This window comes from Euleptes europaea, chromosome 15 (assembly GCF_029931775.1).
Source record: "Euleptes europaea isolate rEulEur1 chromosome 15, rEulEur1.hap1, whole genome shotgun sequence".
NCBI lineage: Eukaryota > Metazoa > Chordata > Lepidosauria > Squamata > Sphaerodactylidae > Euleptes > Euleptes europaea.
The window spans coordinates 17575642-17647730 of record NC_079326.1 but is presented as its reverse complement, the minus strand read 5'-3'; the positions used below and the strand labels follow the sequence as shown (position 1 = coordinate 17647730).

General features: G+C 43.4%; 1 protein-coding gene across 1 annotated transcript; it reads right to left on the bottom strand.

Moving 5' to 3' along the window:
• Positions 1–50104: 50104 nt before the first annotated feature.
• On the bottom strand, positions 50105–51010 carry LOC130487663 (G-protein coupled receptor 39-like). The gene has a single exon (XM_056861164.1). It carries the CDS (start codon positions 51008–51010, stop codon positions 50105–50107), a length of 906 nt encoding a protein of 301 aa, XP_056717142.1.
• Between the last annotated feature and the right edge of the window lie 21079 nt (positions 51011–72089).

Below are 72089 nucleotides of genomic sequence, written 5' to 3'. Positions count from 1 at the left end.
AAAGTTGACATATAAAAACCAACTCTTCTTCTTCTAAAACCAGGAAGGGATTTAGAATATGGTCTTTGCAAATAGAATGAGGCTAGGTCCTTCCTCTGAGTGGACCTGCTTAAAGATGGAATGGGAGGCTAAGTCACCCCAGAAAGATCCCACCTACCTCAGCAGCCACATGTATTGTATTTTTCTACACATAATACTGATAACTTTGCTAATAAAAGCTGCAGACTACAATTCTATGTGTGCTTACTTGAGAACAATTCCCAAGAAAAACATGGGAATGGGACTAATATGATCTCTGCAAGTAGAATGAGGATGCAATCCTTCTTCCTGGAGTAAGCTCACTGAATAAAAGGAGACTTGCTTGTCAAAAGACCAGCTTAGGTAGTGGTCTAGGAGGCCAAAACAGCTCTAGTAATTTTATTTGTTTTATTCATTTATGTGATTAACAGTGCATTCCTAAGGAGAGTTACTCCAGTCTAAGCCCATTGAAGTGAATGGGCTTAGACTGGAGTAACTCTCCTTAGGAATGCACTATTATAGTCCGTCTTTCTCACTGCAACTCAAGGCAGATTACATAGAATGAGTCAATTCAATCAACGGATGGGACATTCAACAAACAATGCACAGGATTTGGGTTGTAGAACCAACCAGAAATCTAAAAACAGAACTGAAGCAAAGCGTAAGTATTAACATGACACATTAAACAATACAAAATTCCATAGCAGGATCCTAATTTCAGCAACCTATACACAGTAGTATAGACTACAGTCCCTAATAATTTTTCAAACTTACTTTGTGAATCATTTAGTACAGTGCAACTCTATTGCCTGTGTAAAAATGCTCTCTTGAATAATTCAGTTTTGCATACTTTGCAAAAAGCCAGGAGACTGGAAGCCTTCCTGACCTCCTCAGGCAGGCCATTTGTTGATTTTGCCAATTTGCCGGTTGGCACCTGCAGAAGACTCTGCTTCGATGAATAAAGCTGTCATGGTGGAATGTGGAGGGAGATGTGATCTTGCAGATATGAGGGTCCAAGGCCATGAAGGGTCCAGGGCATGGGATACCTTAAATTGAGCCTGGTAACTGATGGGCAGCCAGTAAAGCGCCTGCAGGATGGGAGTAATATACATGCTCTATCTAGCTCCTGATAAACTGAGCCATGGCATTCTGCATCAACTGGAGTTTCTGAACTGATTTTGAGGGGAGACCAATGTACAGTGCATTACAGTCTAGTCTCAATGTTACTGTGGTGTAGATTCAGGTGGCCAGATCAGCCGTATCAAAGTAATGGGCCATCTTTCAGGCTAGGCTGAGTTGGAAGAAAGCCTTTTTTTTATTTGCAATTGTGTTAACTCCTTTTCCTTTTATTTCAAGCTCATCCGACCAAAGATCTTGAGCGCAACATGGGTGTGTGTGTGTAAAGTGCCGTCAAGTCACAGCCAACTTATGGCAACCCCTTTTTGGGGTTTTCATGGCAAGAGACTAACCGAGGTGGTTTGCCAGTGCCTTCCTCTGCACAGCAACCCTGGCATTCCTCGGTGGTCTCCCATCAAAATACTAACCAGGACTGACCCTGCTTAGCTTCTGAGATCTGACGAGATCAGGCTAGCCTGGGCCATCCAGGTAAGGGCTGAGCACAACTTACATAAGACAAAAGACAAAATTTACAACATCATAGAGAGTTAAAATATTAAAAAGATACATAAGATAAAAACAAAATTTGCAACATCACAGAGTGATAAAATATTATAAATAACATGGCTTTAAAATTTTGGGATTTATAAATTATTTTAAAATTTCAAATATAAAATTAAATAAATATCTTTATAGGGAGAAATATAGGCAGTACATAGATAATATTTCTGTTTAGCTCATGGTTAAACTTTATCGTGACTTTAAAGCCAGGACTACTGCCAGATATTTGTTGACCCCTCTTGTTATTCCTGGGTCTGTGTCTCCCAGCAGTAATGAGCAGTAACCCAGGGGTCAGCAGGAAGATGGTGTTTTGATAATTGCATTCACTTGCTTTTCCAGCAATAATGTTGGGCCCAGTATAACCCCACCTTCTAGTTTGGGGGCTGTTATTCTAGACCTTGTAGACTGAGAGTGCAGTTCTAAGCTGATTTGCTCAGAAGTAAGTCCAATTTAATTCAATGAGGCTTACTCCTAAGAAAGAGGATTGCAGCTCATTCTACTTTCAGGTACTGTGTTTGAGCCATTCCTTGGTTCTGCTATCCTTTCCTTATTTTATTAGCACCTTTGCAATGGAGGGAGCAGGCCAATTGTCTTCAGCTACAAGTGATGCTTGCCCTGACCTGGATAGCCCAGACTAGCCTGATCCCGTCAGATCTCAGAAGTTAAGCGGGGTCAACCCTGGCAAGTATTTGGATGGGAGACCTCCAAGGAATACCAGGATTGTGACATGGAGGCAGGCAGTGGCAAACTACCTCTGAATGTCTCAGGGATCACCATGAATCAGATGTGACTTGACAGCAGGAGGAAAAAAAACAAGTGATGCTTGCCAGTGGCAAATTTGTAAGGAGATCTGGGAAGGAGATTTGCCATATTAATGAATTAATCCTGAGATCAGCTCTCCAGATTTGCTACCTTCAACTAAGGTAAATTCACTTGGCTAACTCACTCCTGGCAATACTGGTGTCATGTCTATCTCAGACACCTGCACTTTGAGGGCAAAGATTCCACCGGCCTGACTTCCAGAATAGTCTCCCTACCAGAAATTAATGCATGCTATGGCGAAAAATGCCTAAGAGAAACATAAGAAAGACCATGAGACCAAGGTCCATCAAGTCCAGCAGTCTGTTCACACAGTGGCCAACCAGGTGCCTCTAGGAAGCCCACAAACAAGACGACTGCAGCAGCACCATCCTGCCTGTCTTCCACAGCACCTAATATAATAGGCATGCTCCTCTCATCCTGGAGAGAATAGGAATGCATCATGACTAGTATCCATTTTTACTAGTAGCATGACTGGGGAAGGCACTGGCAAACCACCCCGTAAACAAAGTCTGCCTAGGAAACGTCGGGATGTGACGTCACCTCATGGGTCAGGAATGACCCGGTGCTTGCACAGGGGACCTTTACCTTTATGAGTGCACTACACGTGTGCACTACACGTGCCCAATTCAATGTGTTTTCAAAATCTTTGCATGCCTACAGTCTTTGCAACTTTTTTTCTTCAGCAGGTAACACAAATACTTCAGGGAGGAAAAAAAAACTAGTGTTGGATTGTGAGGACATTTAGCATGCAGAGTTTAAAAAATGCAGTCATCTCTGAAGTTGTAAATAGTTTTTAAAATACCATTTTAAGCACCATGTACATTAATGGTGCTAAATAAATAATGAACTCCCGAATTAGTATAAAATGTACTAAGAGGCCAGTCGGTACACGTACGCATGGTCACTTTGGCAATTGATGCTGCCACTACAGAACAATTACTATATCTGAAGACACCTGCTTTTGTAGGGTAAATTACTAACTGCAGGGAGTTAAGTCTCAAGTCACAGGAATGAGGCAAAACTGGAAGCAGAATGGTATGAACTGTACAAAATACAAGGTTATTGGGACATTGTAGGAGATCTTATATGATTCAGAACATTCATAAGCTAGGACCTATGGCTGGATTTAGACTAACCAAGAGATCTTCCTGCCTTCCCTTTCTCAATCCCCTGCAAAAGGCTCCTGCTGATTATCAATACACCATGTGGCACTGAGGATTGCCCTAAGGAAAGGGACAATTACACACAAAGACAGCAAGGCTGAGTGTTGAGCTTATATAGAAAGCACCCCCAAAGCCTGAAATAGTGCAGTGATGCGTGGAAAATGGAATTGCTGCAGACATGTCAATCAGTGGTGGGAACATCGAGAACCCTTCTAGCTGAGCAAAATCCTGACAAGCTCAGTCACACGTCACCCTCTCTCTTTTGCTGTCTTGTGACACTAAAATGGAGTCAATAAAGTCTATGTTGCCGTGCAAAGTACCACTTTACGTTTTTATAGTCATTCCTGGGTAGCATGAGCCAGTGGCTTCCTAGAGTGGGTGGAGACACCCTATACACTAAGAAGTGAGCTGTGGCTCACAAAAGCTCATCCCCTGCCAGAAATTTTGTTAGTCTTTAAGGTGCTACTGGACTCTTGCTCTTTTCTACTACCTGTAGCTTAAGAACACTGAACTGTAGCCCAGTGGCTTATTATACTGGGCAGCTGCACAAAGATATTTTAATTCACAGCTGTGTCCTTGGCAGCTCCCAACATGTATAATAAAAAAATCCTTGTCCTAGAATGCTCTTCTCCTACCTTTAGATAACCATATTCAACAGAGTTTCACTGATCTGCCAGATATAACAGACCAATAACCTCTTATAACAAGGATACCCCTCTGGTATTGGGGGAGATGGGCTTTTGGTAATGAGTGATTTGATTATTAAAAATATAGTGGGTTGGGTCTGTGACATGCATTTTGACTGCATGGTGACTTGCCTGCCTAGTTTGAAGGTGGAGAACATCATGTTCTATCTAGACAGGTTGGTACATAGTGCTGGGGAGGAGTCAGTGTTTCTGGTGCAGATTTGCACCACTGATATTGGGAAATGTAGTTCTGTGGTCCTGGAGGAAAATGTTTGGTTACTAGGCAGAAAGTTAAAGGGCAGGACTTCAAAGATAGTGTTCTCAAAATTGCTACTGGTTCCACAAGCAGGGCCACTTATAGAAAGGCACAGATCTGGCGTCTCAATGCATTGATGAGAAAGTGTTACCAGGAGGAAGGGTTTAGATTTGTTAGGCACTGGAGAACTTTCTGGGACAAGCTGAACCTATACAAAAGAGATGGGATTCACTTGAACCAAAGGGGAACCATGCTGCTAGTGCTTATTGGAACAACTCTGTCCAAATGGACAATAGTGTAACTGCTCAGGGTAATAATGGTAATAGCACAACAAAACTTAGGAGAGAGAGTATGATGACAAAGGAGGGCCATATGTGGAGACAAAAGGGCCCAGGTAGGTGAAAATTGTTGAAAGAAATATGTTATACATGCCTATATGCTGATGCTAGAAGCCTCTGAGCCAAGATGGGGGAGCTGGAGTGGTTGGTACTAAATGACAATGTAGATATAGTGGATATCTCAGAAACATGGTGCAACCCTAGAGCACAGGGTCTGGCAAAAGAAGTGCAAGTTAATAATCAGGCATGCAAAAAGAGAATTTGAAGAGCGGATTGCTAAAAGCATGAAGGGCTGTCATACAGAGGATGGTGCCGAGTTGTTTTTTGTTGCCCCAGAAGGTCAGACCAGAACCAGTGGGTTAAAATTAAATCAGAAGAATTTCCATATAGACATTAGGAAGAATTTTCTAACAGTCAGAGTGGTTCCTCAGTGGAACAGGCTTCCTCGGGAGGTGGTAAGCTCTCCTTCCCTGAAGGTTTTTAAGCAGAGGCTAGATGGCCATCCATCAGCAATGCTGATTCTATGAAATTGGGCAGTTCATGGAGGGGGCATCTTGGCCATCTTCTGGGCAATGGGTGTGTGGGGGGAGGTAGCTGTGAGTTTCCTGCATTGTGCAGGGGGTTGGACTAGATGACCCTGGTGGTCCCTTCCAACTCTATGAGTCTATGATTCTATTCTATGAAGACAAACAAAGAGTATGTCTTTAAATATATCCAGAGCAGGAAACCAGCCACAGTAGCAGTAGGGCCTTTGGATGACCAAAGAATAAATTGATGGCTAAATGGAGATGAAGTTGCTAAAGGCAAAGGAACTCGGTGAATTCTTTGCATACATGTCCACTATGGAATGTGTGGGGCCAGTATCCATGCCAGAGCCATTATTTTCATTATTTTCTCTTCCTGAAGAACTGAATCAAATTAAAGCGATGAGAGATGAAGTTCTAGGCTGATTCAGGAAATTAAAAACTATCAAGTCTCTATCAAGTTAATTTTACAAAACTCTTCACAGTATAATAATTTTAACTTGTCAGCATAGAATAGAATTTTAGGAAGGGGTATACCAAACCTGTCTTTTATGTAGGATTGTTAACAATAGCCCAAATATACTTTAAGTCATGAATGAAAGAACAGCTGTGGGAACCACTATTTTTTTTACAATCAACATTTAAGACCTTTAAACTATCTTAAACAGGGAGTTCTATCAATCATGTAAAACTAATGTTAACTTGGTTGGTTAGAGTAGTAGTAAGATCTAGAAGCTAAAAGGACAATCTTTGTGTTGGGATAGACTTCCCAGGATGCTAACTTTGGTGGCCAACCTTTGCCCCCAGCCTTTGTCTCTCCATGCTGCTTGATGGAGCAGTGGGAGAAAAAGGGAGTGTTCGGCGAATAAATTCAGCAAATTCGGGGTTCAGTGCAGCAGCATAACCGTCAGTTAGTAAGCAGCATTCTCCCGCAGCCAATCGGTGGCCAAGCAGGGTCTTCTTCTGGCCAATCAGTCGCGATTGAGCACGTGAGCCCAGCTGCTGCGCGGCCCAGGGAGAGAAAGAAATCCCCATGGAGAGAGAAATCCCCATGGGGGGGGGGGGTGCGTGTGCACATTCGCTCCTTTCCGTGGCTGCAGGGGGCACATTTTTGGGGGTAGAGCCCCCAAACTTTCAGCATAGCTTCAAAGGTCCCTTCTTGCAAGAACCCCCTAGTTTTGCAAAGATGGGATCGGGGGGGGGGGGGCTGAAATATGGGCCCCAAAAGGAGTCCCCCCTTAATGTGCATTTTTGTTCCATTTACAGCCGATCCTGTGTGCATCTCGAGAGCGGCAAATCCAAGGCAAAACCTCCCATGTTTAAATGGAATCGTATTGGATTACCCAATCCTCCCAGTCCCTCCTGATGGAACAGAAGACATCCACAGTAAGACCCCTTTTTGGGCTTTAATCTATACTTTTTCCCGTGTGTATGTGGGGGGAGGAAGCAGAGTCTGTGTGTGGGGGACAGTTTCTGTGGGGGGGTGGAAGCCAAAGGAGGCTTTTGCCCGTTCTGCCGAGGGGTGTGTGACTACTCACCTCTGTGGGAGTGTGTGTACTGCTTTTAAAGTTGAGTCTGTGCAGCGGCTAGCGAGTCTCTCTCTGCTCGGCACCCAGGCCGCGCCTCCTCCTTGGTGTTTTCCCCTGTTTTTGCCCCTAGCCTGGGGTTGAGTGCAATGGGGCGGCTTGCGTGAGATCCCCACGTCTTGGATTTTTTCCCCATTTGGGGTGTGCTCCGCGGCGCCGTATTGGTTGGAGAGGTGGGGGGTGGTGCTGGTGAGACTTGCTTGAGTTTGGTGGGGTCGTTTGCATAAGGGGGGAGCGTCCCTCCACCATGAGCAGAAGGAGCAAGGCAGAAAATACAAACTCTGGTTTGTTTGTTTTTTTGCACAGTCTGTTTTGCTGCTAGCTCAAAAATGTTTTTGCAAAATCTGACTTTCACAATACATTTGCACAGTCCAAGTCACCTGGCTCCTTTTTTCCTTTTTGCTGAGTTAATTAATAGCATGCAATGCACAGCTCGCGTGTTGCTTTGCATTGCAATGGTTAGCACGGGAGGTTTTGCCTTGGATTTGCTGCTCTCTAGATGCATAGGATCGGCTGATCCCATTCATCCCAATAGGGAAAAGGGGGGGACCCCATATTTCGGGGGGCCCTGATCCCATCTTTACAAAACTTGGGGGTTCTTGCAAGAAGGCTCCTCTGAAGCTATGCTGAAAGTTTAGGGGCTGTACCCCCAAAAATGCATCCCCTGCAGCCACGGAATGGCTCGAATGTGTGCTGTAAACGGAATAAAAATGCACATTAATGGGGGGACCCCTTTCGGGGCCCATATTTCGCCCCCCCCTGATCCCATCTTTACAAAACTTGGGGGTTCTTGCAAGAAGGCTCCTCTGAAGCCACACTGAAAGTTTGGGGGCTCTACCCCCAAAAATGCACCCCTTGCAGCCACGGAATGGCTGGAATGTAGTTTTTATGGCTTTATTCAGCCGAATTTTTCCTCGAACTCAAATCCCGCGCCGAATTCCACGGATCCAAAGCAGGGGAGTTCAAACTTCGGCATTTCCCAAATTAAAACAGGCCAAATTTTGCCGAATCCGAATTTTACCGAATTTTTTTTTCAACAGCCCTAGGGCGTGGCTGGCGGGTGGGCGTGAAGGTGGCTCTGCCCCACCCCACTCGCCTCTCACAAGCCTGAAGCTGCGCCCCACCACCAGGTATATAGCTATATAAAATAGGTATACAAATCAAACATTTACTGATAATAAATCATAAAGAAATTTTACTGTTGCCAAATTTTTCGCAACCCCCACATTCAGTTGCATGACCCCATATGGGGTCACGACCCACAGTTTAAGAAGCTTTGCACTAGAGGTCCCTTCCAAGTCTATGTTTCTACGACCTCTTCTGGACAGTGTTAGCCTAATTGATTATGAATGCTTTTGAGTTTTGTAATGCCATGGTGCAGAGTGGTAAGCTGCAGTACTGCAGTCAAAGCTCTGCTCACAACCTGAATTTGATCCCGAAGGAAGTCAGTTTCAGGTAGCCAGCTCAAGGTTGACTCAGCCTTCCATCCTTCCAAGGTCAGTAAAATGAGTACCCAGCTTGCTGGGGGTAAATTGTAGACGACTGGGGAAGGCAATGTCAAACCACCCTGTAAACATAGCCTGCCTAAAAAATGTTGTGATGAGACGTCAACCCCATGGGTCAGAAATGACCTGGTGCTTCCACAGGGGTCTACCTTTAAACTACTGCCAATTCACAATGGATTGGATCCAGTGGAAGAACTGTAGATCTTCCCAGCTTTTTCTTCACTCCAGCTGCCCTTTGTGACCCTGGAAAAGTTTATTCCTAGGTTACAGGACCCAGATGCAGCAACAGGCACTAGGATGGAAGGATGTGGTGAGGGAGGGGAAGGGAGTAAAATTACTCTCTCCTTCCTCTGATGTCACCTTAGCTCTGTTCAGGAGGGAGTGTTTTAGCCTCTTTCCCCTCTCCACTGTAGCCACCCAGCCTAAAGGGGTATTACTCAGTGTGGGTCTCATATCTTGGGAATAATCTTTTCTGGTGTCTTTTCTGTGGGGAGCAGCCAGGAAGATCCACAACCATCAGTACCTTCCACTGATGGATGGCAGGGTCCAACCCATTCTTCCTAATGCTAGCAAATCTGTTACATTTTTACCACCTCCATGCAGACTACTGAACAATATCAGAAGCTAGTGAATGCAGTTGAACTACATCACAGTAAAACAAATGAATTCTTATATATTTTAAAGCTAATCTGCAGAAAAACAACACTCTATACAACCCACTTTTTATTCTAACAAAGTGGCATGTGTATTCTTCCCTCATCACAAACCCAGACCCCCCCCCCCCAGGTCTTTACTATCTTTGGGTATCTCCATCAACACCACAGCTGTAGTGTGTCAAGCAGAGGTGTAAATTGCAAAGAATTAAAGATCAAACGAGTAATTAAGAGTTGTCTGAAGACAGGCCTAGTGAAAAAGAGAAATGCAGAGAAGTCTGCCTGATAAAGGACTGAAGGGAATTTAGATAAGATTGTCGTTTTTTAAAAAATCATATAAAAAGACAGAGCTAAAATGCAACATGCATAAGAAGATGGATCTCATTTCTACATTAGAGAAAAAGAGAAATAGTTTAAGGTTTATTATTTTGGCATGAATTCCATAACATTCTAGTTTCCTTCACCTTTCAAAACCATCATTAAATATCCACGTGAGTGTTAAGTCAGGTATTTCCTACATGGTTGATATCTTTGTTCTGTGTAGATGGTCAAATGGGGTAAAAATGAACATGGTGGAAGTGAACTGTGCATATACACAGCCTCTGAATATAACACATGTGCATTTGAAGAATGGAGAGCACAAATCCAAGTTCATAGCCTAGGTGCAAGTCCTGATGCCTTCGTTCCAATCAATTTGGCTACAAACAAGTATGATCTTACTGTTCTCTACATGAGTTTATTTCTACACTAACTGGCCCAATGCAGATACCTCTTCTGCCCTATCTGGAAGAAAGTCTGAATATAAATGAAATAAATAACTAAATCCATCTTTTTCCCTGTCACCACAGTTAAATGGCTCAGTTAACATTATATGGAAGCTCTGGACTCTTTCTTTTGCTTAAGGAAGTCCATCAGTATCTCCCTTTAGCCATCAAGAAGAGCTAGCCTCTACAACTCACATGCACAGTTTAGCATGTTTGGACCAGGATCCCTGCGGCAACATATTGACACCCTCCTCCTGTTTGCAAGAGGCAATTGCAATCTGTATTCAGGTCATACCTTATAATCTTCCAGCAAAGTTGGGTGATACCTACAGACCAATCTAGCACTACTGAAAAATACTAATAACTTACGCATAGTTAAACTGTAGAACTCCCTGCCCCAGGATGTGGTGATGGCGGACAACATGGAAGGCTTTAAGAGGGGAGTTGGACATGTTCATGGAGGAGAGGACTATGCATGGCTACTACTAAAACTGGATACTAGTCACGATGCATACCTATTCTCTCCAGGATCAGAGGAGCATGCTTATTATAATAGGTGCTGTGGAACACAGGCAGGATAATGCTGCTGCAGTTGTCTTATTCGTGGGCTTCCTAGAGGCACCTGGTTGGCCACTGTGTGAACAGACTGCTGGACTTGATGGGCCTTGGTCTGATCCAGCATGGCCTTTCTTCTGTTCTTACCCTTTTCCAAACAATTTGCCATCAAGAAGGTCCGCACTCTGTACCACTCAGCCTTCTCTCTAGCTGATTTAAGCCTACTATTGGGCCTGAATGTTTAACCCCACTGAATTAGTTTTAAATTCCTGCAAATTATTTGGCCTACTTGGATGCAGCACATTATCCTTGCATCCCTCCATTCCTAGCCCTATGTTCCTCATAGTACAGCAGTAGTATATTGATGAAGAGTGGAGGAAGGAGAAAGAAGAGAAGGATGATAGAAACTATTCTGGCTTTCTAGAACATATTATTTCTTCATGAAAGTGTAACCCGCTAGTAACTCTGAGATTTTCCCATTTGTATTTATATGGTTTCTTCCCTGTATAGTATTTGCAGTTTCTTTAAAAATGTATGTTCAGAGACCTTGTGTGGAGTAAAAAAAGTGGTTCTGTTGGACTCTGGTCAACACTCGCATACTCTTTCCCATACTTTTGGGCCACTTTAGAAAGAGGGCTCCTAGAAGAAAAGCAAAGAGACGAAAGATCTCTCAGCAGAATGCTGACAATGCCAGATATATTTATAAATAAGCAGCTACCAACTGCAGTTTGATCAGTATTTGATGCTTGAATTGGAGGTTAAGGGAAGAAATATCCCCCCCCCCCGCCTCTGAAACTGAACCCTACTCTCTGGATACCACTAAGCCAACCCTGGCAAAGGAAGGATGATCATCCTTGGCACAAACTTCTAAAGAGAAAAACCTTTTCATACACTGAATGTACCAGATGGCATACTTGTTATAAAACCTATTCCCTTAAGAGATTCCCTGCTCCCTCAAAGTCACTCATCTCTCACTCTTAGCAAATTATTCACTTCAAACACTAATACACCACCGAGGTAGAAGCTTTCCCTTTGCAACTTCATCATGTTATGCATTAGGCTAGAGATGGTTTCAACTTATGCTGGATTGATGTATTCCTTGGACAAAATAGGACTGCACCATCTAGGCTGAGTAATTGGATTATATCAATATGAAATCCAAAATGCTAGGCATCCTCAGGAGAACAGGGTATGTTCACAGTTGCAAATGATGGCGGATGTTTAAAAGAAGCTACAAAGTTGAACTATAACCCCAAATCTATGAAAATCCCAATTTTTATCATTGAAAGGGTCTCGAGAAAGCTGTTTTAACATCAATAAATAGACAGTTTGATGTGAAAGTGAGGCCTGTTGATTAAGGCAGGAATTCCCCCAAGGCATTCTCAAAGAGGGGTTGTGGGATATAAATAAGTAAATGTAAAATGCAAATGACCCAGAAGCACAGTAACGAAGGATTGTTTCGTTTAACTCTCAAGAGCTCCTTGTACTCATGGCAACAATAAGCCAGATTTCCAGGACAATAAGCAAAGCTATCAAAATCTTCACAATAAAAATGGCTCCAGTCATAGGCCCAGGAAAGGCTGCCAAGCCACCTCTCAGCCTTTGTCAAATAGGCCTTAACCAGTCTTCCCAGCTAGGTAATACAATAATCCAGTTTAGATTATCCTGTCATCCTGTGTTGCCTCCCCTGTACCCGCATCATCCTTGTGACCATATTTGGACTTATGCTCCACCACGTACACATCATCCTCTGTTAACCAAAAAATTGAACCCAAAGACAGAATGCAGGATCTAACCCCCCATGGTCCCAATGCTGCACTGAATTTGGCCAGTGGCAGGACTCCCCACTGGAGACCAGTTAATTCCAGATGCATAAGAAAGGCATCTCAAGCCCACAATTTTTGTAGTTGCTTCCTCTCCAGAACCTTCTTCCAGCACCATCAGCACAAGACCACAGGACCGCTCCTCTTCAAGGCAGGCAGAGTATGCTTTCATCTCATTCAGCTCTCCTTCCCACACTTAACCCTCCACATCTTCCTACCTGCTCCCCAGCTCCTCTGCCTTCCATTCTTGGCCAGTCGACCTACTGGCCAGATGACCATTCACCATTGCATCCCTCCCCTGGTTAGGGACTCTAACTTTTCAACCCCAAATTCCTTACCCATTTCTTACCTTTCTGACACCATTCTGAACAACCCCTCAGCTATCTATTCTCTTCAGGTTTTTTTACTCTGGACTAGTCAAATTGTGAAGAAAGTGAAGAAAATAGATGCTTTTGAAATGTGGTGTTGGAGGAGAGTGTTACAGATACTGTGGACTGCCAAAAAAACAAATCAGTGGGTTATAGATCAAATCAAGCCTGAACTGACCCTAGAAGCTAAAATGACTAAACTGAGGCTATCGTATTTTGGTCACATTATGAGAAGGCAAGAGTCACTGGAAAAGACAGTCATGCTAGGAAAAGTTGAGGGCAGCAGGAAAAGAGGAATACCCAACAAGAGATGGACTGACTCAATAAAGGAAGCCACAGCCCTCAATTTGCAAGATCTGAGCAAGGCTGTCAAAGATAGGATATTTTGGAGGATTTTCATTCATTGGGTTGCCATGAATCAGAAGCGACTTGATGGCACTTAACACACACACACAATTCTGTTTATTAATACTCATTTTTGTATACCATATTAGTTTACTTACTATATTTCATGTCCCCTCACAACTATCTTGTAATGAAGATTAAACTCAAAAGCACTGGCCAGGATCCAAAAAAAGTCCTGTGTGTATTCAAATACTTCTTTATGCACATTGGACACATCTTTAGTATCCTTCTCTAACCGCAGTTCCTTGTGCCACACTGTGCCATGCTAGAGGGTTTTCCAGTTTTTGTGTGTGGCCTTTAAGTTTATGAGCCAAGAAACCCCAGTGCATGTATGAAAGACCATAATGCAGCCATTTAGTTCCTGGTCAGTGACTTGTTAGAGATGCTTCATGTCAAATAAGTATTCAAAATTAATTCCCCCTTTTCACACAAAACCAAAGCTAGAAGATATGGCACTACAGTGCAGTGATGTATTATGTCCTTACAGTAGGGGACATGTATCATAACTAGGTGGTAGGGGAATAGTAATGACCTCAAATTTCAACCACACTGGTCACAAAATATGAATCATTCCTTGATGTGAACGTTTGTATTGATCTTGCATTTAAAAAATGCTTCCCCAAGGCAGATCCCAAGGACGCTGGTTTACTCACCCAGGCAGAAAGGTTTATGCAATTTATTCTTAAAAGTGGTACAACTTTAAAACTCTCTCAGTCATGCAATCTATTCCCTAGCACAAGCAATGAAAAATACATCTTGATATCAGAGACTGAGAAAGCACTACAAAATTTCATCCTATTATCAGCATCGAAGGTGTCCTAAATGCTTGCTTGCCGGTTTTTGGTACAAGAATTAAAGGTGACAGTTGCACCATTCAGACGGATGATTACTCTTGTATAGTGAGCTGGGTCAAAAACAAGCTGTACAATTTCATTGCTCTGTATTGGCACTTCATGTAAATCTGCCCATGAAATCACAGACTTATAAGAAATTAAACTAGCAGCAAGAGAATTGCTGGAACCCTGCCATCCTGAATGTACAAAGTGCAAACATTAATGTACTGACGCATCTGACAAACCATCTACCACACTTCTTACAGACTTCAATTCTTACAGACTTCTCCTTTTCTGTTCGCTTGTTACAAAAGGCCTCTATATTGTAAGCCAAAGCCAAAGCTAGGTTTATAGTTAAAACCAAAATCTAAATTAAGAAGGGGAGCTGTGCTCTTCTTGAAAAACAATGCAGAATAGGATTCCAGGCACGGCAGTTCTTAGAATGTGATTATTCTCTTACAAACAGAGATCACCACTCTGTTCACCCTGAAAAGGTCATAACTAGCTAAATGCATGATGCATACGTTTGCCATACTGTAGTTTCTTAGATGAGAAGGCCAGGCCTTACTAACCTGAAATATTCAGAATAAGGAGTCAGCCTTTTAAAACATATAGCAAGTATGAGTCATTTTATGTGCCTTTTCTCATGGTATATTCCCCATTACAGTGGCACTCTACAGGCGAAAATGCATGGTCGCTTTAGCCTCCTTTATTCCCTGTTTCAGCCAGGATTTAGCTAGGATCGAATGCACGTTTGGCAAAACGCATGCATTCGATCTTGGCTGAATCCTGGCTGAAACAGGGAATAAAGGAGGCTAAACCGACCTTGCGTTTTTGGCCTAAGAACTTTTTAAAGGAATCCTGGGGTTTTAATAATTGAGACAACAGGCTTCCACACTGTTGCATTAATACACATAAGAACCAAACGAAATCTTGTATGGAAACATCCTTTCAAGAATACACAAGTTCCAAAGAATCATGTCTATATGTTGCCTGTCCCAGAGCTGAACAAAACGTTTATGGCTCATTAAAATAATGGCACATTTTAAGGAAGGCTTTAGCAGGAGATGACTGTAAGATTGTGTACAACCTCTGGCAACAAACAAAAGTAAAAATTAAACAAAACCTAGAAGTATTGTTTTAAACACAGAAGCATGTACTGTTGTACTGTGGAATATCACAACTAGTGTCAGGTTTATGTGGCAGCAAGTAGTCTTTAAGTACCCCAGTCCTAGACCACTTAGCATCTTAAGATGCAAGAACTAGTGCTTTGAATGGTGTCTGGAAGCAAATGAATAGTGCATTTAAAACAGGGGGACTCTGTTCCCAGTACCTCTATCCACAATTGTGCCACAATGGCTAGCCCCATGCAGAGCACATTATAATCATCCATTGTATATTTGATTAGAATATGGTTAACTGTTGCCACAGCCTACCTATCCAGGATGGAATGGCTACAACCGGTGCACCAACTGAAGTCAGACATGCCATAGGAAGATACCTCAGCCTCCATCCAAAAGCATAGATCTAATAGGGCCAAATGTGCCCCAGGACCTGCATTTTTCAAATTGCCAATTTACAGGGACCCCACACACAGTTGCCATGAAAATCACTGAAAGAGAGAAGGTGTTTCATCCTTTCCTCCCATACTTCGTGATGATTCAAAATTCCTCACTACCAATTTGAAATAGATTCCTGATGGGAAAAATATATGAATTCGGGTAGCTAAATTAGTTTATTCCCCCACAAAAGCCAATCGCAGCTTTGGAAAGGTCTTTTAAATCATGGAAGAGGCGCAGGAGGAAAAAGTTAAACTTCTCCTTACCTAGCTACACTCTTGAGGTCCTCAAAGCAGCCACCTGTCACTGCAAACCAGATTTTAAAAATAACAAGACAGGGAAGTCCCAGTCCATAGTTCCTTTACATCAGGTCTTGTTTGGCCCACAGTACCTCCAAGTTCTGTCTTGCAACTCCCACACAGCACAAGCTGACTCATCAATCACTGGAAGCAGAATTATTAAGCTTGTCTAGAATGAGCTTCAGTTTATTTGCCCTCCTGCAGATCATTACTACCTCGAGATACTGACTAAAGCCATCCACTGTCTCAGCTGAAAAGAACAGACGTGTTTCAATGTGCTAAGAATATTCCGTCCCAAATCTCCGACTTGTGCCAGCATTTTCATCCGGATGTTCAACAGCATGACAGATAAGGTGAAACCCTTCAGGAACTCACAGCAGGAATGCCTGGGACCAAGCAGTTATCTCTCTTAGCACTTGTATAGAATCAGGAGCCATCTGCCTCAGGGAAAACTCACACTTACCTGTGAACCCTGCTGTAAAACCTTCACATTATGCTCAGGGAAGGAACTACACACATCTAATAAATGGGAAAAAGAAAGGAGACCATTTGACTACCCTGTCATGAAGGGGTGATGGATTACTGTTAATATTCTGGCCTGCAGCCCTAAAAATCAGGACTGTACAAAAGGACGTAATTGGTTGAAAGCAGACTTGACAGGGATAGCTTGTCTCCTTGCTACAGGATTGCTCTCACAGAATCCCTCCCAGCTGGGAACGAAAAGGTTAAATGTTCAGCTCACTCAGCAAAAGTGTGCCATGAACGGTAGAATGGGAAGAAGCAGAATTGAAGTTTATGCCAAGAGACTATCCCTAGGACACTTGCTAGTTAATAAAGATATTTTCTCTTTAAAGATCTGAGACTTCCATTAAACTCTTACCTGCAAGCCTGGCTGCTCATCCACACAGACACCAAATCCATGGCCAAGCCAGAGGGATTTGCTAGGGTCATTAGGAGGCAGCATAATTATTCCACATGGACACACTCGTGCAAACCCAACTTTTTAGTGAAAAGGAGGAGGAAGAAGAGGAGTTGGTTTTTATATCCCGATTTTCTCTACCTTTAATGAGTCTCAGACCAGCTTACAATCACCTTCCATTCTTCTCCCCACAACAGACACCCTGTGAGGTAGGTGGGGCTGAAAGAGTTCAGAGAGAGAACTATAACTAGCCCAAGGTCACCCAAGCAGGCTTCATGTGGAGGAGTGGGGATTAGGGAAACAAACCCGGCTCACCAGATTAGAGTCAGCCGCTCTTAACCACTACATCATGCTGGCTCTCACAGGAAAGGTGAAGGGGGAAAAAAAAGTCTGACTGGTAGCCATGACTACCCAAGGAATAGAAAGGAGAAAGAAAAGAGGGTTAAGGCACTCTGACGCATACACATGACACCCCAGCCTCCCTGTTGCTCACAGCATCCTGGGGGAGATAAGAGGTTGAGGGATTGTGATAGCACTGACTTCTGATACTGATCAGTCAGATAGGACCAAAATTACTGGCTCATGGTGCCTTCATGCTCCAATTTACCCATGGTGTGGCTCCAAAAGATACTACAAGCACTGCTATCTAAAGCTGCTGAAAAGTCCAATATTGTCAACAGAATCAAGTTGTTTCAGTCTCACGCCATTAGGGTGTTGAAAGGAGTTTCAGCCCCAAAACTAGCTCAGAATTTGGAATTAAATGAGCCTGGGTTTACACAGCCACACCATCTTTGAGTGTGCCAGCCACTAGATGTCTGAAAGGCTGGGTTTGAATATATCTGAGCTGGCAATGTGGAGGCAAAGGACAGAAGAATAGTCAGAGTCTTCTCACATGAAGAAATCAGTCATTTAGGGAGAAAGGCCACAATCTTAGCCTTAAAGGGCCACATTACCATCCACTCCATTACAACCATCAAGTAAGTATCTGGCTAGCTACATTTCTGGCATTAAGAACAGCACAGAGTTAACTATTGACCATTAATTCCATGTCTAGATAAAGACACACTGAAGTCCTACACTATATCAAGTTTAAGAGACCCTATTTTTTTGGGCCACCAAGTGACAGCTGACTTATGGAAAACCCATAGAGTTTTCGCGGCAAGAGACGTTTAGAGGTGGTTTGTGTACATCTGCATCACACCCCTAGAATTCCTTAGAGGTCTCCCATCCAAATACTAGCCATGGCTAACCCTGCTTAGCTTCTGAGAACTGATGAGATCAGGCTAGCCTGGGCCATCCAGCTCAGGGCAAGAGTCCCTACAGCATTCCCAAAAATGGTATTTTTTTTGTTTATTTAGAGGCCCCTAACTGTAGCTTCCTGGATGGCCCAGGCTAGCCTGATCTCATCAGATCTCAGAAGCTAAGCAGGGTCAGCCCCGGTTAGTATTTGGATAGGAGACCACCAAGGAATACCAGGGTTGCTATGTGGAGCAAGGCACTGGCAAACCACCTCTGTTAGTTTCTTGCCATGAAAACCCAAAAAAAGGGGTCGCCATAAGTCGGCTGCAACTTGACGGCACTTTACACACACACACACACACACACATACACACACACAACTGTAGATTACATAAATTCTGCTCTCATTTATTCCCTCTTCTGAAAGGCCACCATTGTGATGAAGGAACCTTGGTCCCATTGCCAGAGTCTTCAGATTGTGACCAGGCAGAACTTTAGTGAACTACCACTGCCTCACTATTTTACAGCTACTCTCTTAATTCTCAAAAAGTTATATCTCAGCAACAGCTGCCATTTGCACAAGCTGGCCTATAGAAAAGGTTATGGCGTGCAATTAATATTACCCCAAGAAAAATTGGCACGAGAAAAGAAACGGTGGCTGCTTTTCCCAGAGAACTGAACAGGATTTTATGAGGCCGAAATAAGGTTCTTCTGCTCTATCCCCTGCAGCCCTGCTGTAAACAGCGAGAATCTTTGGACTGCTTACTTTAGAATAAGGACACAGACAAATCTATGCAAGACAGCAAGCATTCTGCTTCTTTCATTTGGGCAAAAAGAGGAAATTTCCTGAAGAGAAATAAATTGGAAGAGCATCCTAGATCTACTCAGCTCACTCTGTAGTCAATAGAAATACGCAGACTGTGCCCATTTTGCTCTGGTATGAAAATGCCCCTCTAGGGTTTGGCTTCTCTGTGCCAGCAAAATCAATTCACAGCCATCCCATTGGAAACAGCCTTTAAAGTAGGGGTCACCAATGGCATCTCCCGAATCACAGCTAGATGTTGAAGAGTCCTGCTTGATCCTCCAGTTGAAACAAGGGCATGGAGATAACAGCTACCATGATAATGGGATTTGGTAGAAAGACCTTAAGGTCTAGAAGGGCTGCTCTGGTCTGCTGTACAGAGATGCATTCAGATATTTTGAAAGCCAATGTGATATCAACATCAGAGGCCCCAGTTTCAATCCACAAACAGCCATTTAGCTCAATGGGTGACCCCAGGTTTTGGTTAATTGATGCGATTGCTGAAAAGATGACATTTAGCACTGTCCCAAAAAACAAACTTCAGAAGTGGCTGCTGTTTTTGGCACATCTTCACAAGATGATGGAAAGGAGGTGAGAGGAGCAGCACGGGGAGAGAGTGGATCAGCAAATACAGGCACACATTACTGCTGAAGAGAATTATCTCCATAGGCATTTGTCACACAGTGTTTCCTCTTTCCATCAGTCCTTGCACTGTGCCCACTGTTTTATGAAGGGCTTTTTGATTATAACAGGAGGGTGCTGTCCGCTGACTATCCCATTCTCTGTTCAGGAGTCGCCATAACTCAGTTGCAACTTGACAGCACTTCACACACACACACACACACACACACACACACACACATCTGTGAGAACCTCACCTGGATCTTGGACCAGTCCTGGAAAACGGATTCCCAAATCAAAAGTTTGCATCAAAGGCCCAGGATTTTGCAGAACCCCTAGCATCTCTTTGAGGAGCAACACTCAGAGTGACCGAAGTACTTGCTGCAATAACTCGGCAAGTGCCGCAATTACCATCAAGCACGGACAGCAGCCTTCAAGTCTGCTTGTCAAAATGGTATGGCTATAAAGTCAGTATCCATGCCAATAATGTATTCCCTTAAAAAACACCCCAAAAGGAACAAAACTCATGCTTGGTTTGGTGAGTCCCTGTGCTCCAAAAGCAACCTTCCCCCCCACCCCCCCAGGAAAGAATACCAGCGATTCAAAAGGAAGTCAGCGATTACAGGGCCTTCAAGAACAAAATGGGCCTTGAAAAGTATTCTCGACATTCAGTTTTGTTGACAAGGGAAAGCAAGGGAACCCTAAGTACCCATGCATACAAACCCAGAGTTCTACAGAAACAAAATCACACGAGTTGATGCAATACAAAAGGAATATCAAATAGGGTTGCCAGCTCGGGGTTTGGAAATACCTGGAGATTTTGGGGGTGAAGCCTGGGAAGGGCACAGTTTGGGGAGGGGTGGACTTCATTGGGGTATGATGCCACAGAGTCCACCTTCCAAAGAAGCCACTTTCTCCAGGTGAACTGATCACTTTCGCCTGGAGATCAGTTGTAATCCCAGCAATCCTAACACCAAAGTGGAATTATCCAACAATTGAAAAAATACTTGGCAAGCAGTAACCGTACATTTGAAAATTAAAGCTTGTGATCCAGCACTTACAATCTGAGAGGAAACACTAAAGGAACAAAAAGACCTATCCCTTGAACATATCCACCTTCATGGACAGTTCAGAACCACTTCTGCAGCTTGTGAGAAATTGGAGAAAGACATGAATGAGCTATAAGCAGCTTATGAAGGATATGTACAGAAGCTGAATGAGCAGCACCAAAGTGATCTAGCTGAGCTGGCAGAGAGGCTAAAACAGTTCTACATGGCAGAGTGTAAAAAACAGACTGTATAGAAAAAGCTGAAAAATATGAATCACAGCTGCAAGCGCAGGTGGACAGTTTGACCATTACACAAGAAAGCGTTAAACTAGAACTTGAAACCAGTCATACAGAAAAGACAGAAGAATGGAAGGAGGAATATGTGCCGTGACTCCTTCTGACCAGCCCAGTGATTCGGATTCAGAGTCTTCAGGGGAGGAGCTTGAGGAGTCAAGGCCGGTGGCCGAGAAAGATGGGAGGGACCGGCACTGCAGTGCTGTGTTCTGACAGTAATTCTTCAGCGCAGGATCCTGGCCAGAGCACAGCACAGTCTCTGGAGCTCCAGCATCTGCCAGCAGTACAGCTGAGCCCAATTACCTCCCAGCCTACTTAAACTGAGGCCATGGAGGACTGCCTTGCTTAGGGTTGTGCAAACCAAAAATCTGGTAAATTTCGGGTTTGGTTTATTGGACCAGAGGAGCCCCGTGGCACAGAGTGGTAAACTGCAGTACTTCAGTCCCAAGCTCTGCTCACGACCTGAGTTCGATCCCGACGGAAGTCGGTTTCAGGTAGCCGGCTCAAGGTTGACTCAGCCTGCCATCCTTCCGAGGTCGGTGAAGTGAGTACCCAGCTTCCTGGGGGTAAAGGGAAGATGACTGGGGAAGGCACTGGCAAACCACCCCGCAAACAGTCTGCCTTGGAAACGTCAGGATGTGATGTCACCCCATGGGTCAGGAATGACCTGGTGCTTGCACAGGGGACCTTTACCTTTACCTTATTATTGGACCCAATTTTGTGGTAAACCCAAAATAAGTCAAATACCCCTACTGTTAAATATTGGTATTCGGCTTATTTCCGAATACCGAAACAATTTGGGCCCAACAAAGCAGTGTTCCCCCCCCCAACAATCAAATCACCCCCTCCTTTCAGGTAAAAGCCATCAAGTTCTGAAGCAGAACCCCCCCCCCAAATTCAAACAATGCAACTTTGAAACAGCAAGCAGTGGAGAAATGGAAGCAGGGCCTCCCACCCAAAACAATCAAATCACCCCCTCAAACTAGCAAACCTCCCCCCCACACACACACACACCAACCAACAGGCTAAGGCCTGCTGGCTTCTATCAAAATTTACAAAATAAGCCCCAAATACAAATAAGCCCCAGATAAAAGGAAAATGGTGATATTTCAAACCCTTCGATGTCTTCTCCTCAAGGCAGCAGGCAGGAAGGAATCCAACCCAAGCAGCAGGTTGTAATCCAGTCGGTCAGGATGAGGCACCAGGATCGCAGAGGACGAACCAGGTAGCAGGAGCTAAAGCCAAACTATGCCACCATAGTCTGTTATGCGACCTAGTCTGTTAACCAGACCTGCTTTTATAGTCTTTGGCCAAGCACAGAAAAGTTTGAAAATAACTCTAGCCAAAAAACACCTTCTGTGATTGATGAAAGAACACTGTTCTTCCTTACCTGGGTTCCTATTGGCCACTGAGAATTCCTGGCCCTCCTCCTCTTTAGGTTGTCCTCTGTTGCAATCCAGGTAGATTGCACCAGCTGGCTTTGCAGCAATGCAAAATGCATTGCTGCCATTGGCCACATGGGAAGCTCCAGTGAGCCTTCCTATTCGCCACTCCAAGATGCCTACTCCCACTCTCCTGCTGCCCTGGAAACCAGCTAAGGGGCAGGAATATGAACAAAGGAGATAGCTCTCATTTAAACACAACAGGGGCCACAAAATGGAGACTCCACAGAAGGCGAATAGTCAAATCCCAAAAAGCAAAATATCTATTCCGCTTTTTCGGGAATCACCTATTTGGCTTTGGTATTGTTTTGGTATTCGGTTGACCCGAAACCCGAATATTGCCAAAACTGCTAATTTCAGGTTTATATTCAGTTTGGGTATATCAATATGCACAACCCTAGCCTTGCTAGATCAACTGGTACACTAGGCACAAGCCTTGGGTCTCCAACTCACCAAGGCCAAGGGTCCAATATCCCTGCTATAGCAACCTGACCGCAGAGAGCAGGACAGTATGACTCATCCTTTTCAGAGTTCAAGAATGCTGATGAGTAAGACACAAAGGCACTTGAAGAATCTTTCCAAGAGAAACAAGAAGAACTAGAGAAAAAATCATAATGCAGTCTGTCCATACACTCCATTTTGGTTTTAAAAACAGACCTCCACACCTCCCTGTAGATCCCAGTAAATGCAAAAAAAAAAAAAAAAAATCCAGTTGTGTTCCAATGAACATCTAATTAACATTAACATGGTTGCTCAGCATTTTAAAAATGTAATAATTACATATTAGGGATCCTTTGTCCTATATACCTGAAATCTGATAGCCTTCATAGATACTAAAGTTCCCGAAAATTTAATCCCAATTGCATGGAAAAATAATAAGAATCCAAGCTGGCATAATAACTGTAGTACAGAAAATAAAAATGGTTGAAGAACAGAATAAACTCAAAGCAGCTTAAATAAAATTTCTGTTCACATCCCCACTGTGCTGCCCCACACCGACTTCTGCCTGGTCTTTCAGCAAGCTAAACTGGTAACCAGAGTCTTAACTCATGATAGAAATCAAAGGTTATGCTAATGAATTATAAAATGTACCTGTGTACCAAGAGGTTGTCTTGTGGTTCAGGCTAAAACAAGTAAGGCTAGCTCAGTATTAAGTTTCAAGTCACGAAGTGCCTCTGTTTTGAGAAAAGATGCTTTTTCTTCCTTTCTTTTTTAAAAGGAAGAACACAAAAAATCTTTACAACTGCTCTGAGGGAAGATAACTCCATCATAAAGTTTGCAGCATATAGACCTTTTCTTGGAAATCAGTACTCTTACTTTAAGTGAAGTTTTCCTCCGAAGAAATGTTTCAAGGAGATACTTCTTCTTTCTTTTAATTTCCCCCTAGCCTGTGTTTAAACCGCATATGGTCTGTCATCAATGAATGCACAGAGCACAAAGACATGACAAGGTGTTTATAACACATCCTGATCAAAGCTGCGTTTAATACTGAAATCCCCTGCACTGCATGAAATCATATTGAGGGTATCGTTTTTGACAAGTACTAATATCTAAATGATACACACAATATTCATCTCCACATACCCATTCATAGTTATACTAGACAAGTCACAGCAGTGCTGTTATCATGGCAACCCTTCTCTGCCTTGTTTCATTTCATTTACGCACACACCCCTTTATCCCCAGTGGGGACCCAAAGCAGCTTACATAGTTCTTTTCTCTTCCGTTTTATCCTTATAACAACCCTGTAAGGTAGGTTCGGCTGAAAGTGTGAGACTGCCTCAAGGACATCCAGGAAGCTTCCATGGCAGAGTGAGTATTCAAACTGGGTCTCACGGATCCTATTCCAATACTCTAGGTAAAGGTAAAGCACAGAGTCATTCCTGACCCATGGGGTGACGTCACATCCCAATGTTTACTAGCAGACTTTGTTTACAGGGTGGTTTGCCAGTCATCTTCCCTTTACCCCCAGCAAGCTGGGTACTCATTTTACCAACGTCGGAAGGATGGAAGGCTGAGTCAACCTTGAGCCGGCTACCTGAAACCAACTTCTGTTGAGATCGAACTCAGGTCCAACACTCTAACCACTACACTAAATGGAAAAGAGTCTAACAATAGCCCTATACAGTTATCCTGTATTGTGTCTGGGTCTACAGAATCGGTTTTGGTTATTTGCAAATATTTACTTCTTTGTGAGTAAGAGGGGTCAGGTCCTTTAAGAATAACTGAAACCTGCGTTTTACTCAATTATTTACTGGATTTCTAGAAGACACTGGACTACCCAGGTTTGTTGAAGTTGGGGGTGGGTGGTTTGTTTGTAAAGGCCCACCCACTGAACTCACTTTACACCTAAAGCACCAGTCAGCCAGTCTCTTAAACCATGTTTTGCTAGTAAATCCAGCTCAACAACTAGCTCAGCATCTTAAAAGCAATTAATAAGAAGCATTCACAATAAAGGACCAATCATTCTGAGATACCTAACATAATCTAGCATAGGGATATACATACAGTGGCAGTTCTATCACATTCAGATTACATTGTTCTTCATTTACAGACTTTGAATCTTAGTGGCAGACTAGGTAGACTATCTTTGCAGATTTTCAAGCTATTGCAGCACAAAGCAACAGAGTTAATCTGCAAGTAGTAAGATGGGTTTGGACCATTCATTCCACAACTGTGGAGATGGAACCCCCCCCCCCCCCGAAACTTTTCTTGATCAGGAAGGAAATCAATTTCAGATTCCCTTGAGAAGGAGTTTTCTGCTTGATTAAAGAAACAACTTAATCTATAAAAACACTCACAGTAAAATGAATTTGATCTCTACAGTGACTGGATGGAAACAGCCATGACCAAAAACAAAGACTTGTGAGATCGTTAGAGCACTTGATTTGCTTGAGTTATGTAGACACCAAGTGGGTCTTTCATTGCACTGTGTTCCAAAAGAGGAATCCTATGCATGAAGATAAGCTTGCCAAGACGGCATCTCTTCCTAACTCATAATGTAGTTCGATGGAAGTCTAACAAGAGGTTATGATTTGGTTTTACAGTACTCTTCTGAAACTCTGACAACCTATCTGGGAAGGCGTCATCTCTCCATCAGTAAATAAATATACAGCCTTTTAAAACTTCATAGCAGTTTGATAAAGTTAAACTAATTTCCCCTACTACAGCAAAGATAATCTACAATGGAAGATTGTTGTTGTTTTTTATTGTACACACGGAGACTTGCACATAAGGTGGAAAGCCTAGACTGAAATGTTCTAGTTCTGTTATCGGTACTTCCAAACTTTGTGCTTTTATTATGGATGACAATGCGACTGATCAGAATATTTTTGATTCACATCCACAACACACATACCTTTAAAATGTACTATTACTCAGGAGAACAGTTACATATAATAACTTTATAATAATAATATAATAAAGAGTCAATATGCAGATAGTAATTCAGATTAGTGTATAGGCACACCTCATTTTATTGCTCTTCACTTCATTGCGCTTCGCAGATATTGTGTTTTTGAGCAAGTCTGTTGGCACCATTTTTCCAACAGCATGTGCTCACTGCGTGTCTCTGTGTCACATTTTGGTAATTCTCACAATATTTCAAACTTTTTCATCATTATTACAGTACATTTTTAGACATAATGATATTGCAAACTTAATAGACTGCAGTATATTGTAAACATAACTTTTATATGCACTGGGAAACTTAAAACATTCACGTGACTTGCTTTATTATGGTGGTCTGGAACCAAACCCCCAATATCTCAGAGGTATGCTTGTAATATAAATGAGTCAACATTATTTGGAATTACTGCAATAAGTAATAAAGGTCACTATACTTTTTTCCTGCCTTTGATTGGTACCATCCAAGATGGATTGTTACAATGTATTCTATATAGAGCTGTACTTAAAGACAGTTCTGAAGGTCTAGAAGAGGAAGAAGAGTTGGTTTTTATATGCTGACTTTCTCTACCACTTAAGGGAGAATCAAACCGGCTTACAATCTCCTTCCCTTCCCCTCCCCACAACAGACACCCTGTGAGGTAGGTGGGGCTGAAAGAGCTCTAAGAGAGCTGTGATTAGCCCAAGGTCACCCAGCTGGCTTCATGTGTAGGAGTGGGGAAACAAATCCAGTTCACCAGATTAGCCTCTGCCGCTCATGTGGAGGAGCGGGGAATCAAACCTGGTTCTCCAGATCAGAGTCCACTGCTCCAAACCACCGCTCTTAACCACTATACCACGCTGGTGATGCAACACTACAACCCCAGGTGATGCAACGTGCAGAAATTAGGGTCCTGGCAGGGACTTATTGCAGCAGGGACTTACTGCAGCAAATAGAAGGCAGGTTTGTATCAACTGCCCTGGCTTCCAGTTTGGTTATAAGGGCCAAGTTTTGCTCTTTAAAGTCATGAACAGATTAAGCTGAAAGTACCTGGATAGAACACCCTTGTCATATGTTACATTCTGAATGTAGTGCGGAGGGTGCATTTCATAATTGTACGTTAAAGACAGAGCTGGATTTATGCACAAAAGCAACTACATTTTAGGGCTTCAGATTATCAGGACTCTAAATACAACTAAAGTTACTAAAATCACTAAATTGCTATTTTATTTTATTTGGTAAAGCCATGGGGACTTTTAACCTTGACCTAGCTTAGGGCCTCAGCATGTATTCATCCAGCCCTGATTAAAGAAAACAGAGAAAAAACTTCAGGGTTCAAATAATTCTGTTCAAACGAAAGGAAATGTTTATAGCCCATCGCTGACAAGGAAATTTGTCTGTGATCATATGAAATTTTTAGCTTCATATACGTCATATGAAGAGATGCAATGCTGATCAAACAGAAGTGTCAGAAAGTGTCAGACTAGGAGATCCAGATTTAAAGCCCCACTCTGCCCTGAAGCTTGCTGGGTAGGTTTATGTCCGTCACTTGATACCTCTGCAGATGTTACACTGGTATCCCGTTTATGCAAAGCAGAACTCATGTTTGGAGAGCACAATATGCTAGGAATGACATTTTTCCAGGGCTAGTGGGCAAACTACTGTCCCGTGGTTCCAAGCCCTGCTGGGGCTCTTTGCTCCAGGGGGAGCAAAAATGGGGAGTGGGAAGCATTATCACAACACTCAAGAAATCTCTCAGCTCACTATGGTTTTTATCATAGAGATCTGGAAATTTCCAGAGCATTGTGACGTCACTTATGGGTACATTTTTGCTCCTGGGGGGATACAGTACCTGGCAACTGTCCAATGTGTGCCAGGCAACCAGCCAGAGACCAGGGGGAGGCCATTGGCGATGGCAGGATATCACTTCAGGTTTCTCACAGAAGTGACATCAGTTGTCTCTAGGAGTCACCAGAAACTCTATGGTTTCTATAGAGTTTTTCTTGATTCCTAGAGGTGTGACATTTTCCCAGAAGTGACATCACAACATCTACCCAATGGCCATTTGTTTATTTTTCTTCCCCCACGCCTCTGAGCAGCTGCAATAAATGGGAGCTGGATACATGCATCTCACCATGTTGCATTACTAAGGCAACATGTGGATTGGATGGCTCCTGCTTCTTGTTAATGGAATTCACCTGTAAGGTTTGCAGAGGACTTCTCTCTCTCACTCTAACCTACCTCACAGTGTTATTGAGAGGATAAAATGGAGGTCTGGAAAATACCACACAACTGCCCAGAGCTCCTTGGAAGAAGGCCAAAATAAAAATGTACTAAATACATTATTAACGTCCTGACAGAGAAAACAGCCTGCTGTTCAGCAGACTCATGCCCCTTTTAACAGAGATGGATAAAAATGATCAATTCTCTAATGTGAAAACTAGGGTTCCCAATTTCAGACTGGTAAATTCCTGGAGATTTGGGGATGAAGGGACCTCAGTATGGAATCAGACCATAAAGTCCCCCCTCGAAAACAGCCATTTTCTCCAGGAGAGCTGATCGCTAGAAATCAGGTGCAAATTCCAAGAGATCGCCAGGCCCCACCTGGAGGTTGGCAACCCTAGTCAAAACTCAGGTCTTCCATGCAGAAAGGAGCTTCACAAGATGCTCGGGATTCCAAAAATAGAGCTCCCAGATATTTTTTTCTTGTAAAAACTAGGGCCCCAGTTTTAACTGGAGCAGAGGTAAGGGGAAAGGGGATGTTTAAGTCTTAACCCTTGCACTGTTTTCCTAAACTGAAAGAGGCCCACAAAGCTGCTGAGCTGCTTTCCAGGACAAACAACCAGAACTCCCAGCGTCTTGTGTGGTTTGACTCTTAATGCAGCACCGGAAGGGATGATGCTATTAGCATATACAGTCATTAAAGGTGTGCATTTCCAAAGATACAGGGCTTTATAAACCCCCCTTAATGCTGACAAAACAATTTGAAGTTCAAAGGAGAACGATATCTAGTAGGATTTTCCCTACTACTACACAACAAGACGTTTATAAACTGTTGAAGATACTGTCACTTTTAATTGGCCTCTTAGAGGATGGAAGAGATTTCCCCCCCACAGTATAATTAGACTGTTCTGCCTCCGTTGGGGATAGCAAAGTGGTATCTAGGGCAGGCAAATAGCAGGTTAAACTCCAAAAGAGGCCAGAAACCACCCTAAGTGTTCAAGAGATTATTATTTTTTCATTAAAACATGCAGAAAATAATTACAAATCCCAAACACTCAAGAAAGGTTTCAAGGCAAAACATAGTTATTAGAGGCAAGAGCAGTTGCCAAGGAGTTCAACTCTGCACTTATTTATACTATCCAAGTAAAGTGATTAAATCATGTGAAGAGCCGCTGACAGTTCTTCACTATTTCTTGCAACAACAGACTGTAGACTTATAAGAAGCGAACAAACAGCATATATTCTCTCTTTCTTCCTTCCCTCCCCCCTTCACCGACGTATGATTTTTTTTTTTTACTCACTCGCACAACTATCAAGTCCATAACTAAACCAGAGCAGGGACAAATTCAGTGTATGTTGCAGCCACCTGTACAAGAATAATCTTTCATGCTGCCCAAGGAGTAAAGTTAAAAAAATAGAACTGGCTATCCTTCCCGTTTCTTTTTACAAGCAATCCGTTCATTCGTCTTTTTAAACCACATGTATTTCAATTCAACTCCCTGACTCCATTCTCTCTTTAAATGACAACAAAAGAATTATTTCCTATGCTTTCTACCTAATAACTTCTTTTATTACAGTTTCCAAAAACAAGGCAACAAAATCATGAAAAAATATTGGGGCCAGCCAAAAATATCATAAAAAGGTGGGCTAAATTAAGAATTCTCTAGAACTTTTCATCCAACTAGATGTTGAATTTTGGGGTTTTCTCTCTCTCCAGAATTCTTCATTTCTTTCCTTATTTACACCCTACTTTTCCCCCAATGGGGACCCAAATCTTTGATGCTCCCTTTTGCTTGCTGTTCAGGTATAGGGTACTCATTCATGGTCCACCTGCTCTTAGGTTTCCACAGCAGAAATGGATGTGTTCAAAGCAACGTCCATTCATTAGCACAAAGATACCTGGATGGGACAAATTATTTCAGGGCAAGGGAATGCATACATGACTAGCAAAGGAACAGAACTAATGAGTAGGGACTCCATCCCATGAGATTAAAGCAACACAAACATTAGAGGGGAAATAGACTGTTCCATTGTCATGTAAACAATAAATACGCCACAAAGTGGCTTAGAACATTGTTCTTTCCTCTACCAATTGATCCTTTATAGGGTTGCCAACCTCCAGGTGGCACCTGGGGATCTCCTATTACAGTTGATCTCCAGACAACCAAGATCGGTTGCCTTGGATAAAACGGCTGCTTTGGAGGGTGGACTCTATGGAATTATACCCTGCTGAGTGTCCGGGGGCAATGCCTCTGCACTTACCTTAGGAGACAACATACCCCACCAAAGGCACGCTGTGCCAGCAAGCTCTACAGCTGGGGAAGATGCCTGTCAGGTTGAGGCAGGGCCCAGCCTTGGCAGAGTCTACTCAGGAGTCAGCCAGCTTGAAGGAGCCCAGCCTGCTCTCAGCAGCAAGCTCAGTAGCACTGACCTTCTTAGGGGAGGTCGGGTGGTGCAACCAGCAGAACAGTAAGAAGCAGATCAAGCCATGCCTCATAGGAGCTGACAGCGCAAGGTTTCAGTACAGCTTGGGGAATGGGCAGAGGAGGGGGAGAGACCTGCAAAGTTGGAGCTAACTGATCAAGGCCAACTGGAGGCAGCCCAGGCTTGGCAGGAGAGTGAATGAGGGATGGAAAAGCCTATGGGGAAGCTGGCTGGAGCCCTACTAAGAGAAAAGGGAGGTGGGACAAGGGGAGGAAGAAATAAATAAAAGGGATCCCAAATGGGCTGATGAGGAGAACTGCTACCAGACACAAGGTTGTGAAGTCTGATGAAGTACAGGAAGCAAAGGAACAAGGTGGTGCAACCCCCTTTGCCTCCCAATCCGAGGCCTTCGTGGATAGCACAGTGTTGGGCATCATGGCAGGCACTCCCACAGACAAGGGAGCGATGGTGGGGCTTCACACTGAGGTCCCTCCCCAGACTCCACCCCCAAAATCTCCAGGTATTTCCCAACCCAGAGGTGGCAATCCTATTTCAGTAACCATCCTATGGTATAGTTTAGGTTGACCCAAGGTTACCTAGTGAGCTTCCATGCACAGTGGGGATTAGAACCAAGGTCCCTGAGATCCCAGTCCAGCACTTCCATCACTACACCATCCTGGGTATACTGTTTTGTGACATTTTGGTTGGTGCTAATGTTGCCAACAGGCCTCTAGTTTGGTTTGTCTTCTCCCTTCATAGATCTTTGCATGGGCCACTACTACAATAAAGACAGGGGTGCCTGCAGAGGGACCAGGACTGCGCTTATCTCCTCACCTGAAGTAGAATAAAGCATTCTATGGACAGGCACGCCCTCCCCAGTATTCAGTCATCAGATTGTTAGGCCTCACCGATTAGAATGTGCTCACCTTTGCAGGATTCATGGTATAGGCCTAAGTTACTTAAGTAAGTGCTTTCTTTTGTATGCATCTCCCCCTAGTCAAGATTTAAGTATCAAGCTCCTTTTGTGGGCCCCAAAATCTATTAGGCCAGCAACACTAGAAAAATTAGTATCCACAATTACGGTATGGCCTCCAAATTAAATAACCAGCTCAATAACCAGCTTTTCCACTGAGTCTCACCCAACTCCCTTTCTTACCTAAAGCCCCTGTTCTCAGATGGCTTTTGTCCATGATCCCTAACATAACCTTTCTGGTTGGTCAAAGGGGGCACTTTCTTTTTTATCAGCAGAACAGCATGTTAGTGGTTCCATCCAAACTGATATGCTTGATTTCTTGCTCACAGGGGGTTTTAGTGATTGCTTTATGGTGGTTAGAACTGTTTCCTTGCTTATTGATTTTACCAATAATATTTTTATTGCTTTTCTCCATCTTGAGAATCACCACATTGAAAGGCTGCTATAAATGCTATGAATAAACATATGGTCAATAAATTAATCCTAACCTTAAAAAATAAGCAGGAGACCAGCAGCTATTAGAATGAGAATACAAAGAATATGTAATCATTCTCAAGCCATCCAGTACATTTAAGGTGAATTAAGAACACACAGTTATTCACTACATCACTCAGCGCCCAGAGTATCCAAACTAGTGTTCAAAACAGACTAACACGCAGTTTACACATAGCTATGGTAGGTTTGCCAACCTCCAGGTGGGGCCCAGAGATCTCTCCAAATTACAACTGATCTCCTGGCTACAGAGATTGGTTCCCCTGGAGAAAATGGCTGCTTTGGAGGATGAACTCTATGACATGTTACTCTACTAAATTCCCTCCCTCTCCAAACACTGCCTTCCCCAGGCTCCACCCCCAAATCTCCAGGTATTTCCCAACCCAGAATTAGCAACCCTTAGATGTGGTGTGATTACTGCTGGAAATTTTCATCTGTATGGTCAAGGCTGTGTGCTCAGATTGGGTTGCCAGGTCCCCCGTCGCCACCAGCAGGAGTTTCATTATGGTGGGGCTGGGAGATCAGTGCAATAATATCACTTCCGAGTTTACCCCAGCAGTGACAGGGATACTCTAGCACATTCCTCCAAAAACAGAGTTTTTGGAGGAATGTGCTAGACTAGAGCATCACCATCACGTCTGGGATAAACCCAGAAGTGACGTTAACCGCTCCCCCTTCAGCTGGTCTGCTTCCCTTAATTGGCAGGCTATTGCCCGCCATTACCTGGTATCTGGCAACCCTATACTCAGAAGACATAAGCACCAATTCCATGAGATCATGCAGATCAGATAGTTACTGATTTCACCATTGAGTGGCTGCCAATGCCAGTGGGAAAATCAGCTACATTAATCAAATGGTCCATGCAACTGCATTTTATATGCTATTGATGTGATGTCTACAAATATAGAGATGCTGGTTTTGCATCAGTGACTGGCAGTGCATTCCTGAGATTTTAGCGTCCGGGGATGGTGGGGAGGAGGCACCACTGCAGCGCCTCCTAACCCATTTCCCCGGTGCCGAAAACTAAAAAAAAAAACCTTTTAAAGGCTTTTTAAATTTTAAATGGGGCTTTTCGCCCCATAGAGAAAAACAAGGCTGTGCCTGCTAAAAAGCAGGCACAGCCTCGCTCTTCTTGCCACCAGCATACCCAGGGCGAACAGGGACAGGAGGCTGCCTAACGGCACTCCTCCCCTGGAACACCCCCCCCCCGGAACGCCTGCATGGGCCTTTACGCTGGTGGGAAGGCCTCGCCGGTATTCCATGGCTGAGCTGCCACCGCAGCACCCAGCCTTCCACACCGGCACTGGGGCCACTAACACTGTCGTAAGTAGCCTGGGCACTGGCTCGGGGGGCCCAAACGCTGGCGCAGCGCCTTCCTGGCCTCCTAAGTGCTTTCACCCTTAAAGCTCAGGAATGCACTGTGAGTCATATAGATCTAGCAATACCACCATCTGGGTTTTAGGTGGTTCTGTTTAGACTATAACCCTTTTGCTGTTCTCCTACAACACTACAGGTAAGCCTGAAAAGCTGAAGTACATTACCACGATTGTTCTCTAAATCATGATTTCTTGCTTATCTTTCCCAAACTCCCAATAGATAGGACCCATTTATGGCAACTTCACAGATGATTTATTAAAGCTTTCACCTATGAATATTAAACCCATTATCTATAACTCCATTGTTTCCAATTCCAATTATACCACTTCTCATAAAATTAAAGCTTTTGTATGAAGATAATGGTTTTGATGCCAGCTAGAAAACAATAATTGCTGCTCTCCAAGTTTTAATAGAAAGAAGATACAGCGTCTATGAATTGCTAGTAATTTGGAGCTTCAGCTCTGCTGCTCTCTAATGCCTTGGTTACCTAGAGGCAAAGTGCATGAAAGAAAGTCAGAACAAAGTGCTCTGCTACCACCTGCCTCCCCCCACCTTGCATTTTGCAGCTGAAGGTCTTAATCAGTAGTAACTACAGTTGGGCTGGATAAAGTTTTTAAAGACACTATTCTATTCCACAGAAGCCAAGATTTTACTTTATATTCAAGCTGTATCTAGCTTGTTCTGGGCAAAATTCAGCAGCAGCAACACATCCTTCTAGAACTTCCCTGGGGTAAGGTAAAAGTATTTACAAGATCCGAATTTGATCTCCATAGTTGCCAACAGAAAAGATAGTGTTGTTTTCCCCTAATCCCTTTTTATCAGATGTAAAATTAGCATATCCCCAAAGCCAGGTCACCTTGAGGACGCTTCCTTGCATTTAAGAATATTAATTTACAAGTTAATGAGAAACTGACTCAATCAGAATATTATGGAACACATTGCAGAGATAACACTTTGTGTACTCCTTTTGACTCTAAAAAGGAACCTTATCCTCATGGCTGGGCTAAAAAAAATTAGAATTCTGCACCAAGTAAAGGCAAATTCTGTAAATGCTACCTGTTATGCAAATTAACTAGATTTGCATTTATTTGCATGCTTTGCAAAATGTATTAAACTTCGGCTAGTTGTGAATATGGATGCTACAAAGAACCATTGACACTTCAGCCACAATCTTTTGCAGGTTTCCTCCTTTCTCAACCACAAAAGCACTTGAAATTAATACACTTTTCCAAATATACACACTTCACTGCTTTACAGTACAGAAAACTTTGCACTTAGTATTTTTTTTAAATGCTTCCCAGAATATTGAATACTATACCTAATAATAATTTCAGTAAAGTTGTGTGATCCCACACAGCTATACTTTAGTCAAGTCAGCCCAGTGAGCCATTTTGATTCCTACCCATTTGTAGAACGGAGACATCTCCCATTTTCCCCCTCAATGGCAATGCATTCCAACTAGAGTGACATGATATCGTTACGCATGAGGAACATGTGTCCTTTATCAAGCATCGTATCTGTGAATCCCTTACATGATTACTATTGCAAGGGACATTCAGATGGAAACCCCCCCCCCCAAATTCTAGCATCTGCATCTTCAGTATCGCCAGTGAAAGCTAAAAAGGCAATTGAGGGCAACAAGGAACTCCCAGGAACTCAACCAAAGAACTTAAACCAAAGCTATATTTTCCCCTGAAAACCAATCAATCAAGCTGCTGTTTCAATTTTATTGTCTCCAAGTGGAATCTTTTTCTGTAAAAGGAGAAGAAAACACAACCACCACCCAAACACAGACAATTTCCAGCCTACGAAGAAACATCTAATTTTCCTGTAACAGAAGTCCTATTGTTGTCAAGTTTTACCATGCTCGAGTCATCTGTAGATGTCAAGCACATATTTTTAGCAGAGTACTTGAAGTAATCTGTCCTCCTGCAAATCCATTTGCCAGGTGCCTCAGAAAATATATTTCATCAGTGATCTTTTGAAAGGCTATTTCTTTCTATGCTCAACACCCTTATTTTGAGCTACACATTAATCTGCCAACACTAGACTGATTGTGAAAAAATTAGAAGTTCAGCTTTAGAGTGCTGGGATTTGCTTCCTTTTGTTTTAGACACAGAAGGGAAAAGGATTCACCATGGGTTGCTAATTTTATTATATAGCAGTACTGAACAAATCAGGCCTTTGAAGCAACTCACTGCAATATTAATGCAGATTTAATAAATGTTAATGGGTCCTTTTTATTTTTGCTTTTACTTCATATACTATAGTTCAAGTGTCATAGTTAACATTAATTTAAAATACATACATGATGAACACAGGAATAAGGTCATTAATGAGCTGAATGGGAAAAACACTGAAGATGTCATTACTCAAGGTGAGTTATATCATCAGAAATGTGTCTGGATGTGACTGTAGTGGCTTTCGCATTGAAGGTAGAAGAGCTGAAAAGAAACCCAGTTTGCGTGCTTTCTCTCCAGCCTTTTGTATCTGCCCAGTACAGAATCCTTAGCTTTAGAGCCATTTTGTAGCAAAGTGAATTCCTGATGAAGTGAGATTGCCATAGTCCAAATAATCCCCTACCTTGCTCAGCCACCAAATCACCAGCATGCCATGCATCTTGTCTTGTGATAGCATAGATGTTTAGAGGTGCAGCTGCATGACTGCTGTGCCACAGGTTCAACTTTCAGCACCTTGCTACGTTGAGGTTGTCAAGAGGTCAGTCTTTACTCACTCTATGGCCATACCAAACATGTTATGTAATTAATATATATGAATAATAGTATGAGTATATTGCACATGACATTTAATGAGTCCGTTCCAATTTCCAAAGAATAATGCTGGTACCTGCTGGGTTGTTGTTGTTTTTTTGCAAGAGCTATAATCACTAAAGTATTAATAACTGTCAAATTCTACAGAACACCAATAATCTGTAAAGAGAGATTTTATTTTTGTAAGAAAAGTTTGTTTTCATACTTGTTATCAAGGCCAGGTCACCAACCACGCAACTGCATGAAGGTGCCATCACTGGGTGGAATGACAGGCATGACTTACAACTGTTATTCTCATAGGGCTGCCAAACTCCAGGTAGGGCCTGCAGTTCTCCTGGAATTACAACTGATCTCCATACAACAGAGAGCAATTTCCCCAGAGGAAATGGCAGCATCAGAAGGCTGACTCTATGGCATCACATCCCTGCTGATCTCCCTCTCCAAACTCCGCCCACCTCAGGGCTAGGGTTGCCAGGTTCCCCCTGGCCACTGGTGGGGAATGGGGGGGGGGAGGTAGGGTTGCTAGATCCAGGTTGAGAAACTCCTGGAGTTTTGGGGATGGAGCTTGGGGAGGACCGGGACCTCAGTGGAGTACAATACCTCAGAGTCTACCCTCCAAAGCATCCATTTTTTTTCCAGAGGAGCTGATCTTTGGAGTCTGGAGTGGAGGTGTAATTCCAGGGGATCCCCAGGTCCCACCTGGAAGCTGGCATCCCTACTCAGGGTCCACACCCAAATCTCCAGGAATTTCCCAGCTAGCAACCCTACGTTCTCACTCAGTTCTGTACCACCTGGCCCGAAAGCAGGCTCCAAAGTAGACCTGGCTGAAGGGAGCAAAGGGGGAGGAAGGAAAATATTTGGGGCTGTCAAAATATCTAAACTGCCCAGGCTGTTATCTTCCAACCAGCAGTACTCTGGTCTTATGAGCATAATGAAGCTTCAATTCCAAATGTTAAAATTCATGCACCCCCTGTGATCCCTACCCTGCAATCCATGATCTGTCTTTCTCAGCCACGACAGAAGTGCCTACCATAAAACGAGATTCAGCTTTTTTTTAAAAAGAGAAAGAACAATAAACCTCACTGGTACTAAGCAACACCTAACAAGATCTTTTAGCCTTTGTGGGTTTCTTTCAGACGAACTAGATTATCTGTAGCCGTTAGAAATGAATTTCCAGCTTCACGAACTGTTATGGAATGGAGTATTGTGCAAACCTTTGTGATTGGACCCAACATTTTGTACTTTGGGGTCAGGGACATACGCACTACCACAGGAATATATGGCAACCCCAATATATTTTGGGAAGATGCAAGAAAGATATGTGGGGTCTTAGAGATGAAAATATTACCAATGTGAAGTCTCATTATGTTCTTCTATGTATAGACCCAGAACTGCTTGTTTTATATAAAGGGCTGTTTGCATATACAGAGATGCCTAAGTACAGTAAAATGTTTGCAATCAGCCACACCTTGCCTGAGTCAAAAAGCCATTATTTCTCATACACTGGAACAATAAGTTATATTGTTCTCTTGTTCTCTGTACCAAACCCTTAGTTTTAACGCTATGGGAAGAAGAAGATCCAAGAGCCAGAAACAGAGCATAAGCTGGGACTTATCACCACGCGTGGCTGCATGCTGGTTAGCTTGTTAGTTTATTTATATATCACCTTTCGACTAAATGGCCACAAAGCATTTTATAAAACAGTGTGCATGTGTTCCATCAAGTCACAGCTGACTCATGGCTAGAATTGCCAGGTCCCTCTTTGCCACCAGCGGGAGGTTTTTGGGGCAGAGCTTGAGGAGGGCGGGGTTTGGGGAGAGGAGGGACTTCAATGCCATAGAGTCCTATTGTTAAAGCAGCCATTTTCTCCAGAGGGGAACTGATCTCTATTGGCTGGAGATCAGTTGTAATAGCAGGAGATCTCCAGCTACTACCTGGTAGCTCCAGCTACTACCTCCAGCTACTAACCCTACTCATGGCGACCCCATAGGGTTTCAAGGCTAGAGATGTTCAGAGGTGGTTTGTCATTGCCTGCCTCCGGGTGGGCTGAGAGAGTTCTGAGAGAACTGTGACCAGCCCAAGGTCACCCAGCAGGCTTCATGTGGAGGAATAAGGAATCAAACTTGGTTTGAGTCCACCATTCTTAGCCACTACACCACACTGACTCTAGAATGCCATAAAATCAGTAAAATGAGATTAAAAAGGCAGTCTTTAACATACAATAAACATCCAGTTAAAAACTAAATTACTAACATAAACAAGCAAACAAAATAAAATAATAGAAATCAATAAAATACAATATTTCAGTAGCATCACTCCCATCTCCTTTCTCACTGGGCTAGCTCAAATGCCTTCCAGTTTCCCCCTTCTTTTTCTATCTTAAAAACAATTGTAACTTGTAATGTCAGTAGTTTTTAGGCTGAAGGAGCTCTAGGCAGTAAACATGATTTTCTTCTTTCTCCCTGCCACTCTGTTAACTTCGCAACAAGCCTGTAAAATAGGTTAGGCTGAGGGAGGGGTCATGGCTCAGTGGCAGAGTATCTGCTTGGCATGCAGAAGGTCCCAGGATCAATCCCTGGCATCTCCAGTCAAAAGAGACTAGGCAAGTAGGTGATGTGAAAGACCTCTGTCTGAGACTCCGGAGAGCCGCTGCTGGTCTGAGTAGACAATACTGACTTTGATGGACCAAGGGTCTGATTCAGTATAAGGCAGCTTCATGTGAGACACAGTGAATGGCCCTAGATTAACCAGTGAACCACGGCATAACAGGGAGTGAACCCAGGACTCGTCCTAGCCCAACACTCTTACCACTCCACCCACACTTTTTTCTTTGGCCGTCTGACTTACGGCAACCCCTGGGGGTGCTTTCAAGGCAAGAGACATTCAGAGGGGGTTTGCCATTGCCTGCCTCCGCATCCCAACCCTGGTATTCCTTGGAAGTCTCCCATCCAAATACTTCCCAGGATCAAGGCTGGGAGTGTGTGACTGGTCCAAGGTCACCCAGCAAGTTTCGCTGGCAGAGTGGGGATTCGAACCTAGGTTTCCCAGATCCTAGTCGGACACTTTCACCACTACACCACGCTGACTCCACCGACACTATAGTCAGACAGAAGACTTCAGTGTCAAGTGGTACATGGCAATCTGTTGCTAGTTTGTCTAGGGTCTTATGCTGGAAATCCATAACACAGTGAGAGGCTAAGTGCAGTGACTGTAGAGGGGGAAATGAAAGAGGAATTAATGCCTGTGCTGCTATGGCCACTGTGGGGAATCTGGCCCTATGTTTAGATCCAGTTTTATGGAAAGTTTGGAACTTTGCCTTCAAGTTTCCCAATCTGCAGAAAAATCAGCAATAATTTGGAACCAAGGAGGAAAGGGAGCCTGGAGAAGGGATGGAAGCAATGGTTTGCAAGTTTGCACTGTAATATTAGAGGTTCCTGAAAACGTCTAGTATATCTGTTCCCACCACTGTTAACCACACCAATGTGGAATCATTTCTATAGAACATCAGTAGACCATACTTTATGTAAATATCTTTATATTCTGAGTACTACAGTCAACACACCATTTCCATTTACACTCTGCAAAACCCTAGGTTATCATCAGCACAGTAGAAGCCAAAAATACCTGAGTACCCACTATTGCACACTGTAGATTAAAATATTCTGAACTATTAGTGTCAATATCATCCCAACACGCCTCTCAGATGAATACCTGCATCTCCCCATAACTCCACACTATGGTCAATTATTCACTCAAAAAGTTGTTGCTCTCTTGAGGCGGAGCAAAAAAAAACCCCGAACTTAAAAGGTTATTCATGGAATCGAATCTAATTCATAAAGCCCGATGTAGCTTGGATTACTCATGAGAAAAAGGCCACAGCATTTGACAGCGGTTGTGTCTGCCCCTGAACTTTCAGCCCTCCTCCTGCCGACAAGCTCACTGTTGAGGCCCGCCCCCACCTCCATCATAACTCTGCCCATCGCAGCTCCGTAGAAGGGTGGCATTCGAAGGAGAGGGGGAAGGAGAACTCCTATCGGGCTCCAAACCGCTCGACTCCACTTTTATGCAACAGAATGCATGTGGAGTTCTGCCTTGGATTTGCTGCTCTCTGGATGCACATTTTCCCCATCCGAATTCTCAAAACTCAACAATAAGCCTCCGATGCAGAGTTTTGAGAATTTGGCTGGGAAAATGTGCATCTAGAGAGAGCGACAAATCCAAGGCAAAACCTCCCCTGCGTAAACGGCCCTTGTCTCCCTTTCTGCTTTGACTCAGCAGGGTTCCCCCCCCCTTCCCTTTCAGCTTTGGATTCATTTTCCTGTTGACTTCTGTTTTCTGCTTCTGTCCGCTTTCCTTGTTTCTCTTTTAGTCCCCCCCCCCTTGTCGATGGTGTGTCCTGACTTGTTGCTTCATCCCCCTTTGGAATAGTTCTTTTCACTTTTCCCCTCGTGATTTATGCTCGCACACCTTTTTTTTCTTCACCCCCCCCTCTTTGTTTCCTCCTTATTTTTTCTTTCTTCATTAGTGCAGCAGCCAAAGCGCCCAGGGCCATTTATGCATGGGAGGCCACACATCTCTTGTAATCTTGCCGTAGAGATTTGGATTTGGTACGGCACTCAAGCACGAATCTAGTGGCCGCGCAAAGCGCACGAAAAGGGGCAGGCTTCTGGTCGGAACAAAAAAAGAACCCTTGGCCAATAGCCACCCCTGTATGTGGGGAGACATAGGAGAGGGAGGAGACATTTGCCGGGATGGGCGGGGAGCAGAAATCCGACTCCAGGGAGTTTTTCATGGGACCCTCCGGCAGAAAGGGGGCGGCAAAGGGAAAGATCGTAGCAACACAGGTTTGAGTTGCTGCTGGGATGCTGCGAATTTTATGGGCCAATTCGCGGCAGCTGTGAAAAATAAAAAATAAGGTCCGGAGCAACAAAGCATGGAAACCGCAGCAAACAGCCATGAATAAATGACCTTTCATTTTGAACTCCTCACCCATAACACCTCACCCATAACTCCTTGCTTTCATTTTGAACCATACTCTTTTTAAGCAAGGAATTGCAAGGAAGTATTATACATGCCGCCCTGACCTGGATGGCCCAGGCTAGCCTGATCTCATCAGATCTCAGAAGCTAAGCAGGGTCAGCCCTGGTTAGTATTTCGATGGGAGACCGCCAAGAAATACCAGGGTTGCTGTGCAGAGGAAGCACTGGCAAAACCACCTCTGTTAGTCTCTTGCCTTGAAAACCCCATAAGGGGTCGCCATAAGTCGGCTGTGACTTGACGGCACTTCACACACACACACATTATACATGCCAGTATGATAAACTAGATACTGGTGTCATCCATAGTTATTTGTCTAAATAGTCCGACTCTAGCCACATCACAAATAAGTGAAACATTTAAGGATTTTCTGACAGCAGCCACTGAGGACAAAAAGTTTTATTGGTTTACTTAGCCTTATTGAAAGAACTGCATTATAAATTTGTATCCACAAAACACACCAATGTATCAATCTTTCATTTTTTTTGTTTTGTTTCCTAACATGTTTTCTCCTTGAGTTCATGCTTTGTGACTTTGCACGCTGAAACTCTTTTATGAGAAACAGCAAGCTTTGTAGGGTTGCCAGTGTTTTTAAAAGGTGATGTCCTTTTTAAAAAGCGTGTGAGTTTGCAAAGCAAGCAGTTACATAAGAGCTGGAAGAGCAAAAAACAAAATCCATTAAATATTGTGACTAGGTGAATGAGCATTAAAACCAGGCTTTAAACATAGCAAAGAGAAAAGCCCTGATAAAGATGGAGAAGCAGAAACAAAGGGGCTGACCAAATATTTATCTGCAATCAGCGCCGTGAGAATTGTACTTAATTAGTGCTGAAGATCTTGATGTACAATGTGGGCAGTACTGCACAGATATGCAATATTTACTACAACAAACTCATATAAAACCACTGGCACATTTATGTCCAAGGCTATGCACGTATGTTATATCTGGCATATGGTTAACAACTTCCAGGCGGTGGCTGGAGATATCCTGGAATTACAACTGATCTCCAGGTGACAGAGATCAATTCACCAAGAGAAAATGGCCAGTTTGCAAGGTGGACTGCATGGCATTATACCCCACTGAAGTTCCTCCGCTCCCCAAACCCCACCCTCCTCAGGCAACCCTCCCAAAATCTCAAGGTTTCCCAACCTGGAGCTGGCAACCCAACCAGGAATATATCAATCAGTTACCAACAGACTGTCATGGTTACTAGATGTTAGTGGAAGTCAGCAATGATACAAGAAAAGGAGATAGGTCTTACTTTCCCACTAGCTATGGATTAACTGATTACAATGTTTTTCAAACTTCTCTAAGTTACCAATTTCTCCTTTCAGCAAAAACATATACAGAGTCCTTGCATGTATTAAATTCTCATGTATTAAATTCACCGCTTAGCACATAATGATCTGCGTACTCAGGACTGGCCCAATGTTTTTGGTACCCTAGGCAAATCACACAGCCCAAATAATTAGGGTTGCCAAGTCCCTCTTCACCACCGGTGGGAGATTTTGGGGGCGGAGCCTGAGGAAGGCGGGGTTTGGGGAGGGGAGGGACTTCAATTCCATAGAGTTCAATTGCCAAAGCGACCATTTTTCTCTAGGTGATCTGATCTCTATCGGCTGGAGATCAGTTGAATTAGCAGATCTCCTGCTACTACCTGGCAGTTGGCAACCCTACAAATAATGCACTTCCAATCCACTTTTAATGTACTTTTACTGTGTGAACTGGCAAAATCCACTTGCAAACGATCGTGCAGTGAAAGTGCATTATTTGGGCTGTGTGAATAGCACCAATGACTTTAACCCTGACTGGTTCAATACAGAGAAAAATGAAGTACAGAATGAACCTCTATTTACTTGGCATTCAAATAAACAAATTAAAAATAATAATAGATATTAGTAGTGCTTTTTAAAAACTTTCAATTAATCCTAGAAACCAGCAGCCATGCCTAGCTAAATGCAAAGATTTTGGAAGTTTTCTTTAGCTAGAATATTATAAGATGGCAAGTGCTACAAAAATGCAGTTTTGACTCCCACTGCGCTAAAACATCTGTCTACAACAGTCTGCCTCCCACACACACACCAAAAAGATCCCTAAAATAATTACTTTTTCTTCCTCCAACCAGGAAAAAAAAATACATTTAAGAAGTCAGACACTATTCTGAGCAGAATTTTTCTTTCATGTTGCGTGTTACAGCCCATTCCTGAGCCGCACTGGCGGCCGCACCAAAAGGCCTTTGGAGGCTGGCGAAGGCCCACGCTGGTGCAACGGCCCACAGCACCAGCCTCCGGGAGGCATCCCAGGAGGCATTCCCAGGGTGTTACAGCGCCGGCCAGGGGGCAGGGGCGCCGTTAGGCAGCCTCCTGAGCCATTTCGGCTCAGGAACGCCCTATTTCCCCCCCCCCCGAGATACGCCACCTTTTAGGTGCATCTCTCATGCAACCCTATGAGGGTTGCATGTTTTTTTTACGCCGGACGGAGGTTTCGTCCCGGCCAAAACCTCCTTAGGAGGCAATGCCACTGCATTGCCTCCTAAGCCAGGCACAGGCATTCCAGTCAGGAATATGCTGTCAGTTCCCATACTTTGTAATTTGAAGAAGAGACTGAAGAAGAATTCTGGAGAACTCAAGAGCTTACACACAGATATATATCATTAGCTTGGACGTAATGAAAAGTATTATGTGGATTCTGGGTTTTTGATCTTCTCTTCATGTCTAGGCTGATACATTTCCAGTTAGCTTTGATAAAGTGCAGGAGGCCCAAACTTTGGCATTTGAACGCTATAGTTTGGCCCATATGTTGACCTTCAGTCCTCCGGCTGGAATGCCTCATTTCACGTGTTTTACAGGAACCGGTACTTTTAAGACAGCCAAGCTTACAGCATTTTCTATATTCAAGATTTAAAAACACTGCGGCAATAGTAAAAGGAAACCAACCCTGTTCAAGGTGTATGGGAAATCTAAAATTTGTTTCCAGTTACCAGATCCACAGGAGTCCCTTTTCTCCACCCACCCCTTTAAAGCCAAAAAATCTCTACCTGGAAAGCTTCTCCAGCACTGAACCATGTCACCAAGATAAGCTTCACCTATTAAATGTCTGTCTACCCAGGCAACAGTAACCATAACCAGGCCCTGCAACTCTGCTAGATACCGGTGGCAAATTGACTCACAAAGCTCCCCAGCCATACTTCCTTCTCTGAAGTATACCACAGACCACTTTCCCTACATCAGTGCCTGGAGAAGAAGGGGAACCATGAAGAGGAATGGAGGAGTACAAGCAAAAAGAAGGAAGCGGTCAGGGAGAATGAAAGTCATTAAATGTAGCTGTAACGGTTCTCCAAAACGAGGGGCATGGCCCCTTCTGCTATTCAGCAAGAACTGCACACTTGTGGAAACATGGAGTACATATGCTAGGAAACAGAGAAAGTATTGTTGTTCAACATGGAAGAATTTAGCCTGACTAGTCCCTCCCACAATACCCACTTTTGAATCCTCTTACTGGGATTATACCACTTTTCTGCCTCTTTTCCGTTCTTGTCCTCAAATGCAACACCAAAGTCTTAAAGTCTCATCCTAGTTCCCCTTTACGCTTTAAAATGTGACCAATTTGTTTTCATTATTTCCAAACACTGCACCAAAGTATAGCACTGAAAACCCCATACATTCCCACTTGTTTTTCTCCTTATATTCCCCCTTCTTGAGTAGTAGATTTATGAATTTAATTTCTGCTTCATAGAAGTTATCACTTTTAACAACTAGAAGAGAGAGACTCTAAATTGTTTTTATTGCTGCTAGACTCTTCAAGACATCTTGCTCTATCGTGTCATTTACATTTCACATTAAATGTGAAATACGTTCGGAATGAGCAAATATTTGTTTTAATTTGACCCATCTGTTAAATGAAATACAAAAGGAGCTGCTGCATCACGATATTTAAATTCAGCAATTTGTAAACAATGTATCTGCTCATTCTGCCTGGGTTAAAAGCGCCCTAAAGCATAGTTCTTATGAAAGCCACCGCTTCAAATGCATTGTATTATTCTCGTGGACGTAGACCATGAGTTCTCTCTCCTGTTCATTAATTTATTTTTCTAACCCAAGTTAATTAGTGAGACGCATATTAAACTGTCATTTGAAATACAGCGCAGAAGTCACCGGGAAAAACACAAACGAATCCCCCCTCCCTCTCTCAAACACTTATTTAAAGGCATTAAAGCAAAGCTCCTTCCAGAAGGAAAAGAGGGAACGGCTTTCATTTTGTAGCCTTGTGCCAGTTCCGTCAAGTGTTTTTGAATCAGTGAAGGACAAAGTGACTGGTATACTGATAAACCCAGGACTGGTTTAGTCATTACGCAGACTACATTATACAGCAGGCCCATAGCATAAAGCATTGCTTTGCAGAGAGTGAACATTTCCAGCTCTGTTGCTGCTGAAAGTAAAACAACGTCATATTTTCTAGTAGTAGTGTATAAGAGGAAGAAGAAGAAGAAGAGTTGGTTTTTATATTCCGACTTTCTCTGCCACTTAAGGGAGAATCAAACCGGTTCTCCAGATCAGACTCCACACCACTGTTCTTAACCACTACACCACGCTGGTTTAGAACATTGTATCTTTGTAGGAAGATAAAGACTATGTTTTGTATATCATTGAGACAAGGCTGAGAACACCACCTTCATTTGAGCCAACAAAATAGGTGGGTGTCTATTTTTCTGACTGCATACAGCTGAATGAATACAGGTAGGAAAGAGAATGAGGCCAGCCAACTAGAAGATAACAAGCCCCATGACCACCTTTATAACTCTGTGATGAAATCTTTATAACTCTGTGATGAAAAGGAAGTATTTCTTCACACAATGCATAGTTAAATTGTGGAACTCCCTGCCCCAGGATGTGGTGATGGCTGCAGACTTGGAAGGCTTTATGAGGGGAGTGGGCATGTTCATGGAGGAGAGGGGTATTCATGGCTACTACTAAAAATGGATACTAGTCACGATGCATACCTATTCTCTCCAGGATCAGATGAGCATGCCTATTATATTAGGTGCTTTGGAACACAGACAGGACAATGCTGCTGCAGTCGTCTTGTTTGTGAGCTTCCTAGAGTCACCTGGTTGGCCACTGTGTGAACAGCCTGCTGGACTTGATGGACCTTGGTCTGATACAGCAGGGCCTTTCTTATGTTCTAATAACACAGATTCTATGGCTAAATTCCTATGAAGTGTACAGCTTTATCCACATAAGAGAGAAAATGGCATAGCTGGTGATCACAATGCTGCTGCAAGACCCACTCAATTGCTAAAGAAGATCATATGACTTGGACCCTTTATATTAAAAACTGTATAATCTCAAGGTTCAAAAACCAGAAGGTGTGTGCACGCACGCACACACCCCCTATGCAAGCAGTACTTGCTAAAATAACTCAAAACAATAATGAAAGCACTTTGGGTTTTCAGATCAGGTCCTTCCAGGGCTTAGCATTGTCATGCTAAACAAGAAGTCGGTATAAATGTACTTCAAAAAGAGAGATAGTGTATTTAAGATTGCCAGGTCCCCTCCCCCGGCCTCTGGCAGGGGATGGGGATGGGGTAGGGTTGCCATATCCAGATTGGGACACCCCTGGAGATTTGGGGATTAAGCCTAAGAAGGATAGGGACCTCCGTGGGGTACAGTGCCATCAAGTCCACCCTCCAAAGCAGCCATTTTCTCCAGGGGGATAGATCTCTGTAGTCAGGAGATGAGCTGTAATTCTGGGGGATCCCCTGGTCCCACCTGGAGGCTGACATCCCAAACTGTAGTATTAGTGTAGTGTAGTAAATAAGAATCTGCTTCAGGGAATCTATTCAAATCTGACACTAGCCATGAACTCACTAACAGTGCAATCCTATGCAGAGTTACCCCAGTCTAAGGGCGAAAATGCATGGTCTCTTTAGCCTCCTTTACTCCTGTTTCAGCCAGGATTCAGCCAGGATCAAACACATGCGTTTTGCCGAACGTGCGTTTGATCCTGGCTGAATCCTGGCTGAAACAGGGAATAAAGGAGGCTAAAGCGACCGTGCGTTTTCGCCCTAAGTCAATTGTTATCAATGGTTTAGACAAACTTTTTTTTTAAGTTCATTCTCACAATCAGACATATTATAATACCACCAGCCTACCCTAAAGGGCTGTTGTAAGTATACCACTGCAATAATATAAGTGAAACACTTATATTGGAAACATGTTATATACATTTTTAAAGTGTTAACATTTTAAATTGTTCTTGTTAAACAAAAGCTAGAAATTATGAGCTAGAAGTTGACTTATAAAATAAACCCAAAAAGCTGAAGTCTTCAGGATTACAACAAAAGCCTTTCCAAAGCACCCTGAATATGACCGACCTGATTTCTCCTTCGCCCACCCCCTAATTTTCTTTTTTTCCTGTGCACATACATTAGCTATACATTTTCCCAAGGTGATGGTGTACTACTAGCTCTTGCTTACAGTACAAAAAACCTTATTTGGACATCCCCAATACAATCTATTTTGTAGATACAGCTGGCGCTGACATTCATTATATGTGGAATTCCTGGCTTGGAAATGTGTTCTTCGGACAAGCAACTAGCAGGGACTTCATTGACCACAGATCATATCAAATGTGCATGTAGCGGGGACAAAACAGCACAATTATTAATCTGTCTCGAAATGCAGAGTTGTTACTCTACGCCCTCCCCCACCCCCCAGTTTCCCGTGTGGATAGCTAAGAGAAATCAAAACCACTCTGGCCTGGCAGAGTGCACATTCATATGCTAGCTAGTTCATTTATTGTAGCACTAGACTTGTGCGAAGCAAGCCAGCAAAAACGAGGAATTGAGGCAATTCAAGCAGAACGTGATGAAAAGCGCATCTAAGAGCCCTCCACAAGATGCTGAGGCAACATGGATCACAGCCTGGAAAGATTCTCAAGATGGTGAGATGACAACTTGATTAGGTTTAGTTTGAAAAATGTGGCAAGAGAGATCAGAATCAAACATAATTCCAAAGTTATTGGTCTTTTAATAGACTTTAAGAAGAAGAAAATCCAAGGAAAGCAACTACATCCATAACATCAAATCAACTGTCGCCCTCGCTTACCAAGGCCTGGTTCAAAGCACAGTGAATTTGGAAGAAGTCTGCACCCAAAGAGGCCAGGCTTTTTTAGTTACCAGATCTGTTCCCATACCTTGAACAGCATGGTTATCAGATGAACAGCACAATCCTAAGCATGTCTACTCAGAAGCCGGTCCCTTTGTGACCAATTTCTAGCTAATAAGTAGGTTTAGGATTGCAGCCCAAAACTGCTAATTTAATGACGGGAATGTGCAGGGTCATTGCCAGGCGTATGAGCAGGTAGCACTGATCTGTCTGAAACAATCACAATCACAATCATTATTCAAAACAGTCATAGACCAGCACAGCTCTTCCCAGTTTACCACTGAACCCTTAGTATTAAGCTCTACCCACAAGTTTATACCTAGAAAAAAAGTTGTTTGCTCTCTTTGCCAACTATATATACTACTCTTTAAAATAATTGACCTACCGATGGTCTCAGCAGCGTCTGACGGATTCTACAGGCCGCTGCACAAAACTTAGCCATTCCTACTGTAACCTAGAATCATAGAGTTGGAAGGGACCACCAGGGTCTAGTCCAACCCCCTGCACAATGCAGGAAACCCACAACCACCTCCCCCTATACCCCAGTGACCCCTACTCCATGTCTAGAAGATGGCCAAATTGTCCTCCCTCTCATCATTTACCTAAGATCAAAGAATCAGCATTGCTGACAGATGGGCCATCCAACCTCTTCTTAAAAACCTTCCCAAGGAAGCTTGTTCCACTGAGGAACTATTCTAACTGTTAGAAGATTGTTCCTAATGTCTAGATGGAAACTCTTTTGATTTAATTTCAACCCATTGGTTCTGGTCCGACCTTCTGGGGCAACAGAAAACAACTCAGCACCCTCCTCTATATGACAGCCCTTCAAGTACTTAAAGATGGTTATCATATCTCCTCTCAGCCTTCTCCTCTTCAGGCTAAACATACCCAGCTCCTTCAACCTTTCCTCATAGGACTTGGTCTCCAGACCCCTGTAGGTTTTCGCCTATAAGCAACATTTTAGTGTTCTCCTGACCTGTATGGCTGTATGACCAGATGCTTGCCTAATTGTGTTGGCTGACAGAAAGGTTGCATGGCAGTTTTCAGGGCAGCTCCCTCAGCAGATGAATGGGTTGCACAGCTCACTGGGAGCTCAGTGGCAGCCACACACTCCAAAGTACTGGCCTGGATCATGGTCATCCCCCTCTCCCGAGTTGGCAGCCCTGGAGCCACAGAAATGGTTTTCTGAAAGGACAAACCTGACTCAGGATACAATTTGGATGTGAACAGGGTCATCCTAACCAGATCTGCATCCTTCTAAATTCATTGAAGCCATCTGTTTAGGATGGCGCTGTTAAGCTCACATCCTTCTGAAAACGGATTCTTTGTCAATGAGGTTTTTAACCATCACCCTAGTCACTGCGGCACTTACTCAGAAATAAGGCCCATTGATATCAAGTGGGAATTTCCACCCAAGGAAACAATAATCAAAGAACTGATTATTCCTTTCAGACTTTTAAAAATAAAAAGTTGCACGTATTAATCAAGCCATTCCCACTGACCCCCATTTCATCCTTCTCCTACACCGCAAAGCAGCCAAACAAGTCTAATTTGTCAAAAAATGGAGACTACATAAGAGGTTATCAAGCAGTACAGAGAAAGTAAACTGAATTTTAGTATCCCGTGCTTAATTTAAGTGATACAAATTTCTAACACTATGCAAACAGCAAACTTAGACTTAAATTGAAGCATTTCAATAAAAATAACACTTTCTTTAAAATGGTGATAGGAAAATGGGGAGGGTGCAAGAGCTGGCAAGAAAACCCAGCCATTTGGCTCTGTGCATAACGAAAAGGAAAATACAGCTGAAATGAAAACCATTCCTCTCAAATGCACATTCTGAAGGCACTAATGCTTACTTTTATATCACCAACACACAGGTTCCATACAATTTATGCATGCCACTTGCCTTCTGCTGAGCAGAAATTTCCATAATGAATAGGGAATGGTGAAACACTAAAGGAGTATGAACCCTATTGCATATTTCATAATTCCCACCTGAATCAATCCTAGCCACACCATTTCTCTCTCATTTTGCAGTTACCCACAGCCTTTTCTACCACAAAACCCCACACCACCCTGATGTGATCTTACCTAGAAAGAGGATGGTCTGTTTCCTGGAACTTCTGCTGTCTGGATTTTCATTCTTCCTTAGGTACTGGTGTTGGTTGTCCCGCTCTGCTTTTATCGCTAAGGTTCCTTGCTTGTGAAGCATCAGGGTTTTCATCATTTTCCGGCACATAAAGGCTACAGACACCAACACCACAACATACACGATCAAGGCAGTGAAGATACCAGTCTGGAAGACTTTCCATTTGGAGGATAAACTGGTGCAAATAGTCACATTTAACCTTAGGTCAGGCATGTGGTGCCTCCCTTGGGGCTTTCTGCAGGCAACCAACCCACGATGGCCCTGGATAGCTTCTAAGGGGTATTCCGTGCCCATGGAAAAGAGGAGAGGAAGGGCCACCAAAACCGAAGTAATCCAGACAAAGGCAATAAGGATCTTCACCTTGCAAGGTCCAGATGTAGCTTTGAACTTGAAAGGGTGGCAAATGGCAATGTATCTTTCAAAGCTTAGAGTAGCCACATGCAGAACTGTGGCATAGCTGCAGGCCTCAAAAATGAAGCAGTACAGCTTACAAGCTAGATCACCTTTAGGAGTCGAAAATGGGCTCCATATCATGCTGAAGAACTCCACAGGCATTCCCAGCAAGATGACTAGCAGGTCTGAGCAGGCCAGACTGACCATGTGGTCTGTAACTTCTTTCTGCAGGTAACCTTTCTTCTGCAGCACTCTGGTAGTATGGATGGTGATGCTGTTGCCCAGGATGCCCGCCACAAAGATGGCGACGTAGAGCAGTGCCAGGGTGATCTTAATCCACAGAGCCACGTCAAACTCCGGGATGTGGCTGTCATCAATGATATCCCAACAATCCAGCTGGTCATTTTGTGTGGCCATGAGTAGGAGTAATTACAAACTACACAGGGGAAATGAGAGAAAAGAAAAGATCAGGACAAATATCATCCTCTGGATATCCTTAAGAACAAACAAAGAGGTCTGTGGCAACATGTTTGACAAAACGGATTAAAACCCTCAATCGTTTATACTACAATAAAATGTGTTAGTCTTCAAGGTACCACAGATGTCTTCTTTTGATGTTTTTTCTGTTCTCAACATGGCTAGGCTACTGGTAGTTGATATCTGAAATCCTTACAATGGTTTTGCTGTGATCTTACTCACAAGCGAACTACCTGATGGTTATGGCACTTACTCCAAACTACATCGGATTTCAGCCTTACAGCTTAATCCTATTATGTAAACTGACTCAGAAATAAAACCACTGAATTCAACAAGACTTAAAGAAAAGTCCACAAGAACTATTAAAAAAAACCCTTCATTTTAATACACAGACAAGTACAGCTGCTTTTCTACCACTCCTGATTCCCTACCCCAACTTCATCTCAGTGGTGGCCTCCAAAGGGCCAATAAACTCTTATTCACCTACTTTTATCAAGCAGTTAATGCAATTCTTTCTTCACAGTGTCGTTTCTTGTCTGTACTTTAGTTCTTCCTCAAACAGAACCTCTCTTGGGCAGAAAACATAAACCCTCAGCTACCTTCGGTCAGCTTGCCGCTTCCTGTGTAGTCCAAGGAAGGCTTCTGAGCGGCTGACAGACAATAATATCCGTCAAACATTAACTTGACGCTGAGCTGCAGAAGGGATGTGATCACTGATAGAAGAGATAAGGGAGGCCGAAAGGGAATGAAGCAAACCTGGGTCAAGTTATGCAGCCGGGCTTTCGCTGCTCTCCTGGGAAGTGAAACCTGGCCAAGAGCAAACGAAGGTGTGGCGGTGACTTTTTGTCTATGACCATGTTTGGTTTACCCTTTTCTCTCAATTGACTCCATTTACAACACTTCAGGTGGGTGGGACAGTGCTTCTGAGTTATTGATGGGTTAGTCACCCTTTTTTAAAAAAAAAAGGTAGCTTTAACTTAGAAACCACTTGCAGTCAAGTAATTTTGAAGGAGCCTCCTAAAAGTCAATGAGGTTCTCTGGGACTACTCTGGCATAAGTACAAACAAGGGAGAAAAAAAGGAGGGGAATAAAACCCAACCTAAAAGCAAAACTTTACTAGGTTGATACCTGCACACAGAGTATATGAGAGACTTATACTAACCAGTATTACAACAAGAACCTATTATACCGGATGTCTGAGTAATTGTTAATAGAATTTACATTATATACACATGCCTGGATGGGTTTGAACTGTTTGTATTTGTAGTCATTAATGTATTTCTGTAAATGTGTGCTGGCATAAGAAAGGGTTTTAATTAACCACTGATGAAGACCCCATAGGCCGAAATGCATTTGGTATGTGGTTACAGTTATCAACCTCAAGGTATGCCATTGTGCTATTTTAATGCTTTTAAATAATTTTAAATTTTACATAGCGCTTCTAATAAGTTATACATTCAGTATTTATACATAGATTTAGATATATTTTCTTTTCACCCAACCTTGGTACCCAGCACAAGTACAAACAAGTCCAGCACCACCTTGAAGACTGTGTGTGTGTGTGTGTGTGTGTGTGTGTGTGTTAAGTGCTGTCAAGTCACTTCCGACTCATGGTGACCCTATGAATGAAAGCCCTCCAAAATGTCCTATCTTTGACTGCCTTGCTCAGATCTTGCAAATTGAAGGCTGTGGCTTCCTTTATTGAGTCAGTCCATCTCTTGTTGGGTCTTCCTCTTTTCCTGCTGCCCAAAATACGATAGCCTCAGTTTAGTCATTTTAGCTTCTAGGGTCAGTTCAGGCTTGATTTGATCTATAACCCACTGATTTGTTTTTTTGGCAGTCCACGGAATCCGTAACACTCTCCTCCAACACCACATTTCAAAGGAATCTATTTTCTTCCTATCAGCTTTCTTCACTGTCCACCTTTCACACCCATACATAGTAATAGGGAATAAATTTTGTTAGTCCTTGAAGACTAGCAAAATTTATTTCAGTATAAACTTTTGGGAGTCGGGGATGTGCCTCATGCCCAAACAAACATTCTGAGTCTTTAAGGTCCTGTTGGATTTCTGTGTGATTTTGGCTACTTCTCTGGAAGTATTATTTTGGGCTAAATTGTTTATTTGCTTATATATGCAAGGATGCATATGTACTTAAAAACACTTCCAACTGAACGTACATAGGATTGGGCTGCGAGTACCCATCAGGTGGAAATTTTGTATGTGGTTCATACTGCAGCCCTAACTGTTCTTGTTGACATGCTGAACCCATTGGGATGTATTTCCAGGATCGGGCCACACAAAAGCGGAAGGCCACTCACCCTGAAATTGTTTGCTTTGTTTCTTACAAAGAACATTCTCACCTTTTCTTCTGACCCTGATGTTGCCTGTTTAACAGCCCAATATACAACCATGTCGGGAAAAGCTTTCCTTGCCTAATTTCTGCATGTTGGGCTGCTGTCAAAAGCAGAGGACTGGGGTCAGAAAAAAAGTTGTCAATCTTTTGCCGGCAATTAACTGCTGGGCTTTCTCTGTCTTGTTCCATCTTGAAACCTCCTTTGCATCCAATACCACTAAATCCAGTTAGGTCCGCAATGCACCCTGCATTCAGCTGTAAGACAGTCTGAACTAGGGGCTTTTCTCCTGAAGCCCCCCACCTTTATTGTTTATTGTTCTGAACCCTTCAGCTTGAGGAAGACCTGGTAAACTCAAAAGCGTCTTCACTGTTTTGTGATATTTTGGTTGGTCCTAAAAAAAGGTATTTTGGAACATTTCTATCAATCAGTGTGGCTACCTAAAATATTTAATAGGTGTGTTGTAGAGGCAATATGCAGGAAAGCTGCTGGGCTGAAATGCTTTTCACTGTGCAACTATTATAAAATACAGGTATGTCATTTCAGGCATGTGCCCCTGAGTAGGGCTGTCAATTCAGTTCGTCCCGAACCGAAAAACAGCCGAATTTCCCGATTCGGCGGTTTTTAGTTCGGATGGAACCGAACTCAAAAAAGGCGGGAAAACGGGGAGCCGAATTCAGCGAGTTCGGGGTGTTCGGTGAATAAATTCGTTAAATTCAGGGTTTGGCGCAGCAGCATAACCGTCAGTTAGTAAGCAGCATTCTCCCCCGGACAATCGGTGGCCACGCTGGGTCTTCTTCTGGCCAATCAGTCGTGATTGAGTGCATGAGCCCAGCTGCTGCGCGGCCCGGCCGGGGAGAGAAAGAGAGAGTATCTGTTTGTGTGAGAGAGAAATCCCTGTGGGGGTGCTTGTGCACATTCGCTCTTTCCGTGGCTGCAGGGGGCGCATTTTTGGGGGTACAGCCCCCAAACATTCAGCGTAGCTTCAGAGGAGCCTTCTTGCAAGAATCCCCAAGTTTTGTAAAGATTGGATTAGCGGGGGCTGAGATATGGGCCCTGAAAAGGGTCCCCCCTTAATGTGCATTTTTATTCCATTTACAGCACACATTCACTCCTTTCCGTGGCTGCAGGGGGCGCATTTTTGGGGGTATAGCCCCCAAACTTTCAGCGTAGCTTCAGAGGAGCCTTCTTGAAAGAATCCCCAAGTTTTGTAAAGATTGGATTAGCGGGGGCTGAGATATGGGCCCTGAAAAGGGTCCCCCCTTAATGTGCATTTTTATTCCATTTACAGCACACATTCACTCCTTTCCGTGGCTGCAGGGGGCGCATTTTTGGGGGTATAGCCCCCAAACTTTCAGCGTAGCTTCAGAGGAGCCTTCTTGAAAGAATCCCCAAGTTTTGTAAAAATTGGATCAGCAGGGACTGAGATATGCCCCCCCTTTCCCTATTGGGATGAATGGGATCAGTCGATCCTGTGTGCATCTCGACAGCGGCAAATCCAAGGCAAAACCTCCCGTGCTTAAATGGAACCGTATTGGATTACCCAGTCCTCCAAGTCCTTCCTGATGGAACAGAAGACATCCACAATAAGACCCCTTTTGGGGCTTTAATCAATAATTTTTCTCCTATGTGTGTGTGTGGGGGGGAGCAGAGTCTGTGTGTGGGGGGGGGAGGGAGCAGTTTCTGTGGGTGGGGGGGAAACCCGTTCTGTCTGGGGTGTGTGTGCCCCCTCAAGTCTCTCTCTCCCTGGTTTGAGGGGGGGGCTTCAGTTGTGTGTCCTCAGGTTTTCCCTCATTCGTAAGATCGGTTAGGTCTATTTTGATGCTTGCTCAAAAATTGTTTTCAAATTGTGACTTAAAGAATGCATTTTCCTGGTCCCGAGTCCGATGCAAAAGGGGAAATTCCACCCCCTTCCTGCTCCTTATGCTTAGCTAGCATGCCTCTGTCCCTTTCCATGGTTTGCAAACTCCCAGGCTTCAGGTGTTGCTTTGCATGGTTGCAAATGTGTCCCTTTCCATGGTTGTGTTGCTTTGCATGGTTTGCAAACTTCTTCTGTCCCTTTCCATGGTTTGCAAACTCCCAGGCGTCAGATGTTGCTTTGCATGGTTGCAAATGTGATGGTTTGCATAGTTGTGTTGCTTTGCATGGTTTGCAAACTTCTTCACACCTGCCCCGCCCTTGCACCCCACAGCTCAGCTGTTTGTCGGGGCTGGGAGCTTTGAGTCGGGGCGGCAAGCTCTGCTAATTGCAAATGCACATTAAGGAGGGGGGACCCCTTTCGGGGCCCATATCTCAGCCCCCGCTGATCCAATCTTTACAAAACGTGGGGGTTATTGCAAGAAGGGTCCTTTGAAGCTACGCTGAAAGTTTGGGACCTCTACCCCCAAAAATGCTCCCCCAGAGTCACGGAAAGGTGCGGTTGTGATTTTAATGGCTTTATTCGGCCGAATTTTTCCCGAACTCCGGACCTCATGCCGAATTGCACGAACCCGAAGTGGGGGAGTTCGGACTTTGGCATTTCCCGAATAAAAACGGGCTGAATTTTGCCGAATCTGAATTTTACTGAATTTTTTTTTCAACAGCCCTATCCCTGAGTCCACTGAGAGAGGATAATACCATCCTCCCTCTAGGATGCAGAGGCGAGGCGACACTAGCAACTGGCAAGGTAAGATGTAAGCTTCTTCTCTTCAGCTAAGTGTATAGGCTCTGCTACCCTCAAATTATCAACATGATTGCTTGCTGGGAGCCTCTCATCTTGTGCACATGAAAGGGAAGAATTTCTCCACTGTAAGACCATGATGGGAAACCTCTGTCTTTTCCAGTGGCAAATGACCACCAAGCAACAGTTTTGCCAGTTGTTTAACAGCTTCTTCACCCTCTACCGTGACACTGCTATAGGAACAAGGGCCTAGATGAAAAAAGAAAACAGTGTTGGGCAGGTGTTATTGATTCTACCACTGCAGGAGGGTTGTCACTTTCACCTTTTCATGGACAGAAACTCATGTCTGCATAACAGACAAGCAGCACGACAGGCAGAAATCTACAGTGTGGCTCTTCCTATTTTGAAAATGCTTTAAGGGGAAAATCCTTATCTTTGAAAGATATGCTCTTCTGCCTGAAAGCCTTCCCAATTATAACTCTAGTATGCAGACAGAGGAGGGGGAAAGACACGACCATCGTGAAGAAGTTAAGTACACAGACCGTCTGCTCTTAAGAATGCTAGAACATTTATTGGTGGGGGTATCTCATTCTACTGATCTTTTAAAAAGCTGCCTTTTTCTCAGCTTTGTCATTGAACTGCAAAATCTTTAGGGGCTGGAGCCTATTTTGTAAAACTCCATGAACACGGCTCGAGTTCTGTGTATAAATTAAAACATTTATAAATTTGTCTAGTTCCTCAGGGCTTGGGGAAGCTTCTGGGTTGTGTGGGTGGAGGCTCTACGAGAGTCCTTATAAGGAGGGAGGTTGGCTTGCTTCAGCCGCCTCCCCTCTCTGTGTAACTGCTGACTCTTCCCCCGCGGTCCCGCCCCGGCTGGGCTCGCCCAACTCTCAGCTGTTCATCGGGTCTTTGATCCGGCCGTGGCGAAGACTCCAGGGTTAGCCGGCGTTTTTCAAGCTCCTGGAGGCTTCTTCAGGCGGGGGCATCCCTGTAGCCAGGCACCGGGACTTCTCCCCCTCCAGGGTCCAAGGCTCCTGTGGGCGAGAGGCAGCATGCGGGCGGTGCCTTTTGTGCTATCGTGTTCCCACCACGTGTTCCCCTCTCCCTCCCCGGCCTGCCGGTAAGACTGATGTGAGGGTCGGGTTGTTTGCGGCCAGTGACGGGTCGGCATCCTGTCCTCCCGGGCCCTGTCGCCTCGAGCTCCCCTGCTCCCTTTGGAGGTGAGCTAGACTCCTGCGCTGGGATCCCAAGGCCCAAGACTCCCTGATGGACCTCGGTCTCGGGACAAGAGAGTACAACAAAAGTTTGTGAGACTCTGTGCACAAGCAAGTGAATAGTATTCTTTAGATTGTCTTTTTCCCAGTAGATAATACATCTAAACACTTTTAGAATTAATATCTATAAGATTTTTTATGAATAATCACAAATTGCAGAGATTACAATGCAGCATCTGTTCTTTTATGAACCCAGAAGGGGAAGAGAATTGAATACTCTCATTTTAATTTTCTAAGAAGGACATCAAAATCCAAAAAGAGCAATATATTAATGGTAGGGGGTATATTTTAGTGTTGTGGCCTTGCAGTACAATCCTAACAGTTTTCTAAGTCCTTTGAAGTTAGGGGTGCCATGAAGTTAGGGTTGCCAGGCAACCAGTTGAAGGGGTAGGGACATGGGGGCATGTGATATCATTGACATCACTATATCACTTCCAGGTACAACCCAGAAGTGACAATGGATAGCTCTAGGAATAACTACAAACTCTATAATAAAACCATAGAGTTTCTAGCTGTTCCTAGGGCTACCCATTGTCACTTCAAAGTTGTACCCAAAAGAGATGTCCTGGCACAGAGGAACAGTATTTTAATTTTTTTTTTCTCTCCCAAGCAGTGGTCCAAGCAGTGGTGGGTAACAGCAGCAATCGGCCGGAGGCCTCTTGCCATAGCACAACGCCTGGCAACCCGATGAAGTTCAATGGGCTTAGAAGGGTGTAAATTCTGCTTACAATGGCAGTGCTGGCTTCTGTAGCTCAGTCTATCCTACATGACATAAGGAACGGTAATGTTTCTCATGGGCTTCAGATATTCCCTTCAGTGGGCCATAACGGGTCGCTTCAAGTAGCCATCAGGGTTTGAAGGAGATGAACCCTCTCTTGACTGAAGGGTAGATGTGTATGTGTGTGAAAAGGAAGCTTAATTTGGAGACCAAAAGAGACAGAGGGAAAAACAGAAAGCCACTGCTTTCAGTCGCTGAGGACCATGGTGGGTTCAGGATCTCCTTGAAATCTGATGTGCGGTAATAATCTGCTACCTTGCTGGAATGCCTTAATGCCTCCACTTGGGCTCTACCTGTATATTTTAAAGTGAACCAAATATTACAGAATGCCATAAACTTAAGGTGCTCTTTGAAGGTGGTTAATGTTCGGTCACCAGGAACCATACAATCCTGAAGGGGGGTTCAGAGGTGCTTAGGTGTGGCACGGATGCTGGCGCAGGGCAACTTACGCTGGCTCTGGGGGGCGACGCAGCCGCATGAGGGTCAGGTCCTGGCGCTGCTTCCCCGGCAGCATTTTTCTGGCAGAAGTGCTCATGCCAGCGTCCAGGGGGGCATTCCCGGGGGCGGAGCTGACATTAGTCATCTCTCTAAGCCCTATCGGCCCAGGAACACCTTATTTTGCAGGCAGCTACTTGCTTCTGCAAAGTAGCCGGTGTAGCCCTGTGAAACTCAATAGAGGAGTTTCATGGGGTTTTGTAAATATTACATTTTTAACTTTATTTTTCGGGCTGGGAAGCCTCTCAGGAGGCGGCGTGGCTGCACTGTTCCCGGCCGTTCCTAACTACACCCTGCCTCCCCACTCAGGATTGCTCTGCCCATGTCAGTCCCTGGAACTTCTTGCTGTTTGGAAAAGTGAGGAGTGTCAATGCATACTGCTTCCTGCAAATCCCAGAGAATAATCACTGCTGAATGGCTATATCCAGGCTCAGACTTACACCGATGTGATTTGGTCTACTCCAAAATCTCAAATGTTCTACTTCCAAAAGTAAAAATGTATTGCCAACACAGCGTGCTTTTTTCTGTCTTAAGAGTGAAGCAGCACACGATATTAAGTGGCTGCCTTGTATTTCCTTGCAGTTTATCTTCCTATAAAGGCAGTCCAACTATGTCAGGAACAAAAGAAGCTAAACTGTCGGCACATGTTTCAGTTGATTATTTGCACAGTTCCTTTTCAGAAAAAAAATTTCTCCTCCAATCTTTGCACAGCTTTAAGCCTTGCTGCCCCAATCCTCCTCCGTTGTGTTTGATAATTCAAATTTGTTCTGCTCAGACAAGCTTTCTATTATTGCTCAATTTCTTTCACTTAATTTTACTGTATAAAAGTGTGAACAAAGATTACATATGCATGAGTGAATTGTGGAAATGAAGCAAATTAAAATATGCTGGTTACTGGAGGCTGAGGAAGAAGACGGGGAGGAAATAGAGGGCCAAAAAGATGATGTTTTCTCCTTTTTCAAAACCAATTATTAAAAAAGCACCACAGTCTTGTTGCGTTAACATTGTAAGGTATGCAATAGGTTTTTATTATTGGCACGTTTTCCACTCCAAAGAATAGAGGCATCAGGTGGATTTATTTGTTACTGTACTGGTCACTTTCCCCTTTTGCACTTGATGTGGGGCAAAATGGGGAGGAAAAGGGAATGGTGAAGGGGCTGATGGAGGAATGCCCCCCCATCTTGAGACATTTAAATTAATAGGTAGGCTTTCCTTCCAAAGATATGGGTCTGGGTCCCACAGGGGATTTCCACTAACTGAAGGGGGGAGGATTATAACAGATTCCCGCCACTCTCTCTAGACCTCCAACTTCCCCTTATGCTGTTTGTGACCCCTTCCCCACCAGCAGAAGCAGTCCTTGAAAGGCATTTGGTCAAGGAAGTAACAGTGCAACAGTCAATGGGCTTAGAAGGGTATAACTCTGTTTAGGATTGAACTGTAAACTATAGTACATTTTGGTAATAATCTTTATGTGCAGGTGAAAAAGAATGATGACGGTGAAGGATAAAGGATCCCATAAATAGTTCTGGCTCCTCTAAAATGCCAGCTCAGCGTCCTCAAATCTAGTCACTCTCAGTCCCATTTCCAAATAAGTTATCCTATAGATTTCCTTGGCAATGGTCAGGTTGCAGGCTGTTTGCTGCTGCTTCTTCTTTTGCTGCCAAATGCTCATTAGTCACCTTTCATCATCCTCATTGGTTGGCAGATTCCTTCTTGCTCGAGTAGTATATTTCCCGCCTCTTTGTATAACAGAGAAAACCATGGCCATAACTGAATGCTTTGCTACCTAAAAAGTTATAACTCAGACTTCAAACTTTTAACTCAACACTTCTCCAGGACAGTGTAACAGTTAGATGTGTTGGACTAGCACAGGAGAGGCCCAGGTTGAAATATCCATTCAGTCCTGAAATTCACTGGGTAACCTTGAAACAATTCATTTCTTCCAGCCTAACCTATTTCGCAGGATTGCTGGGGGGATAAAATGGAGTAGAAGAGAACCACATGTTCTGTCCTGAGCTCCTTAGACAAAGGGTGGGATAACAATATCTGCAAGTGTTGCCAACAGCTGGATCTACAAAGGTATCATCTTTGAACTTAGTCATCTGCTATTAGGCTTCAGAAGACCATTTTATATGTAAGAAAGAGTTTATAGTTAAACTATCATGCTGTAATCTGCTGCATTTGATAGGTCTTTTTATTTTATATGTTGTGTGTTGGTTATTACAAACAATGTGTATTTATTGGTCTTTGACCACAAACAAACAAATAAACTTTTATGATTTCCAAGCCATTTCAATTCTTTTTGGCTGGTTCATGCTTTTGCATTTTTATCAGTCTGGGCACATGAACATATGAGCTGACTGAATTTATCTTTTATTTATTCAAAACAGTTAAATGCCCGCCTTTCTTCTGAGCATCTCAGGACCCAAGGCAGATAACAAAAGTATAAAAAACAGTTTGTTAAAACAAATATTAAAATAACAAATATTAAAAAATTAAAACCAGTTTAAAAATATCTTATGCCCATACCAGCAGCATATTCCTTCTTTGTCCAGATTCAGGCTGCCCCCCACCTGCAGGTCTTGGGAATAGCTCTGTTTTGCATCCTCACCAGAAAGCCAAGAGAGTTAGGAGCCCTCGGGTCCTCTTCTGGGAGACTGTTACAGAAGCACGGGGCAGCCACTGAATGTGCCTTAGATGAGGGGATGCTGACAGCAGATCTTACTGGGGAAAATATAGTTGTCACATGGGAACTTAAGTAGGTGGCTTAAGAGTGGTTTACACACTACAGGCCCTGAAAGTTCTAGACTTAACAGCCATAATTCAGCAAAATGTTAGGTATGGGTTTAAGGGGGCACTATTAATTACTGAACCTTAAAGAACATGTAATAGGTTGGATCATGTCAAGGAGAGGGAGCATTTTTTTGCCTTTTCTCCCCCTCCGCAGGAGGCCTCTAAATTCGTTCTGCAAGTTGTTCCTGGGGGCCGACCATCCCCCAGGAGCAGCATTTCAAAAGGGTGGTTTAGGCTGTCACGGAAGAGGGAAATTGGTGAAAATAACTCCCTTTCTTTGCACCTGTGGAAATTTAAGACAGGATCCAAGCAACTGAAATTTCAGGCAATTATCATTCTCAAAGAACTTGTATAATAACTGTACAGGTTACTGGTGTGTTGTGTCTTACTGCCATTGCTTAGAGGCAGATCCACTGTGTGACTCAGCGTATGCAGACAGTAGTGATACAGCTCAGCAGAAGGAATCTGGAGGAATCAGCTCCAGATCAAGATGGGCCATGATAAGTGTATTTCTTAACAGAGTCTGTCTAGAGCCTTTTATGCATGGTCTGTCTCCACTGGATCTGCTGCTCTTTAACTGCATGGTATTTGCAGCCGAATTCTCAAAACACTATGCACTGGGGCTTTTTGCTCCAAAGAAATTCCAGGAGTACCTTGTGATTAATTATGCATCCCCAGCAAAAACACAGAGCTTCTGAACCAAGTATGAACCAAACTAAAAAATCGGCTGTGGTGTATTTTTTTGAAATACATCACCAGCCCCCACCAGCCCTGCAGTGGGATTCTTTGATTTCATCTGAACCAAGTGGCCATTTCACAGCCAAAGCAGAGAAGGGTCTGGACACACACACACACACCCCGCAGACCAATTTGTTTCTGTGTAACTCAATGCAGGAGTCATAAGAACATAAAAACATTTGCACAGTCATTTGTGACATTCATCATTCCATCGGTAGTCTTGCACTTGCCCAAAAAGAGAGAGAAGGCTTTCCTGCCTATAAAAGGACACATATAAGGGGAGGGCAGCAAATTGGCCCGGCTCTGTTCCATCCTGCCGAGAACTGAAACGGACCCACACTCGCTGTGAAACTGACCAAATAAGCAGCCTCATGGTATCCCAGAATTATTCTCTTGCCACTGCTCAATAATGGATTCGAGGGGAGGGGCTGGATGAGGGGGAAGGACACGTGGGAGAAAAACCCAAAGTGACAAGTATGCATAGGACTGGCTTTTGATTTGGGATAGAGACAGACTTTAAACTGGGGGAAAATTGCATCCTGAAAATGCGGGGAAAACATGGGGGGAGAACGAGGCAACTTCTGAAGATCAGAAAATACATGCATAATTAAAATGAAGCCCTGAAGTAGTTGGGGGGTGAATGTGACTGGAACAACCCGTGCATAAAAGACCTAGATCTTCTGCTCAATAATACTATTTTAAATAAATATTGTAAAAGTATGCATAGAATTATTTCAATGCTTGTCTGACAACATAATAACCAGCTTCCATGCCTCTTTTTTAATCCTAGGAAAATCCAATTAATATTCTCCAAGCATGAAATGCATCAGTACATGGAGAAGTGTTCTTGATGGTTGCTACACAATTATAATTCCACTTTCCTGGAAGTGACTAAAACCTGAGCATTTGTTGAGTCCTGTGTTCATTTGGCTTGGTAGTACTTTATATTAATGTATATTTTGGAATAATATACCATCAGTGCTGCTTAAAACCCTCTCAGACAAAGACTCCCTGTAGGAATTTCCTTCATTCCACATTTGCCCCTTCCCATCACATTCAGAAGGACACACACAAATGCTTCATATAGAGCTACCCTGAGCCCAGCCTCGGCTGTGGATAGAGGGCGGGGTATAAATCGAAAAATAAAACAGTTATGCTGTTACTATTCTCTAGTAGCATCTTGCCTATCTCCCTGGATCCACAGGGGGACTAGGGCACCTGGAATTTTGTACCTCTGCCCCCCGCCCCTCAGCAATTCTCTCTCTATTTTTTTAAAAGGTGTCACCATCTCTCAATATGGTTGCCCATTTTGGGTGGAGACTCCTTTATCTTTTGACACTACCTAACTGGGAAACAATGAGCAGATGTTGTTTCTCCTTTCTTTGGAACTCCATGACAAAAAATAGAACATCTGCTAGATTTCTCACACATATAGCTGTTAAAAGGTGCAATCCAAGGATGTAGCTTTAGGATAATGCACAAAGGGTGGAGATACATAAATGCATATGTATGTTTTAAAGCCTAGTTAATTTAACAGCCACTCATACTCCTATTGGGATTCTTTTTTAGCATGGCATGCTTTTGAGCTCTTTGTTGCATGAATGCCATAAGAGAGCTGAGATCCATAGGTTAGGTTTTTGTGCTCTTCATATACAGCTTTTTCAGTGACAATTTCAATGCCTGTTGCAATAAGCAATTGCATTATTATAATAGGAAGTGGAACTTAGAAACACCTAGGTGATTTTAATGTTTGGTTTCATAGGCCATTAGTCTCTAAGAGTTCTCATTCTTTGGTGTTTTGGGAAAGCAAGGAAGACCTTGAATAATAATAATTAAAAAAAACCCAGCACCATTCTTCTATTATTGTGGAGGAGAGAGAGAACTGGAGGTATAATAGTCTGCACTCTCAGCAAACTACAGAAATATGAAAATGCATACAAAGGATTCGGCAGTCCATAATGTAAGTATGCGCCTGGACTCGTTATCCAGAAGGGTCTGCATTACAAAACACTGATTTTGTCCCATTAGCATCAAGCTTTTCTGGCAGGCTGCCATCAATCACAAAGGAAAGTGATATGTAAACCAGGGAATTAAGATAATGCAGAAAGCTCATAAAGATGGAGATTATTTGCACACAATGCAGATTTAGCTGTGGCATCTCATTCTGCCTGCAGCATACAGGCCAGTCAACATTAACTCCTCTAATGATACATTTGCCTTATAAAGTAGTCTAGAGCTGCAAAGCACACATAAATTTTCCAAAGAGACAAAATGGTTTGTGTGCTTGTGGTCACCCATGTGCGGGCTTTTCTTTGTGCTCTGTATCAACATTTTTTTTTTTTTTGCATTAGTGTTAACTGAGTTCAAGGGGATTTCCAAGTCAAAACCTGAAAGTAAAGAATAACAGGAAAGCTCAATTTGCGACCTATGGGGTTGTACAAGGATAGATTGCTTTGGCATAAGAGAATTTAGGCCTTATTGTATGGATAACCTCTGCTTGGAGCAACTAGCAACCCTAGGGAACGTTCCAGACAAGGTGAGAAGTAACCAAGAAACTATGAATCTGGAAATACCCGGTTCATATATTTTTCTTTCCCTGCCATAGGTGTCCTAGCCTTAGCAGTCCACTCTCTGTCAGCCTCAAATCCACATTGCTGTAATCTGAGTCTGCAAATAAAGACAACTCAGTAATGAATAGCCTAAAAACACTTTAATATGTTTAGCAATTGAAACTTCTCCTTAGCAGACTCTAAGTGCTCCTTTAGACCAAACTAAAGTAATGAGATTTTATTGCAAGTCCACAAACTATTCATTAATTCTCACTGTTACATATAAGTAGGGTTGCCAGGTCCCTCTTTGCCACCAGGAGGTTTTTTGGGCGGAGCCTGAGAAGGGTGGGGTTTGGGGAGGGGAGGGACTTCAATGACATATAGTCCAATTGCCAAAGTGGCCATTTTCTCTAGGAGAACTGATCTCTGTCTGCTGGAGATGAGTTGTAATAGCAGGAGATCTCCAGCTAGTACCTGGAGGTTGGCAACCCTACACATAAGGGAATGTTAATTCTTTCACTGCAGATATAATGTAAACATAACAGCAAGATAAGTGAATCAGTCTGAACACACAGCTGATGGAACTTGGAATTAACTAGCTCTATTCACAAGACCCAATAGCAAAATATTCTTCAATTTATCGAGTTAACTAATTTAAATCTACACTTCCATTTTATCCACCCAACAAAACCCTATGATAGGAATATACTGCTATACAAACTCAGAATTGATAATAACATTGTCTATTGGTGTTGCTAGGAGCTTAATGGCAATTTCTTTCATATGTTTTTGGGGTGCCCTAAAATTTGTTTAATAAGTGGGGGCTAATATCAGTATCTGCTTCACTAAATATTATTCTTCATTCTTTAATCCTGACATAAACCTAACCTTGCAACAATTGTCCAGATTATAATTTCCAGATTGGACTACTGTAACACATTTAATATAGGGGTGCTTTCGAATGTAACCTGGAAACTGCAACTTGCGCAAATGACCTGCTAGCTAGAAACTGAGCAACTATAATTTTATAGTTTTACAGCGAAGTTGGCCAACACTTTGGATACTTAAATCTGGTGACTAGAGCTATGAATGGCAAGACAGATCTTCCTATAAATCTGAAAAGGGTCCCAGGTTTGCAGAAAAATCAAACCACTTTACTATCACTTCCCCTCCCCATAACAGACACCCTATGGTGTAGGTGGGTGCTGAGAGAGCTGTGACTAACCCAATGTCACCCAACTGGCTACATGTGCAGGCGTGGGGATACCAACCCAATTCTCCAGATTAGCATCCGCCATTCATGTGGAAGAGTGGGGAATCAAACCTGGTTCTCCAGATTAGAGTACATCACTCCAAACCACCACTCTTAACCATTACACCATGCTGGCTCGGAGATTGGTAACATGCCATGGGCTTGTGTGAAATTGTTGGCCTCTTTGAAACATCAGGGCAAATAATGGCATAGCAAAACCATTAAGGGAAAGGGGAAATCTGCACAAAGGAGGAATGGAGGAGGAAATCTGCAGGCAAACAGCACATTCCTAGTATCAAAACCTTTATTTGGAGACTGATTTTTGTGGTTTCTGAATTGAGCCATTGTTTTTAAAGTGATAGAAATTATGCATTAAAATTTATTCTATGGCTTTTACGACTCATTCAATGACATAATCATTCAAAGAGATGAGCATGCATTTGAACAACCCTGAGGGCCAAATTTACACTTTACAAAGACATGCATATTAACAAAGCTCTATTTTTTTTAATGCTAAGCATCCCTTGAAGACTTGAATTTTGATTGGGGGAATAGAAATGCCTTATGGGCCATTTTCTGCTCCAAATTCCTCCCAACTATTTCCCCCTTCTTCAGATTTATGTCTGTTTACAGGTTAATTACATATCTGTATTCCCATGGGGGTAGGTGATGGGGAATCACCTTGTGAGGGGGCAATTTTAAGGGGAAAAACAGCCAGTAGAGAAAAAGTTAAGTACCTTCCATCACTCCTCAGTAAAGATCTCAGCCTCATAAGATTCCTTTTCAGGGTTTTAAAAGGAAACTTTATGAGCTTTATTACAGACACTTGCACATAATGCGTAGTTTGCAATTCCTTAATATTTACTCCTGAGCCAATCAACTATCTCACCACAGTTCATCTTTAGAAAGTATATGAACGAGCCTCTAAAAGTTGTCATTAGGTACTAGATGGAGACTTGTAACACAATTTGACAGATGCCGTCCCATTTTAGGTGCGTTGGTTACAGATTTAGTTCTCTCACCATTCTAGAATATAATGACGTGCCTAACTCCTACATGGAGATTTCCCCCCAGTTGTGTTATTGCATCTTAGTTGATTGGTTCTTGATATACAAATCTGCATGAAAACCGTATGTTTGTTTCTCAATCACCATACAACCTGGGATTCCCTCGGCTTTGAATGGTTCACAGAGATTATTAATTATCCATTGTCTTCCTATTTATTTCTCAAGAGCTGTGCTGTGCATATGCATATAGCTCCTAATTGGCTTCTCTAATCTCCTTGTTCTGACTGGCTTTTTGGTCCACTGTTCCTAAATTAATTGACAGTGGCAATAAATCCAGTTTGATTTCTCTCTTCTTCTGGGGGGAGGCTTACAAAATGTAGTTGAAATATTGTAATCTCAGCAGTTCGTCTTTATCAGTTGGACAGTACACGCCTAAGCAGAGTTACATAACTTAGATAGTTGTCTTCAATAGACACTTAGTCTAACTCCCAGACCTTTGTATCTCTAAGATGAAAGCATAAGAACATAACAAGGGCCCTAAGGATAATTAAAGGGATAATTATAGATCCCTCACCCTGACCTGGATAGCCCAAGCTAGCCTAATCACGTCAGATCTCAAAAGCTAAGCAGGGTTGAGCCTGGCAAGTATTTGGATGGGAGACCACCAAGGAATACTAATGCAATACAGAGGCAGGCAATGGCAAACCACCTCTGAATGTCTCTTGCTTTGAAAACCCCACCAGGGGTTGCCGTAAGTCAAATGTGAATTGATGGCAAAAAAAATTAGATCCCTCACTTGTTTCCAACTGTGGCAAGCCAGGTAGCTCTGGAAAACTCACAAGTAGGGCATGAGTGTAACAACCCTGTCCTATTGTTTGTTCCCTAGGAATAGGGTTGCCAGGTCCCTCTTCACCACCAATGGGAGGTTTTGGGGGCGAAGCCTGAGGAGGACAGGGTTTGGGGAAGGACTTCAGTGCCATAGAGTCCAATTGCCAAAGCGGCTATTTCCTCCAGGTGAACTGATCTTTATCAGCTGGAGATCAGTTGTAATAGCAGGAGATCTCCAGCTAGTATCTGGAGGTTGGCAACCCTACCTAGGAACCAGTATTCAAAAATAGGCTGCCACTGTTCAACAGATGTTCCAGTTTGCTAACATAGCTAGGAAATTTGGACAAGCTTCCACTATCTTAAAAGTGGCATTTTTTACAAACTGATTGGTTGCCCCAAGCATATAAAAAGGATGTAATTGAGAATGTCATCTCTAATTCAAAACATCCAGCACCATATCCAACATCTTCTTTTTTTATTTTGGTATACATACATGATGTATAGTTGGGGAGTAAAATTAATTTCAGTGGACCGCACTTCTGTCTAGACGGTTAAGAAACAGAATGCAAGATTTCAGCTCTAAGAATACTACTACACACTTCCAACTTCTCTGAGCAATGAGAAATGTTGCAATCAGTTCCCCTTTGGTAGAAAGAGCACTGCAGACTTTTCAGGAGGGCTACCAGCTGCCTGGAAGGGGGGGAAAAAGTCCTGCCCTTTCAACAGAGGTTTATTTACCAGGTGATGTTATTTATCTCCACGCCATGAAAAGTTTCAGCTACCCACTTCCACACATTAAGCATCTATTAAAGGGACAGAACAGACCTGCTGACAGCTTTACACTTTTTGGCATTTTGGCAGCGCTTGCTTTATTTTCAAGTAGAGGGAAAGATGCACTGCTCCAGGATCACCTCCGGAAATCTCTGGTGAGCACTCCAGCAATCTATCTTTTGACAATTTCTCCCCATACACATCCACAGTAGTTATGGGCCATAACTTTTTTCCTCATTACAAAGCCTGGAGCCAACCTCTTTAGGGAGGCATTTCAATACCTGGGATTAATTTTGAGCAGATATTCTTAGGACCAGTCTGTAAGTTATGTATTCAATACTGCTGAGAATGGGGATAGCTCATCATAGGGATGCAGCATTATCACTGGCCCTTCCCATGTGCCTTTAACAGCAGCCCAATATCCAGACTGGCTTTTCTTTCACACCAAAAATAAAACCATAGTTTATTTTAAGGATGGGCAGTTCGTGAAACCAGAATTCAGCTCACAGACAGAATCCTAGTTTGCCTTGATAAATCCTCATTTTGCTCTCCTAAAAAATGTTATCCCAGGGGGCATTGTAGCACCCAACTGAGGGAAAGCTTTCTTTCTGGTGGCTGGCGTTACTTCAGGACCATAAATCTAAGCCTGTTTCCCAGAGCCATTCCTCAAATCAAATCAGAAGATATCCCAGTCAAACTGAACCATATAAGCCACATGCACACTCTGTCCAATGCTCCAACAACAGAGCCCCACCGCTGACAACCTTATTCCATGGCTTTTGCCATGGGAACTCACCTTGCATGCTGACAGTGCTAAGGCAGGTTTACTTTCCAGAATCTGCTGATGGTGCACTAGGGTTGCCAGGTCCCTCTTTGCCCCCGGTGGGACGTTTTTGGGGTGGAGCCTGAGAATGGGGTTTGAGGAGGGGCAGGACTTCAGTGCCATAGAGTCCGGTCGCCAAAGTGGCCATTTTCTCCAGGGTAACTGATCTCTATCAGCTGAAGATTAGTTATAATAGCAGGAGATCTCCAGCTATTACCTGGTGGTTGGCAACCCTATGGTGCACCCAAGTTTGCATAGCCACAGTACGCCCTCTGTACCCTCTCCTTCCCAGATCCAGAACAACTTGATTAACCAGGACATCAGGTCTGTCTGTCAACTATACCCAGAGATCAACCAAACAGTATGGGTAGTAACAAAACAAAAAGTACTCTGTGGCCGCCAACCAGTTTGTAAAGAACGCTAGACATTTGCCACAGCAGCAAACAAATCCCAGGATCGGATCACCATAATCCCTCCCATCAAATATGGCAAATTTGTCTGACAAACACATTTGCGGTGAATATCACAGCATCCCTAATCTTGTCAGGCATATGTAGTTGGGGTATGGAACATCAGCAGGAAAAAAACCCCAAGATGTCTGCATTCAGACATCAAGTAAAATCAAAGTTAAGTCTAACTCTGGATAATATACCAACTCACATCCTGGTAGGGTTGCCAGGTCTCTCTTCGCCACTGGTGGGAGGTTTTTGGGGCAGAGCCTAAAGAGGGCAGGGTTTGGGGAGGGGAGGGACTTCAATGCCATAGAGTCCAATTGCCAAAGCAGCCATTTTCTCCAGGGGAACTGATCTCTGTCGGCTGGAGATCAGTTGTAACAGCGGGAGATCTCCAGCTACTACCTGGAGGATGGCAGCCCTTGTTACTGTAGTGGCCTGGATTCAGTTATAATTATTATCGAAGGTGATGTTAGCTCACTTTTCCATGCTCCATGCAGACTCAAACCAGCTTACAGTGTCCAAAACAAAAGCAATCTCAGAAAGCCATCACATTTCACAAATATTACTTGCCATTAACAGATTAATCCATAAGGCAGGCAGGTGACACCCCCTCTGCCCTCTTCCAAAGCAGGCACTTACTTACTTCTCTCCTTCTAGGAGGCAGCTTCCCTTACAGTTCCAGGAGGGGAACAGGTGGTAATGGTTCTGCCCTTGAGGAAAACAAGCAGTCAGGCAGACATTCACTCACAGTGTTGGGCCAGTCGCATGATTCAATTGGCAAGCCCTGAATTACTTCAGTTCTGCAGTTGACAAATCGCTCACTTCTTCCTGCTCCTATACCTTTAACTGCACTTTGACCAGCAGGCATTACAAGGTGATAACATTGATTACCATGCACTGTAGAGTTCACCTGCTGATTTTTGCAGATCTGTCTGCGGCTAAAGGCACCGGAAGGAACGGCGCTCTGAAGGTTGTTAGCTTTGTCCTTAAAGAATAAAACAGACAAAGGGAAGTACTTCGTCACACAGTGCATAGGTAAATTGTGGAACTCCCCGCCCCAGGATGTGATGATGGCTGCCAACTTGGAAGGCTTTAAAAGGGGAGTGGACATGTTCATGGAGGAGAGGGCTATCCACAGCTACTAGTCAAAATAGATGCTAGTCATGATGCATACCTATTTTCTCCAGTATCAGAGAAGCATGCCTATTATATTAGGTGCTGTGGAACACAGGCAGGATAACGCTGCTGCAGTCGTCTTGCTTGTGGGCTTCATAGAGAGCCAGCGTGGTGTAGTGGTTAAGAGCAGTGGTTTGGAACAGTGGAGTCTGATCTGGAGAACCGGGTTTGATTCCCCACTCCTCCACATGAGAGACGGAGGCTAATCTGGTGAACTGGATTTGTTTCCCCACTCCTCCACACGAAACCAGCTGGGTGACCTTGGGCAAGTCATGCTCTCTCAGGGTGTCTATTGTGAGGAGGGGAAGAGAAGGTGATTGTAAGCCGGTTTGATTCTGCCTTAAGTGGTAGAGAAAGCATCAGCATCTAATCTGTACCCTGACCACTCACTGTATTCCGTGGTGAAGAAATAAAGCAAGCCCTCCCACAAAGTGCCAGCACATGGAACTGCGTCCTATATAAAAAGGAAATAGAGAGATGAAAGAGAGAGAAAGTGATTGTAAACACACAAATAACTTTATTGCATATACAATAAAATAAAAATATGAAGAACCTACACTAAGCACCTGAGAACTGATTCACATCGGGGTCTGGAGATCAAGTCCTATGAGGAAAGGTTGAAAAAGTTGGTAATCTGTCAACAATGCTGACTCTATAACCTTAGGCAGATGATGAGAGGGAAGGCATCTTGGCCATCTTCTAGGCATGTAGTAGGGGTCACTGGGGGTTTGAGGGGGAGGTAGTTGTGAATTTCCTGCATTGTGCAGGGGGTTGGACTAGATGACCCCAGTGGTCCCTTCCAACTCTATGATTCTATGACATAACCACTCATATACATGTACACACTAGTGAGAGGGCACACCTTATTAGAGGGAAAAGGGAGGAAACTGGGAAGTTTTGGGATGGGGCATACAACCTTGAATCCAAGGTTTGGGGTTTGATGCAGTAGAGGTCTGGAAAGCAGCGTTCATAGCAGGCAAAGCAAGGAGGAAAAGCCTGTAAAGTGCAGCAGGGGTTCTCAGAAGGAAACCAGAGTTCTCTGACCAGTAGAGATCTGGACCATAGATC

What these genes read in the sequence shown, in the direction of transcription:
- LOC130487663 (XM_056861164.1), bottom strand. Translation starts at nt 51,010, where the DNA reads ATGGCCACACAAAATGACCAGCTGGATTGTTGGGATATCATTGATGAC.